The sequence below is a fragment of the Dipodomys merriami genome, unplaced genomic scaffold (genome assembly GCF_024711535.1).
Source record: "Dipodomys merriami isolate MVZ:Mamm:240054 unplaced genomic scaffold, mDipMer1.0.p SCAF_24, whole genome shotgun sequence".
Lineage (NCBI taxonomy): Eukaryota > Metazoa > Chordata > Mammalia > Rodentia > Heteromyidae > Dipodomys > Dipodomys merriami.
The window spans coordinates 2109710-2181798 of record NW_027203826.1 but is presented as its reverse complement, the minus strand read 5'-3'; the positions used below and the strand labels follow the sequence as shown (position 1 = coordinate 2181798).

General features: G+C 37.6%; 1 protein-coding gene across 1 annotated transcript; it reads left to right on the top strand.

The window, feature by feature from the left end:
• The first annotated feature begins 27269 nt into the window (after positions 1 to 27269).
• Positions 27270 to 42863, top strand: LOC138835481 (flavin-containing monooxygenase 5-like). The gene is made up of 8 exons (XM_070033986.1): positions 27270 to 27404; positions 28907 to 29095; positions 29759 to 29921; positions 31289 to 31431; positions 32889 to 33088; positions 35499 to 35845; positions 37886 to 37958; positions 42515 to 42863. Exons 1-8 carry the CDS (start codon positions 27270 to 27272, stop codon positions 42861 to 42863), a joined length of 1599 nt encoding a protein of 532 aa, XP_069890087.1.
• The last annotated feature ends 29226 nt before the right edge of the window (positions 42864 to 72089 follow it).

The window sequence follows — 72089 nt, the reverse complement described above, 5'->3', positions numbered from 1 at the left end:
TACAGGAAAGAAATAGTACAGAAGAAGGGCAAAGCATATTAGTTAGAGAAGTGGGTGTCTCTAGGAACTCAATTTTGAAGCAGGTTGTTGCTAGGCTTTCCTTAGTCTTTCCTTGATCTCAAAAGCCTCTAGAGTAGTTGAGATTAGAGGCATGTAACATCAAGCCCACCCTAACAAGAACTTTTCAAAAATGGAATGTATGTGCATCTTGTGAAACAGCAGCATACCCATCCATCATTCCATGTAGACAACACTTGATAAACATAGATAAGGTATACTGCAAAGAAATTCTTACATTGGTTAGAAGATTAGACCAGATGACCTTGAAATAACTTTCAACTGAAAATTGAAACTAATTGCCTAAAACCTAGAAATATAATCACAATGTATTGTTTTGCTTCATTTCTATATATTTATGGAAAGACCTAAAGATTTAAAATATAATCACCATTACTGCTTTCATCCAAATACAATTAATACTAGTTTTATATAATTCTTTTGTTTTGTTTTATTTGTTTACAAAAGTTATATTAACAGAACTTCTTTTCATTGCACTGGAAAAATATACAATATGTATATTTTAAATGTAAAACTACCTAAAATAATTCATGGGTTTTGCTTGCTTTGCCTCCTTTATCAATATTTCTTACCTCAGGACAGAAGTCAGGAAGCAAGGAAGGGAAGAATTGGAAATAAACAGGAAATGGTAAGTCAAAAAGTCTCTCTTTGTAAATAATACTGGTCTATATTTAGAAAATCTCAAACATTTCATCAGAAGATTCTCAGATTTGTTGTATAAATTTGGCAAAGTATCAAGCTACAAAAATCAATACACATAACTCAGTAATATTCTTACACATTCTTACTTCAAAATAAAGTGTAACTAAGAAGGTAAAAGACCTCTACAATGAAAACTATAAAACATTAAAGACATAAATTGAAAGAAACACTTGGAATGAAAAAAAGTCTTACACTCATATATTGAAACAAAATGGCCATAACTATCAAAAACAATCTACAGATTCTATGTAATCTCAACCAAAATACTAACAACATTGTTTATGGTACTAGAAAAAAATAATGAAATCATATGGAAGTACAACAGAGTGTAAATAGCCAAAACAATCTTGAACAAAAAGAAAAATCCTGGAAATAGCATACTACCTGATTTCAAAACATATGTCAGAATCACAGTATAAAAACAGCATGGCATTAGTATACAAACAATGGAACAGAATAAAAGTCCGAGAATTAGTCTATGCATGCACAGAATAGTGTTTCTTGACAAACATGCAAAAACTTGGGCAAAAGACAAAAAAAAGTACTTGGAAAAATAAATATCCATTCCAGGTGCCAGTGGCTCACATCTGCTACTCAAGAGGCTGAGATTTGAGGATCAAGGTTCTAAGCTAGCCCTGGCAGAAAAGTCCCCATGAGACTCTTATCGTTAATTAGTCACTCAAAAACCACAGGTGGAGCTCTGGTTCAAAGTGGTAGAACAAAAGGGCTTTGAGACAGTGCCCAGAACTTGAGTTCAAGCTCCATGACCAATAAAAACTTTAAAAAAAATAAATATCCACATGTAGACTGATATTTTAGCCCTACATCTCACCAATATAAAACCCAACTTGATCAAAAACCTTAATGAAAGACCTGAAATTCTGAAGTGACAATCATTGCTATTGAAGCAATGATTTCCTGAGTAAGATTCTAATATTCCAAAAATTAAAGTAAGAATTGCATCAAGGGGCTGGGAAGGTGGCTCAGTGGTAGAGCGCTTGCCTTGCATGCATGAGGCCCTGGGTTCGATTCCCCAGCACCACATAAGCAAAAAGAAAAAAAGCCAGAAGTGGCGCTGTGGCTCAAGTGGTAGGGCATTAGCCTTGAGCTGAAGAGCTGAGGGACAGCGCCCAGGCCCAGAGTTCAGGCCCCACGACCGGACCCAAAAAAAACAAAAATAGAATTGCATCAAGTTGGGATACTTCTGAATAGCAAAACAAGCACTCAACAAGGCAGACAGAGAGACTACATGATGGGAAGTCAGCTATTCGTCTTACAGAACTAATATCTAAAATATGTAAAGAATTAAAGATGAATATGTAGCTCTTGACTGTAATCTCAACATTTCAGTCAGGAAGATTCTGGGATTGAGGCCAGTATGGACTACATAGAAAGACCCTATCTAAAAAGGAAAAGAAAGAGGGAGAGAAGGAAAAGAGAGAGAGAAAGACAGATAGGAAAACTGGTTTCCAAAGCTCCAACAAAACAAGTAACTCAGTCAACAAATGTGTAAGTTATCTGAACTGATATTTCTCAAAAAAGAAGTATAAATGATCAATAAAGGAGAACAATTTATTTCTATACAAGCAAGTTTAAAACAACAATTTTTTTAATTTTAATTGTTTTTATTTATATGTATTACATTTTTTACCGTGAAAATGCCGTACTGAGGGGTTACAATTACATGAGCAAGGTACTGAGTACATTTCTTATCAAGCACTGTTGCCTCCTCCTTTGTTTCCCCTTACCATCCTTTTGATTCCCCCCCTTCCCCTCTCCCACCCCCTGCACCAAAGTTGTAAAGTTCAATTTCAACATAACATCTTGTACATCTCATTGTTGCAATGGGTCAACCTGTATCTCTATTTAAACAATTTGTTTTTTCCCTTCTCCTCCACAAATTATACCAACATCAAATACAGTGAAAACAGAAGTTATACCATGGCAGAAGGACATAAAAAGCAACATGAAAGAAAAAAAAGCATGAAGAAAAAGCCACTTGTGTCCTTATCTTGGGGTTCATTTCACCTAACATCAAATTATCTGACCTCTTCTGCTTGTCTCACACATATACTAGTTATTGCAAATAAGAGAAACCATGGGACCTATGTTTCTTTGGGCCTGGCTTACTTCACTTAATATTATTTTTTCTATTTCCTAACAAATGGGCAATGCCATTCTTTTTGATGGAGGCATAGAATTCCATTGTGTATATATACCACAATTTCTTGATCCATTCATACTGAGGGGCATCTGGGTTGGTCCCATATCTTAGCTATGGTAAATAATGCTGCAATAAACATAGTTGTGCTGGTAGCTTTAGTATGGTCTTGTTTGTTACCATTCGGGTAAATGCCCAAAAGTGGGATTGCTGGGTCATAGGGGAGCTCAATGTGGAGTCTTTTGAGGAAACTCCATACTGCTTTGCAAAGTGGTTGAACAAGTTTGTACTCCCACCAACAATACAGTAGGGTTCCCTTCTGTCCACATCCCCTCCAGCATCTGTTGTTATTAGAGTTCTTGACTATAACCATTCTAACTGGGGTGAGGTGGTATTTCAATGTGTTCTTTTTTAATTGTGAAAATACCGTACAGAGGAGTTACAATTGCATGGGCAAGATAAAGAACACATTTCTTATCAAGCATTGTTACCTCCTCCTTTGTTTCCCCTTCCCATCCCTTCCCATACTCCCCCCCTCTGCTCGCACCATATCCACTCCCCTCCCACCCCTGCCAAAGTTGTAAAGTTCGTTTTTCAACATAACACTTGTACATCTCCTTGTTGCAATGGGTCCACCTGTATCCCTATTTAAACGATTTGTTTTTTTCCCTTACCCTCCATCAGAAAGAATGACATTGCCCCATTTGTTAGGAAATGGAAAGACTTGGAAAAAATTATATTAAGTGAAGTAAGCCAGGCCCAAAGATACATAGGCCCCATGGTTTCCCTTATTTGCAATAACTAGTATATGTCTGAGACAAGCAGAAAAGGTCAGATAGTTGATGTTAGGTGAAATAAACCCCAAGAAATGTATTCAAATGCTTGTTTTCTTTCATGCAATTGTCTCTAACATATTTATAAGATGATTTCTTTGTTGCTTTGTTTGTCCCTCCCCCACAATATAACCTCAATGTTGTTTTGATTTGCATTCCTTTATGGCTAGGGAGGTTGAACATTTCTTCATGTGTCTATTGGCTATCCTTCTTTCCTTTTCAGAGAATGCTTTGTAAGTCTTCAGCCTACTTATTTACTGGGCAGTTGTTTCTTTGAGGATTTGTTGTTAGGGGATTTAATTTATTTTATTTTATTTTAAGCGTGAACATACTGTACAGAGGAGTTACAATTACATGGGCAGGATAATGCACACATTTCTTACCAAGCATTGCAGCCTCCTCCTTTGTTTACCCTTCACCTCCCTTCCCAGCCTCCCCCCTCCCCCCCCCACCCAATCCTTCCCCCCCGACATTGTAAAGCTCGTTTTTGACATGACAATTTGTACTTCTCATTGTTGCAACAGGTCCACCTGAATCCTTAAACGACTTGTTTTTCCCCATTTCCTCCAAAAGTTATACTGACATCAAATATAGTGAAAGCGGGGGTTATACTTTGGGGGAGGGACATACAAAGCAACAAAGAAATAATCTTATAAATGCATTAGAAACACATGCATGAAAGAAAAAAACATTAAAATACATATCTAAGGGTTCATTTTCCTAATATCACATGATGCCCTTCAGTAGATGAATGGATCAAGAAAATGTGGTATATATACACAATGGAATTCTATGTCTCCATCAGAAAGAATGACATTGCCCCATTTGTTAGGAAATGGAAAAACTTGGAAAAAATTATATTAAGTGAAGTAAGCCAGGCCCAAAGAAATACAGGTCCCATGGTTTCCCTTATTTGCAATATCTAGTATATGTATGAGTCAAGCAGAAAAGGGGATTTAATTTTTTGAGTTCCAGGTATATTTTAGATATGAGACCCTTGTTCATTGTATGGCTGGTGAAAAATCTTCTCTCAATCCGTGGGCTTTCTATTGATCATGCTAGCTATGTCCTCTATAGCAATAACACAAGATGCAAACATAAAAGGGATCCAAATAGGGAAAGATGAAGTAAAACCCTCCCTCTTTTCAGATGACGTGATCTTGTATTTAAAGAATCCCATGGACTCCACTCCCAAATTACTCAAGCTGATTCAAAACTTTGGCAAAGTAGCAGGTTATAAAATTAAACCTCAAAAATCAATGGCTTTTCTGTATGCCACCAATGAGAAAAGCATGGCTGGAATCAGGAAAGCAACTCCATTCGTAATAGCCCCACAAAAAAATAAAGTACCTAGGAATTAACTTAAGCAAAGAAATGAAGGACCTCTATGATGAAAACTTTAAAAGCCTGAAAAAGGAAATCAAAACCGAACGTAGAAAGTGGCAAAACCTCCCATGCTCCTGGATTGGAGCATGGACATCATGAAAATGGCAATACTTCCCAAGGCTATCTACAAATTCAATGCGATACCTGTCAATATTCCAACCTTATTCTTCAAGGAAATAGATGAGGCAATTCAAAAATTCATATGGAACAATAAAAGACCCCAAATAGCAAAAAAATTATCCTTAATAGAAAGAATAGTGATGGAGGAATATCAATACCAAATTTCAAACTCTACTCAAAGCCATAGTAATCAAAACAGCTTGTTAGTGGCACAAGAACAGACCTCAGGACCAATGGAATGGAATTGAAAAACCCAGAAATGAACTCACAGACTTATAGCCACGAATCTTCTATAAGGGAGCTAAATAAAAAAAGAATGTTAGAAAGACAGCCTCTTCAGTAAATAGTGCTGGCAAAATTGATTAATCACTTGTTGAAAACTAAAGCTATATCCTTATATATCACCCTGCACCAGGATCAGCTTTAATCTTTAATCCAAATGGATTAAAGACCTTGGAGTCAAAGCAGACACTCTGAAAACATTACAGGATGGAACCCTAGGTCACCTTGGCACAGGCAGAAATTTTCTTAATAGAGACCCAGAAACACAACAAAACTTAACAATTTTGCCCTAAGTAATCTAATTAAAACTAGGCAAATGACCTGAATAAATAGGTCTCAAATGAAGAAATATAAATGGCCAATAAATATTTCAAACACTTTCAGTTAATCAATATCTCACTAGTCATTAGGAAAATGAAAACTTGAAACCATAGTAAGATCTCACATCAGAATGACTTCTGTCTGTTTTTAATGCTGAAGATTATGTGGGGGAAAAGGAACTCTCATATACTATTGACAAGTATGTCAGTTATATATAGCCATTTTGGAAGATAGTATGAAAAATCTTCAAAAAACCAAAACTACATAGATCATATAATATAGCTTTCTCAGTTCTGGCTACATATTTAAAGCAAATGAAATCAGGAAGGTTATTGCTATATTATTTATAAAAGTTAAAATCTGAAATCAGTCTAGGAACCAATAATGGAAGAATGGATAAAGAAAATATGCTATATAAATAAAAAATTGTATGAGTCAAGCGGAAAAGGTCAGATAATGTGATGTCAGGAAAATGAACCCTTAGATATGTATTTTAATGTTTTTTTCTTTCATGCATGTGTTTCTAATGCATTTATAAGATTATCTCTTTGTTGCTTTGTATGTCCCTCCCCCACAGTATAAACCCTGCTTTCACTATATTTGATGTCAGTATAACTTGTGGAGGAGATGGGGAAAAACCAGTTGTTTAAGGATACAGGTGGACCTGTTGCAACAATGAGAAGTACAAGTTGTCATGTCCAAAACGAGCTTTACAACGTCGGTGGGGGGGGGAGGGGAGGGAAAGGGGGGGAAGGAGAAGGATTGGGATTGGGGGGAGGGGGAAGGCTGGGAAAGGATGTGAAGGGTAAACAAAGGAGGAGGCTGCAATGCTTGGTAAGAAATGTACGCATTATCCTGCCCATGTAATTGTAACTCCTCTGTACAGTATGTTCACAAATAAAATAAAATTAAATTTAAAAAAATAAATAAATAAAAAATTGTTCAGCCATAAAAAGTGAAATCTCATGTGGCTCTGAGTCCAAGCCTCACTTCTAAAAAATAATAAAATCTTGTCATTTGAAGCAAAATGCATGACACTAGAGGACAATTTAAGTGAAATAAATCAGACCCAGATAGATTCTACATGCTCTCCCTCACATGCAGAAGTTAAAAAAATGTCAACAGGAATGTAGAATGGTGATTACTCACTTGAACTATGTGAAAAGTTGCTAGTTTCAAGTGGAACTCAGAATAGAAGGCTCTACTATACATCTAGTCTGCTTGTTCGGTTTCTCTGTCATTTATTTTGACTATGTGATCCAGGAAGACAAACAGTGCTTGAAGGATCAGTGGTAAATAGGCACACTACTTGGAGCCTGTGACTGGTCCCCACTGGTAAAATCCAGGGAGTGCCTTTGGATTAATTTGCATATAGTTGCTTTCCTTTTGAGTGATAACTCTTCATGTGGTGTGGGCCTTAGTTACATGAGTTGTGTGTCTATCATAACTCATTCTGCTATATGACAATAAGATAGATACTTTCACAATTGGGCCTGAATAGAGACTGAAGTCACAGGTTACATGAACATGTACATTAAATGATTCCCACTTCTGCTATTCAGCCATTCCCATGTCTCCTCCCCATCTTTGTCTCTCTCTTTCTCTCCCACTCTTGTGGATAGCTGCAGTGCCAAAGCTCTTCATGAAGTATGCTTGAAGGACAGACTAAGGAAATTTTTCTTAATTGGTAGAATGTTTGGTAAAATATTTGCAACAACAAATCCTCAAAGAAACAACTGCCCAATAAATAAGTGGGCTAAAGACTTAAAGAGGAACTTCTCTGAAGAGGAAATAAGAATGGCCAATAGACACATGAAGAAATGCTCAACCTCTCTAGCCATAAAAGAAACACAAATCAAAACAACATTGAGATACCACCTCACCCCAGTTAGAATGGCTATAATCAAGAACTCTAATAACAACAGATGCTGGAGGGGATGTGGACAGAAGGGAACCCTATTGCATTGTTGGTGGGAGTATAAACTTGTTCAACCACTTTGCAAAGCAGTATGGAGGTTCCTCAAAAGACTCCACATAGAGCTCCCCTATGACCCAGCAATCCCACTTTTGGGCATTTCCCTGAATGATCACAAACAAGAACATACTAAAGCTACCAGTACAACTATGTTTATTGCAGCATTATTTACCATAGCTAAGATATGGAATCAACCCAGATGCCCCTCAGTAGATGAATGGATAAAAAAAAATGTGGTATATATACACAATGGAATTCCATGCCTCCATCAAAAAGAATGACATTGCCCCATTTGTTAGGAAATGGAAAGGATTGGAAAAAATTATATTAAGTGAAGTAAGCCGGGCCCAAAGAAACATAGGTCCTATGGTTTCTCTTATTTGCAATAACTAGTATATGTCTGAGACAAGCAGAAACGGTCAGATAAGATGATGTTAAGCGAAATTAACCCCAAGTAAGGACATAAGTGGGGTTTTTTCTTTCTTGCTATTGTTTCTAATGTATTTATAAGGCACCACATGATTTTTTGTTGCTTTGTATGTCCCTCCCCCACGATAAAACCCCTGCTTTCACTGTATTTGATGTTGGTATAATTTGTGCAGGGGAAGGGAAAAAACAAATCGCTTAAAGAGGGATACAAGTTGACCCATTGCAACAATGAGATGTACAAGATGCTATGTCAAAAAACGAACTTTACAATTTAGGCGAGGGGGATGGGACTGTATTTGTGCAGATGGGAAGGAAGGGAGGGGAGGGGATAAAACAAAGGAGGAGGCAACAATGCTTGATAAGAAATGTACTCATCATCTTACTCATGTAACTGTAACCCCTCTGTACAGTTTTTTCACATTACAAAACTTATTTTCAAAAGTTTTCATATACACTTGACTCTGTACACTTGTCTTGTAAGGAGAAACAATCAAATGTACAACTATATAGTGATCTGTGGACCATATTCAACTATTTGATCAGGAACTTGGAAGGATTATAATGAGGAAACTGGTAACAAGGAAATTTAGGGGCAAGTCATGTGGCTGAACCCTCACAATATGCTCACAAAGAATGTGAGCATATTTCTTTTCCATATGAATGATCTACAAAGGTTGATCATCTAGTAGAAATATAGAATGAACTGCATTAATGTCTGCCATATCATTTAAATAGAATGAGATCCCCTTGATCAAAATTGAATTCAGTTACTAGTTAGGACACAGAGGTCCAACCAAACTGACATTTTTATCAGGACCACACACAATAGAGAAGAAATCACTTCTCAAGAGGAAATCAGAATATTAATATCAAAGTGGTAAGAAATATAAGCCAGGTGAACAATAAACAGCAAATGGTATTTTGTGTTTGATGTCAAACACAATGCCTGTCTTTCTCAAGGGTTAAGTTCTGCTCTGAATTTATGAAACAATTCTGTCATTTGTCCTTTATACCCCACTTCCTCCTGAAAGTTGGTATTATTTAGCATTCTGCACTTCAAATCATCTTCTTAATTTTTCATGGTTTGCCTGCCCCATGCACATTGATGAAGTTTTGTAATGATTTCCAAATCTAATAAGGTATTTTTTAATAAGGTATTTTACCAACATTCAAAAGCTATCTAGATCCAAATCTACAGCTTACCTTCATCCCAAACTTTTCTTCTTTCCATGTTTTTTATGCTGACTGGTGCTGTAATCTGCCATTGGGACCTTTATTCAGAAATATGTAAGTAACCCTAAACACTCTTTTCATCTTTTCTTTACAATCAATGATTCAATAATCCAATTAAACACCTAACTAAACACCTCTAAAATCTGTTCTCTTTATTCTCACTGCAATTTTCTCAGTTGTGTGTGTGTGTGGGTGTGTGTGTGTCTGTTCTGTGTCTGTGTCTATAACATCCTACCACACTTCATTTTTCTGGCCTTGCCCTGCTCACCATCAACCAATTTATCTTTCAAAAATTTCAACATGACCATGATCACTTTGAACTCACCAATGTAGGAGACTATCCACACTCCTTTTTTATTAATAAGTTTTTTTTATTGTGAAAATACCATACAGAACAGTTATAATTACATGAGCAAGGTAATGAGTACATTTCTTATCAAGCATGGTTCCATCCTCCTTTGTTTCCCCTTACCATCCCTGCCCTCCCATCTTCCCTTCGCCTGCCAAAGTTGTAAAGTTCGTTTTTCAACATATCTTGTACATCTCATTGTTGCAATGGGTCCACCTGTATCCCTTTTTAAACAACTTGTTTTTTCCCTTCCCCTCCACAAATTATACCAACATTACACACAGTCAAAACGGGGGGTTATACCATGGGGGAGGGACATAGAAAGTAACAAAAAATCATCTTATAAATATGTTAGAAACAATAGCAAGAAAGAAAAACCATTTCAGTTCTTATCTTGGAGTTCATTTCCCCTAACATCAACTTATCTTGACCATTTCTGCTTGTCTCAGACATATAGTAGTTATTGCAAATAAGAGAAACCATGGGACCTATGTTTCTTTGGTCCTGGCTTACTTCACTTAATATAATTTTTTCCAAGTCTTTCTATTTCCTAACAAATGGGGCACTGTCATTCTTTCTGATGGAGGCATGGAGTTCCATTGTGTATATATACCACATTTTCTTAATCCATTCATCTACTGAGGGGCATCTGGGTTGATTCCATATCTTAGCTATGGTAAATAATGCTGCAATAAACATAGTTGTGCTGGTAGCTTTAGTATGTTCTTGTTTGTGATCATTCAGGGAAATGCCCAAAAGTGGGATTGCTGGGTCATAGGGGAGCTCTATGTGGAGTCTTTTGAGGAACCTCCATACTGCTTTGCAAAGTGGTTGAACAAGTTTACACTCCCACCAACAATGCAGTAGGGTTCCCTTCTGTCTACATCTCTTCCAGCATCTGTTGTTATTAGAGTTCTTGACTATAGCCATTCTAACTGGGGTGAGGTGGTATCTCAATGTTGTTTTGATTTGCATTTCTTTTATGGCTAGAGAGGTTGAGCATTTCTTCGTGTGTCTATTGGTCATCTTTCTTTCCTCTTCAGAGAAGTTTCTCTTTAAGTCTTTAGCCCACTTATTTATTGGGCAGTTGTTTCTTTGAGGATTTGTTGTTGGGGGACTTAATTTTTTGAGTTCCAGATATATTTTAGGTATCAGACCCTTGTCCATTGTATGGCTAATGAAGATCTTCTCCCAATCTGTGAGCTTTCTATTGATCTTGCTAGCTATGTCCTTTGCCATGCAGAAGCTCTGCAATTTCATGCAGTCCCATTTGTTCAACATTTCTTTGGTTTGTTGTGTTTCTGGGTCTCTATTAAGAAAATTTCTCCCTGTGTCAAGGAGACCTAGGATTTCTCCTATTCCATCCTGTAATGTTTTCAGGGTATCCACTTTGACTCCAAGGTCTTTGATCCACTTAGAGTTGATTCTGGTGCAGGGTGATATATAAGGATCTAGCTTTAGTTTTCTACACATGATTAACCAATTTTGCCAGCATCATTTACTGAAGAGGCTGGATCTCTCCTTCAGGAGGATATTACAAGTCTAAATATCTATTCACCAAACAATGGAGCACCCAAATTTATCCAAGAAACACTACTTTCCCATTGGGGACTTTAACACACCACTATCCCCAGTAGATAGATCAACTCGTCAAAACTCAACAGAGAAAATACATATCTAAAAAAACTGCATAGATCAACTAGATTTAACAGACATCTACCAAGTATTTCTCTCAGCAGCATCAGAATACACAATTTTCTCAACACCACATGGAACATTTCCCAAAATAGACCACATTTTAGGCCACAAAGAAAACTTGTCCAAATTCAGAAACATTGAAATTATACCTTTCATTCTCTCTGACCACAAGGTATCCACACTCCTTTACCTGGCACATGACATATGATCCACTATGGCCTTTCCCTATCTATTTAGTTAAAGTTCTATCATATGCTTCTTGCATACTTGGAACTTAGTGACAGACATCCTGAGCACACACCCCACTGATTCAGGTCTATAAGCATTACCCCTTTTGTGCAATTCTTCTGGGCTTATATTTCTTTTCATTGTGAGAGTTTCTGAAACAATTTAGAATTATATCTTTCCTTCTCGATCTACTTCAAAGGAGTTAATCATTCCATCTTTGGTGTCATCTCTGAGCTCTGTTCATATTTCTATTATTCTTACAGAATATGTACTCGTGACCAGTGTGATTATATGTTATTATCTTCTAGTTCCCAAAGGGTAGATAAATCATCTCTTTATCTCTAGTCCATAGCACAATATCTGATAAAGAAGAAGGATTCAGCAACTTTCATTTAATGGAAGGAATGAATGCATCCATTAATCTTTCTCAAGTCAAACAGGGCAGAAAGCTAATAGATGACATTCATCTTGGCAGCATAAAAGAGAAGAGATAAATTTGTAGAGATTTTAATAGAGAGAAATGAACAAAGTAGGGGGAAACCACATTACTTCATAGGTACAGGTCAGAAGTGTTCTATCTCAAGTATGTGCAATCATAATAGAACTGAAAACTCAGAAACTTTTCTCTTCCTGATGGGATGGTTTTCCTGGGTGTTTTCAGCTCATTTCCAAGTTTCAAGTTTCAACAGGCACTGCCAATGTTCTCAGTACAAGAATTTTATGAAATGTTCTGTATTTTCTATTTCAAAAATTGGATAATGAACAACCTAGGAACCAGATACTCATTATAACTAATCCAGGTGGGGATGCAGAGCATGATGGGGAAGTTTTCTTCATGAATAGGAGAACTCGGGGTAACAAAGGAGAGTCTGCATTCTGATGAGGGGAAGAGGAGAAGAGCATTGGGAACTACTAAAGAGGGATAGAATGTCTGGAAATGATGGAGAAACCGAAAGGAAAGAGAAAAGTAGAAAAGAGTCTATAACTCCAATCTGGTCTCCCAGGGATAAGAAGCAAAAGCATTTTGTTATTACAAAATGCTGAAATAAGGATATAGGTTGACCTATTGTAACAATGAGATGTACAAGACCCTGTGTTGAAAACAAACTTTACAACATCGGGGGGAGGGGGGACTGGGGAGGAGTTAGGGAGGAGGGAAGAAAGGAACGATAGGAAAAAAACAAAGGAGGGAATAATGATGCTGGATAGGAAATGTACTCATTACCCACTCATATAACTGCAACTCCTCTGTATGGTATTTTTACAATAAAAATATATACAGAAGAAGAAGCAAAAGCCTCTATCACAAGGTAAGCTGGGTGGCTCTGGCAACAGACCATCAGACCTAGCCTTGAGACAAACCCTTGCCCTATCCCCAGCCTTAAACCCAGAATGGGAATTTTGTACAGCAGTGACTTGTCCTATGTGACAGGTTAGCAATGAAGAAGAAAGGTGTTATTTTATTCCCTTATCTTGGAAAGCTAGGGAAGCATCATTTTGAGATGGTGCAACAGTTGAAGACTGAGTTATTTTATAAACTTTAAAACTCTCAGAGCTTTCTCCCTCTATCTCAAATCCTCACAGATGTTACCATCTTTAGATTTCCCACTATAGCATTTAGAGCACTTTAACATCCTAATCCACCCAATATTGATTCTAAAGATTACCCAGAGGTGCCCCTTGATTCCCCTCCTCCAACCTAAATGTACCTTTCAAAGCCAGGCCATTGAAGTGTCCTATCCTGTTGTCTGGTCTATCTGAACAAGGACCGAGTTCAGGGCCATAAAAAGAAAATTTCTTTATGCCCTTATAGACCCAATAGGGTTTGCTGAAGAACTTAATCTGCAGACCTATAAATGAAGTTTTTTCTGACCGTTATCATTTTTTCAATGTGATAGTAATTGAAGACAGAGTAACTGAATGGCTTTCTAAATCTAAATAGATAAATGCTATGTAAGATTAATAAACATATATCTGAGGGTTGGACTCATCCCAAAAAACTACATCATAATCTACTCCTCATTCCTCAAAATTTTCCTTAGGTAGTTGATTGGAGTTAAATTCAATGGTATGTTCCAAAGTCTACTGGAACTACACTTGACTTTGAAAAGTTTGAAAAACTTTTAAGTAACATTCAGGCATGAAAGACAGATTTCTAAGACAGGAATGCCTTTCTTCTTTTTTTACCTTATTTTTTCCAACTTTTTTTATTGTGATTAAGTGATTACATAAATTTCACAGTATTGTGGGATAGTGATACTTAAAGTCACAAACACATTCTAACCTTCATGAGGCAAATTGTCTTTATCATGGTCTATAAAGTTTATGAGTTCTATGAGATTTGACAATACAGCTTTGTCCCATTAAGTATAATATTGGTTATTGGTCTGTCGTATGTGGCTTTTATTGTTTTAAGGAATGTTCCTTCTATTCCTATTTTCTCCAGAGTTTTTAACATGAATAAATGTTTATCTTATCAAAAGCCTTTTCTGCATCAATGGAAATAATCATGTGGTTCTTGACCTTGGATCTGTTGATGTGATGGATTACATTTATTGATTTACGTATGTTAAACCACCCCTGCATCTGGGATGAAGCCTATTTGGTCATGATGTATGATATTTTTTATATGTTTCTGGATTCCATTGGCTAGAATTTTCTTAAGGATCTTTGCATCTGTGTTCATCAAGGAGATTGGTCTGCAGTTCTCTTTTTTGTTGGGTCTTTGCCTGGTTTGGGGATGAGTACAATATTGGCATCGAAGAAAGAGTTTGGGATAACTCCCTCTGTTTCTATTTCTTGGAAGCATCTGCAGAGTATGAGTATTAGTTCCTCCTTAAAGGTTTTATAGAATTCTGTAGTGAATCCATCTGGTCATGAGCTTTGACTTGTGAAGACTTCTAATTGCTTTCTCTATCTCATTGTAAGATATTGGCTTATTTAATTGATTTATTTCTTCTTGGGTCAGTTTGGGCAACTTGTATTTCTCTAAAAATTCATCCATTTCTGCTAAGCTTTCTTTCTTTTTTGGGGGGGCCTCCAGTCATGGGGTCTGAACTCTGAGCCTGGGCGCTGTCCCTCAGCTCTTCAGCTCAAGGCTAGCGCTCTACCACTTGAGCCACAGTGCTACTTCCAGCTTTTTTCTTTTTTCTTATGTGGTGCTAAGGAATTGAACCCAGGGCTTCATGCATGCAAGGCAAGGGTTCTACCACTAAGCCACCTTCCCAGCCCTAGGTTTTCTTTCTTTAGTGAATATAGTTTCTGGAAATAGTTCTTTATAATTGTTTGGATGTCTTGGGTATTTGTTGTAATTTTTCTCATGGTATTCCTGATCTTATTGATTTGGGCTTCCTCTCTTCTCTTTTTAGTTAATCTTGCCAATGGTCCATCAATTTTATTAATTTTCTCAAAAAGCCAGCTTTTGGTTTTATTAATTTTATTTATAATTTTCCTAGTCTCTATCTCATTGATTTCATTCTTAATTTGCCTTCCTCTAGTAACTTTAGGTTCAAATTTTTCATGAGTTTCTAGCAGTTTTAATTGCAACATGAGATTATTTACTTGGTCTGTCTCTATTTTCTTAATGTGTGCACTGAGAGAAATAAATTTGCCCCTGAGGACTACTTTTGCCATATCTCACAGGTTTCTCTGTGATGTGTATTCATTTTCATTGAATTGTAGGAACTTTTTAGTTTCTTCTTTAATTTCTTCTTTTACCCAGGTGTTGCTTAGAAGTGTGTGGTTCAGTTTCCATGTATTTGAGTAATTTCTATGCTTTGTTATTGAGAACTAGCTGGATTCCACTATAGTCTGATAGGATACAGAAGATTATGTCTATCCCCTTGTATTTGCTTAAATTCCTTGTATGAACTATAATATGGTTTATTTGGAGAAAGTTCCATGAGCTTCTGAGAAGAATGTGTACTGTGTCATTTTAGGGTGGAAAACTCGGTAGATGTCAATTAGATCCACTTGAAATATGGCCTCACTGAACTCGGTGGGTGGTTTCCTTGCCAATCCTCTAGTTGATAGACCTGTCCTTTGGTGAGAGTGGGGTATTAAAGTCTCCTAGTATTATAGTATTTGTATCTATTCTATTCTGTAAGTTTGAGAGTATTTGCTTCACTTATTTAGGGCGTATAATTTGGTAATGGTAATTTCCTTTACTTGGATTATTCCTTGTATTAATATGTAGTGTCCTTCTTTGTCTTTTTTCTATTGATTTTAATGAAAAGTTTATTTTGTCAGATATCAGGATAGCTACTCCTGCTTTCTTACTGGGGGCATTTGATTGGTGGATCCTTTTCCAACCCTTCAATCTGAGTTTGTTTATATGTTTGGCTGAGAAGTGGGTCTCCTGAAGGCAACAGATGGATGGGTCATGTTTTCTGATCCAGTCTGCAGTTCTTTTTCTTTTGATTGTTGAAATAAGTCCATTAATATTTAAGGTTATTATAGAGAGATGCATTGTGGTTTCTGTCAATCTCTGTTTTCCTAAGTTTTTCTTCTTTCCTTTCCTCCTGTGCTTACGAAGTTGTACTTCTAGTGATATGAGTCTGATGAGAATCCCTGTTCTTGATTTCTTTCTTCAGGTTGGGTTCCCTTCTTAATATTCTTTGTAATGCTGGATTATTTTTTATTAATTCAGCTAGTTTTTCTTTACTATTAAAAATTGTAGTATCTTCATGGAATGTGAATGCTAGCTTTGCTGGGTATATCATCTGGGCTGGCAGTTCTTGGCTGTGAGGGTTCATACTGTACTTTCCCAGGTCTTTCTTGCATTCTGTGTCTGTGTGGAGAGATCTGCAGTGATTCTGATTTTTTTCCCATTGTAGTATAGCTCCTTCTTTGTTTTTGCTGTGATGCAAGATTGTTTCTTTATTATTCAGATCTATCATTTTTACTATTATGTGCCTAGAAGTGTTTCTCCTGGAATCCTGCTTGTTAGGTTTTTCTATAGGGTTGTTATGTAGGTAAGATGTTCTCTTTTAAGATGGGGGACATTTTCATTGATAATCTTGCTGAATAGGCATTGTCTTCCCTTGCTTTCATATTCCTCACCTTCATCTACTCCAATTATATGAAGGTTAAACTTCTTGGCACTGTCTGCTTGCTCTTGAATTTCCCTTTGGCATAATTTAAGTGATTTTTTCCATATCTGTAATTTTCTCCACTTGCTACATTTTGTCTTTGGTATCTGATATTCTATTTTCCATTTCATTCACTATGGCTTGTGGTTTGAATGGAGGAAATTGAGCCACTTATGGCTTCTATGTTGGCTCTCAGAGTATTAATCTCATCTCTTAGTGAGATGTGCACTGAATCTATTTTTGCATGCAGCTCCTGTTTGATATTTTGTTTCTGTGTTCTTTACATTTCTGATCTCTTTCTCACTTTAATTCTTGAGTAATTGCCTCCAGCATCTCTTGGATGCAGCATTTGTCTTTCCTTCCTGCTTTGCTTCCACTGGGGCTCTCCCCTGGGTGGCTGCTGGCTTTTGGGGTAGCTTGCTGTCCTGGGTGTTGATAGATCTTGTAATTTTTCTCTGTGATTTTCACATGGGGATTCAGGGATTATTGGAGAGTAATCTGAAATTCTGACTGTTATGGTCCAGAGATGCCTGTCTTTGCTTGGTTTTGGCTTGGTTTCTGAATCAATTGATGAAGCTTGCTCTGAGCCCTGGGTTGGCTGAGAGATTCTGTACCTGGTGTCAGTTCTGTTGGGGGAGAGGCCGATCTCCACTGCTAGTCTGACCACATAGGATTCGCAGCTGTCTTTTGGAAATCACTGGCAGTTCCTGCCTCTAGCCAAGGACTGAGAAGCCTAGACTGCTCCTGCTTACTCCTACAGGTGCTCTGGGTGTGCTGGTTGTACTCTCCCAGTTGCTGGAGTCTGTTATGAGTTCCTGATTATACTCAGGTGCTGGTGGCCTGAGATGTCCATTCCCTAACCTAGGATATACAGGTCAGGTTCCTGTTGGGTTTGGGCTTCTGGTTCTCTTGCCCTGGACACACAGGTCTTTTGCCATCATGGGCATGATTCCCTGGGGGTGCAGTTCCCTGCTTTTCTCCCTCTGCTAAGTAAAGTGTGTGCTCAGCTTCTGACTTCAATTGGGACTGACTTGTGCAGCTCAGGCATCTTATCCCCCGGCCTGCCCTGGCTCCTGAAACTGTACCTGGGGCACCCGTTTGGAACCATGATGCTAGGTATCCCACCTGGAGTACACATCCTGAGGTACACAGTTTGGATTTCTTCTGCTGCTGGCTGCTGTGGCCACAGGCACTGTTCCTGGCTTGGGTATTTAAGCTCCCTCCCAGGGACATTCTTGATCAAGCCTGGCAGGCTGGATGTGCTCCCTGAACTGGTAGGGCACTTGAACATTTTCCAGTTTTAGTGGGACCTGTAGTACAGGTGTTGGGGTGGGTGTCTGAGTCAAGCTTTGGGGGTTACTGCCAGCACTGTTCTCCCTTGAGAGGGTATATGCTGTCCCCTGTGGGGTACTCATTCTGGAGCTAGTTGGGAACTCTCCAGCTGTGCTGTGGCAGGGTGCTGTTTTTGTGCAATGCAGGTCACTGGTTGCCACTGCACTCTGCGTTGGGTTGAGATGCTTGTGGGCTCAGCTAGGTGGTGGTGGTGGCTCTGGGTCAGTGTCTCTTCCCGTCTCTGCCTCTGTTGATGCTGTCTGGATTGACTCTGCAGGCTGCGCTGGCCTCTGGCTGTGTGTGTGTGGGGGGGGGGGCTGGTCTTCACGCAGGTTCTTAGCTCCGAGGTTTCTGCTTCTGTTTGCGCTCTCTGGGTCAGCACCAGCACCTCAGAACTCTTCTGTACTGGTGTATTATGGGCAGTCCCCTGTAGTTCTGGGGTTCCCCCCACAGGGCCATGGGGCTGAGTCAATGACTTTCTTCTTAATACCACTTTTTCCTTATTTTTATTGGCATTTTTTTAGTTGTACAAAGGGGTTTAATTGTGACATTTCCATATATCTTTATAATCAACATGGATCAAATCCATTCCCCTCAGCACTCTCACTCATGTCTCATCCATTCTTAGAATAAATGCAACAGGTTTCTTTATTTCTATTTTCATACACAATATATTTTTTTAACTTTGACAATATTCATACACACCTCCATAAACTCCCCTTTCGTGTTCTCATTCTATAGGGTTTCTTTCATTTCTAAAGTTGCTTCCTTTGTTGTGCTGGAAAATTTTGACTTGCTGTAGTCATGATTTGCAATTTGTGTTCTTCTTTCTGAGTAATTGGGGCTGTTTTTAGAATATTTCCTGTATCTATTGCTTCAAAAATTTCCCTTATGTTTTCCTTTAGCACTTTTTTTTAGTGGTCAAAAAAATTTTGGTACATTGTAGAGCACATGGGCAGCAAAGATGGTGCTGAAAGGGAGTTGAGTGGGCAGAGCCCGATTTGCTTTACATTCAGTGCATAACCAGCCTGTGGAAGCTTAGGTGCATGATAGGGTGTGACCTTGACAGTGATTGGTTCCTTTTCCTCCCCTGCCATGCCACCTGCTCTTTTTTGCTTTATAAAGGGCTTGCTCTGTGTTAATATTTCCTGCTTGACTTGACTCTCCGCTGCATCTGATTGTCTCCCGAGCTAAGGGAGGCTGGGGAACAGACGAGCGGCTGCACTTACCTTTCCTCAGACCCCATCCTTCTTTCATGGGATGGACAAAGACCGGACATCTGGCGCCCAATGTGGGGCACGAAAGGAAAAGATATCGGCCGAGGCTAAGTGGTCTCTCAGGGTAAGTGAAACCCTTAGTATGGGTAATGCTATCTCACAGAAGAAGGAGGAGGAGGCAACATTAGGACTAGAAGGAGTAAAGGAGGACTTGGGAAGTGAGAAGGAAAAGGAATAGGTCAAGGACGCACTGAAACATGCACAGTGGAAGTCAAAATGAGGGTGAAGTTACCTACCCCCTCTGACTCTGGTGCCCCTAATGCTCCTCGGACCCCTCCCTATTCCCCTGATTGGGGGGGGGGGTACGGCATCCTATGTGACCTGCAAGAGGGACCTGCAAGACCCGGACCCCTACCAACCTTCCATGGAGGGGCCTAGGGTTGGGGAAGTAACCTACTCAGAGGCCTGCCCTTTAAGGGAAGTGCCACCCAGGAGCCCAGACCCTAGGCCACAGGATTCACTTCCCCAAGAGTATCTGGTCAATCTGGCAACAGGAGCTAACAGGCCCTTGGAATGGAATCCATGAGAAGCTAAGGATCTTAAAGAGCTCCACAAGGTAGAGAATAACCATCAGGCTCAACCCATGATACCTATTACTTACGTCATGTTAACAGGGATGGAGGAAGGGTACTCCACTGGCATCCAACAGGCTGCAATACCTGGCCGAACCATGACCAGGTGAGGTAGGCACGACTTGCCGCGTGGTACAAACTGAATGAAGGGCCCACTGAGTCCCCCATAGCAGGAGTGAGACAAAAACCTGGTGAGCCTCCAGCTGAGTTTTTAGACTGAGTCAAACAGAGTATGAACTGCAAGCTGCCCGCAGGGAATCTCTGAGATCAGTTTGTAAAGCTGCTGGTCTGGGAAGGGATGAATGCAGACCACCGCATGGCCTGCGCGGGATTGAGAGAGAGTTCCCTGAGCAGATGGGTGCTGGCCTCACAGGATGTGGGAATGCAATAGTACCAGTCCCAATCATTAGCTTTAGCTTTACAGGCTCAGACATCTGTAATGACTGAGGCTATTACTCAGGCGCTGGCAGCCCAGGGCCAAGGAACCCCAAGACCATCGGGGAGAGGGACTTGTTTTAAATGTGGGCAGGAGGGACACATTAAGAGGGACTGTTTACAACAATCCCCTGCCAACCGGGCTGGGGGAGGGGGGGAGGGGCCAAACTGCCCCCTACACTCTGCCCCAGGTGTAAGAAGGGATACCATTGGAAAAAGGATTGTCGATCCAAGTTAGATTTAGATGGGAAGCCCTATCTGTGTGGAGCAATAGCCATTGACCAAACCTAAACTTGTAGCCCTCCACCTTTTTGTGGAAGGAACAGATGAACCCAGGGCATGTACATCCTTCTCTGAGTCCTTGGAACACACCCATATTTGTTATTCAAAAAGCCTCCGGGGCTTGGCGAATGCTCCAAGATCTACCTAAGGTAAATGAAAGGATGGGGCTAGTAGGAACACCCCTAAGAGGTATGCCCTGGACTCCTGCTATACCTTCAGAATATACCTTGGTTGTGATTGATATTAAAGATTGTTTTTTTCTATCCCCCTGCATCCAGTTGACTGCGAGAAGTTTGCTTTCTCCATCCCTTCTCTTAATTTTTCCCAGCCTGATCGGAGGTTTGAATGGACAGTGCTGCCACAGGGAATGGCCAATAGCCTGGCCTTTTGCCAACAATACTTGGCAACACTTTTAGGGCCTGTTCTGGGTTCAGATACGTCCCTTGCCTATGTCTACATGGATGATATAATTCTGGGGCACCAAGACCCAAGCCGCCTGGAGGGCCTTCTGGCCCAGGTTCTTGCCATATTAAAAAAGGGGGGTTTTACCATAGCCCTCAATAAAATTCAAAAGGTACCTCCTTTTAAGATGCTCAGGTCCCACCTTACCTTGACTCAGGCCAGCCCCCTTAAGCCTCTGCTGGATATTCCAGCCTCTTTAACCTTAACTGAACTTCAGAGTCTTCTAGGGGAAATCAATTGGCTGTTGCCATGGGTTTCTGTCCCTAAAGATAGTCTTGTGCCCTTATTTGCCCTACTAAAATACAGGACATCCCAAGAAGTTATTACAATTACAGCCATTGAGCAATATTTTTGCAGTTCCAAAAAGCCCTGGATGAAGTTTCCCTGAAGAGGTATTCTATTTTTGAGCCCATTTCCCTTTGGTTGTTTGCAGGTGTCACATTGATTTCTGCAGTTTTAACTCAAAGGGGGGAGCCATTAGAGTGGGTTCACACTCCCCTGGGTGGGAGGCACACCTCGGGTGTACTCTCAAGCAGACCAACCTGCAGATGCTATCGTCAAGGGAAGGACCCAATCCCAAAGGCATTATGGCCTTGACCCTCACTCCATTTTTTTTTCCTTTTCGGATGGCAGACATTGAGTGGCTCACTCAAGCCAATGCTCATCTTGCTCTCTCCTTGGAGGGGTTTCTAGGCCAAATTGACTGCCATTATGGGCCATCCAAAGGGACTGCCATGTTATGGCGACTTCCCCTCAAAATGCCATCTCTATTTTCTCCTATGCCTATTCCTGGTGCCCTCCATGTTTTTACTGATGGAGGTAAAGCAGGCTCTGCGTATGCAGCCTTTGAGGAGCAATAAAAGACCCCAAGCCAACAAAGATTTCAACCTTGTCAAGGGTCAGCACAATATAAAGAAATGCTGGCCATAATTATGGCCCTTCAGGACATTCAAAAACCCTTTAATTTGTATTCTGATAGCCTATAAAACAAAAAGGGGAGTTATATACAGTTACAGATAGCATTGTTTACCATTAACATTTTAAAATTTTCAAAAGAGGCAACTGGATCCAGATTTCAGAAGCACTGGGGACTACTAAACCCTAAGCTCCAAGTGAAAGTCAGGTGGAAGGACCCCCTGACACAACAATGGAGAGGACCTGACCCCCTAGTTACTATGGGCAGGGGATTTGGATGCATTTTTCCCATAGAGGAGACAGCCCCCATTTGGATCCCTGCCAGGAACCTTAAGTTTTTACCAATTTCCTCTATACAGGAGGATGCCCAAGGATAAACTAACCAACAAGGAAACAAAAATGGTATGGTGGCCGAGGCTTGTGTTTAAAAGAGGAAAGCCTGAAAGATAACTGTCCCCAAGGGCAACTAGCCCTTGAAAAGCTCTTGTGTTCTCTAACAATTGCAGATGGCGATACTCCAGCTGTTGGCTGTCCTGACCTGCCAGTCCTGGCAATGGCCCTACAGAATCTGCATCAACCTCAATGGGTGACCTGGGCAGTGATCAGTGCTGGCAATGCAGAAATCATCAATAGTATCACAAGAGAAGCTGTCCCTTTGACCTGGTGGCCTGACTTTCATTTTTATCACCACCCTATGTCATTATGTATGGACTGTTTAATATTTCTGTAGGAGCTAATTATTTTAATGTTTCCTGCTCTAATTGTTCTTTTACTAATTGCTTGCATAGCGGCATTATTGAATCCATACTTATTGTTAAACAACCACCTTTTGTTATGCTTCCTGTTTAGATCTTTTCCAACCCCCAAGCAAATAGCTGGAGTAGAACAAGCCCCACCTCTGGACTCTGAAGTGTCAAAGACCACTATCCCATCCCTGACTAATGTTAAAGGACTGCTAATGACATTTCTTGGCGTGGTAATGCATTTGCTGATGGTTTTTCTATGCCTTCCTTGCATTATACGTGCACTACAAAATTCTTATGAGCTGAACCAGCCAATTACATAAGATCAAGCTCCAAGTGAATGAATTTCCCCCAAGAAGAATCACAGCCAGAGACGGGTAAGAGGGGGTGTCAGTCTGATCAACCTAAGACAGGGCCTTCAGCTTCACTCTGAAGAAGTTCCTGATGATGGGTAAGGCAGACAAGGCAATCCACCCAACCTAAGACAGGCGAATTCACTTCTTTAAACAAAGATGGGGGAGATGTTGGGAGCTGTTGGGAGCTGACAGTAAAGCTCAAAGGTCATCTTGACCCCTGTGCTCGCTTAAAGGCACGTACAAGGAACTGGCTCACTTAAAAGAATACCAGGTGCCCAGGATTGCTTTGCTATGCCTGCAGAGTTTGTTTTAAATTTTCCTTGTTTTTCTGGACTATAGTAGAATGGCCTGAGTATGAGGGCCCATGAGGATGCTCCGTGCCACATGTATGAAACTCCCAATACCCATGCTGCTCCCATGTTCTGAAGAGGATGACCTTATGAGATACTGACTTTTATATATACCCAGGAATTAATTAAACTGCTTTGGACATTTCTAACTGTGGTGGGACTGATGTTTATTACTGTGCTAGGTGGTGATGTGAGGTAACTGGGACAGCCTCTTGGATCATGAACAAGGGCCCTCCCTATCCTTGTCTGGCGAATCTCGCCCCCCAGACTTGCCTCAAACCCCCTGCGTGGCCAATGCTATCCTTACCAATGTATTCCTGTTAAAATAACCTTTACAGAGGAGGGAAAAGGATAACTAACTGGGAGGTGGGTCTGCCATTAAAACAAAAAAGGGGGAATCTGTAGAGCACATGGGCAGCAAAGATGGTGCTGAGAGGGAGTTGAGTGGGCAGAGCCCAATTTGCTTTATGTTCAGAGCATAACCAGCCCATGGAAGCTTAGGTGCACGATAGGGTGTGGCCTTGACAGTGATTGGTTCCTCTTCCTCCCCTGCTATGCCACCCGCTCTTTTTTTGCTTTAAAAAGGGCTTGCTCTGTGTTAATAAATGAGTTTTCCTGCTTGACTTGACTCCCTGCTGCATCTGATTGCCTCCCGGGCTGAGGGAGGCTGGGGAATGGGCGAGCAGCCGCACTTACCTTTCCTCGGACCCCATCCATCTTTCGCGGGATGGACAAGACCCGACAGTATGTTTTTTTATTGTAAAAATGTTGTACAGAGGGCTTACAGTTACATGAACAAGGTAATGAGTACGTTTCCTATTGAGAATTGTTGCCTTCTCCTTTGTTCTTCCCCTACCATCCCTTTCCTCCCCTCCATAACTACCCCCTCCCACCCCCCCTAAGTTATAAAGTTCGTTTTCAACATAGAGTTTTGTACATCTCATTGTTACAGTGGGTCAACCTGTATCCTTATTTAAGGATTTTGTTTCTTCCCTTCCCCTTCCCGAATTAGAGAAGTGTATACAAGATGCCGGACATTGACATCATACATATGACAATATAAGATGATGTTAAGCAAAATGAACCCAAGATAGGGGCACAGATATCTTTTTTCTTTCTTGCTATTGTTTCTAATGTATTTATAATGTACCATGTGAACTTCTTTTGTTGCTTTGTATGTTCCGCCCCCATAGTATAACCCCTATTTTCACTGTATTTTATGTTGGTGTCCTCTATCACTTTTATAGTTTCTGGTTTTATACAAAGATCTTTCATCCATCTCAGGTTGATTTTTTATAGGATGAGAAATAGACATCCAGTTTCAGTCTTCAATATGTGTACATATAGTTTTCTCAGCATCATTTGTTGAAGACTCCCATTCCTATAATGTAATTTTTGAGCATCTTTGTCAAAAATTAAGACTGTATCTGTACAGAATTTTATCAGGTTCCTCTCTGCTACTCCATTGTTCTGTTTCTATGCCAGTACCATTGCTATCTTCACAACTATGATTCTGTAATACAATTTGAACCCTGGGTTTATGCTTGCCAAACAAGTGTTCTATCACTTGAGCCATGTGTCCCTTGCCCCAAAATATTGTTGTTATACATACAAGCTGTGATAATCTGACCAGTTGAAGAAACTAGTATGGTAATTGTCATGAGTATTTACTCTTCAGTACTACATGATTGTGTACATATTAAGCAATTCATAGGTATATAACCATAACTTTGTTCTTTTCTCTACTTGGAGATTATGTGTGGCTTAACTGGGCAAAGGGGTGGACTTACGATGGTGAATTTTAGGTGTCAACTTGACTAGATTAATAGATAACCAGATAGTTGGCAAAGCACTAATTATTCCCAAAGTTTATTACACAGAGTGCCAATTCATCAAAGGTAATTTGGCATTTGATTAGAATGATAAGGCTGCCAAGGTGTGCCAGGCATATCCCTGAGGGTGTTTCCAGAGGACTGGCCTGTTACTAAGTGGTCTTAATGAGAAAGATCCACCCTCTGTGAGGCAGGCACCATCCAATGGGGGCACAAACAGAATAAAAAGGCAGGGATAAAGCTATTTTCTCCCAATCCCCCACCTCTCTCTTCTAGACCTGGGACACTCTGCTGCTACCAGACATCAGAGCTCCAGGACTCTACCTCTTGGGCTCCAGGACTTGCACAAGTGGCAATTTTTCCAATCCTTGGCCTCAAACAGAGATTTACACCATCAACTTCCCAGATCTGAGGCCTTCAGATCCAGACTGAACCACACTATCAGCATTATAGGACCCCAGGCTTGCACACAACCTGTGGTAGGACTTTTCAGCTACTACAATTATGTGAGTCAATTCTTGTGATAAGTCTCTTATACATCTCTACCTATTTCTAAATCTGTATTTGTTCATATGTATATATTGATAACCTATTCAGCCACCCTAGAGAGCTCTGACTAATACGGTAGGAAGAAACTTAACACTTTGAAATGATTTTGCAGTACATTATCAGTGCAGATTCCTCATAAGATTTGTGAAGGAGAATTCTTTCTTCACTTGTGAGCCCAAATGGGACACTGAGATCGTTTTCCTTCAGGAGTGATTGACAGCAGTTTTGTGGAAAGTTTGACTCTTATCTTTAACAATCATGTGTTTCAGATACAATGGATAGGTCCTTCTTTGTAAAGATCTTATTCTAGGATTTGAAAAAATAACCACAGAGTCACTCCGAGTTTTTTGGTGGTTAATTGGAGTTAAGTGTTTCAGGGACTTTCCTGACCAGGGTGGTTTGAACTGTGGTCCTCAGATCTCAGCCTCCTGAGTATAACCCACCAGTGCCTGGATATAATTACTTTTAAAACTGAATTATAAGACAATATAAAAATTCTGGGATATTCCTAGTAAAGAACTTTTGGCTGCCTTGGAAATTCATGAAAACTTGTTCTAATTAAATGAGGCAACTTTTTCATGATCCTTATTAAATGACCACAAATTTGTTCTATATGTACACAATTATCCCGGGCTATCAGTGATTCAAGCCCAGATTCCAGGACCCCCACATAAACAGAATGTCATATACTTTATATGTCATACATTTTATGGAATGTCACATACTTTATATAAAATTGTTTAATATTTGCATATAATCTATTTGATCCTCCAATATACTTTAAATCATATCTGGATTGTTTATAGAAGTTAATGTAATACAACTACCAGATCAATGGTTATATACTATATCTTTTGGAAAACAGTTACGAGAAAAAAAATCTGCACATATTAAATACAGATGCAGTTTTTCTTTTAATATTTTTAACCTGTAGTTGGTTGAATCTGTGGAAGCACAGCTCAAGTATATAGAAAGCCAATTGTGTGTATTTTGCATGCACATTTAATATGTTCACATACAGATATATATAATACTAACTATATATCTAGTTGTATATAAAATATGTATTTGTGTGTATTGTACATACATATATATGATGTAAATATTTGTGGGTATGTATGTATATATATAAACATAAGTTAACATAGCTATAACAGAAGCAAACAAACTTCTATCAAAACAAATGATAAGGATGCTAAAAGGAGACACTGATAAGGAAATTAACCTTAATTTTCTTCCTTGAACAAAACTAAAAGAATTCTTCTTTATTCAAGAAAACATGAGTGTAAAAAAAGTTGCAGTGATTGGCGCTGGGGTCAGCGGATTAGGTGCCATTAAGAGCTGCTTGGAGGAGGGACTTGAGCCTATATGTTTTGAAAAGAGCAATGACATTGGAGGGCTGTGGAGATATGAGGTAATTTTACAAGTATTCTCCTAGAGTTACAATACTATTGCTATGTAATAAGAAACAGAACTCTGATATTCAAACTGTTTATTCCTTAAATATTCTTTCCAAGTAGTAGTTATCTTGTAGACAGATAAACTGAAAACTTTTCAAGTACTTTCAGAATCCTATTCTCTTTCATTTCCCTAACACCAGCTGCCAGTTATATGGATGATAAAGCTAAAATTTAGAAACTATGTGTACTTATGCTTCTACCAGACTTGGTAAAGGACCCAAGAACTCCTAAATATTGGTTCTGACATTTTACTCAATGTTTAACATACAGGATTGCCTTGTACATTGTTTTGTGATATCAGACACTCAAAAAATTATCACTACTAAGGAAGATGTGTATTTATGATTATAAATATAGTCATGTAGAAATAAAAGGGAAGGATTTATATCATGAACAGTGTCTTTTTCAGATTTCTACCACAGTGACAAAATGCCTAAGAGATATCAATAAATAGAAGGAAAGGTTTATTTAGGATTATGATTCAAAGGTTTCAATCTATGGACACTTGGTCCTCTGGCTTTGTTTCAGTAACAACCCACTATAGCATGGTGGGAGAGGAAGCCTGAGCAGTTTTCTTCACCTCATGGCAGCTGTGAATCAAAGAGGACAAGAACAGACTGGAGTTCCAATTGCCCCTAAAGAGCAGGCCTCCTGCAATCTGACTTCTTTACATCAACATCAGATTTTAGAAGTTCTTCTACCTACAAATAGGGTGCATGTTTTACAGCATCATTACAAGATGAGGAACAAGCTGTAATACATGAACCTTCAGGAGAATTTCTATATACAAGCTTTTGTATCTGGAGAATTTCCAGATCAAAAGTATTATTCTAGCTAGACAGAATGAAGTAAATACAATCATAATGATATCATGTGGCTGAGGATGTAGTTTAGTGATGGAATACCTGAAGAGAACACATGTAAACATTTGATCCTCAGCAATGCAAAATATTACTACTAATAATAAAAATGTCTTTATAAACTGTTTTTTAAAAACTCACTTGTTCTCTTAAATACTTGTCAAAATATTTATTTTTGTCTATTTTATCCTCTAAATTGTTGAAATAACTCACATGTCTAGGTTTTTTGTTCCAAATCATATAACTTTTTTTCTTCTCCTTGAAATGATCTTTTTCCAACACTTTTTGTGTTAGTTTTAATTTTATTTATTTTGGTTTTGTTTGTGATGTTTTTAGTATCTACAACAATTTTTCCTATTGTGATACAATTACTGTTATCATTTTGGGACCATCCCTATGAACACAATTCCCAGAGATCCTTCTTTATGAAAGCAAGTCTCATGTTTCTGTTCTGTTGAGCCATATTATAGAAACTAGACATAAAACATGACTTTTTAATGACAAATACATATAAAATTGAAAATCTGTTCAACTCTACCACACTCTTTGTTGTATTCCTGGATCCCAAAAGCATGGGGTTGGTTTGTTTCTTTTAGGAAACACCTCAAAGCGGAAGTCCTGGTATATATAAATCTTTGACCTGCAACACCTCCAAGGAGATGACAGCCTTCAGTGACTACCCTATGCCTGATCATTATCCCAACTATTTGCACCATTCCAAAATGATGGAGTATCTTAGGTTGTATGCCAGTCATTTTGAACTTACAGAACACATCCAGTTCCAGGTACAGTATAAAAATTCTACTTACTACCTGTACATCAGTAAAGACAAAGTCTGTACAACCAGAACAAGTCAAGGCATGATTTCAATTTGCATTTCTCACCACAATTCCAAAAAAAAATCATGATTTCTCCACTTTGGTGATTAGTGAAAATTTGTCTTGTCCCCCACTCCAGAGGAGCATTGACACAGGGTTCAAACCTAAAGCCTACTCTTGAATTAATTTTGCTAATTAAGAGTACTTATTGGGGCTGGGAAGGTGGCTGAGTGGTAGAGTGCTTGTCTTACATGCATGAGGCCCTGGGTTCCATTCCTCAGCACCACATAAGCAGAAAAAGCCGGAAGTGGCACTGTGGCTCAAGTGGTAGAGTGCTAGCCTTGAGCTGAAGAGCTGAGAGACAGCGCCCAGGCCCAGAGTTCAGGCTTCACGACTGGCCAAAAAAAAGAATACAGGTTGAAAGAAAGAAAACGTATTATCCTCAAAAGTACCTTGATCCTTGGAAAAGGATAACTTTAGGAAGTTTATATGTACAAAAATCCCAAAAAATATGAATAGGGAAGTTATAACATACTTCATTTATGTAAACACAGAGCTGTGGGGTAAAAATGGAATTCTGGGAAAAACAATGCACTAGAAGTAACAGCACTTCTGTTCTTTGGTTCTCAGACAAAGGTGTGCAGTGTGAGGAAACGTCCTGACTTTTCATCCTCTGGCCAATGGGATGTTGTTGTAGAAGCTGATAGGAAACAGAAAACTTACATTTTTGATGGAGTCATGATCTGTATTGGCCAATACTCTGAAAAATATTTGCCTTTACAAGATTTTCCAGGTATTTAACTGATGTGTATGTAGGAAAAACATTTTGATTCTCAGAATCCTAATAGTTCTGCTCTCATAAGCATTTGACACCGTGTTTATAAGTCACAGTGGTGTTACTGAAAAAGGCATAACTTTTTGAAACATTCAGGAACAATCTGATATAGCAAATCATACTGGCAAGCATCAACTGGGTATAGGCCTTCCAGAAAAATGAAGTAGTCTTTGAAAAGCAGCAGACTGTAAAACAGCTGAGATACCTCAGGGAATGGCATGCATTTGATGTGTCTGGAACAGATGGGTAGACAAGTACGTAAGAGTCGAGGAAAACCCATAATTATAAGTGTATTTTGCAGAAAGAAGATACACCATCATATGTGTATTTCATAGGGACCAATTTTGTGGTGGAACAGAACGTTAGTAAATAAGGACACTGAAACATAGCAGGGAATTTATTAATAAAGATCTTTTAAACAGTCCATTAAATAGACAGTGGTGGAATGTTGAAGCAATGGTAGTAGAACTCAAGAGAAGAGGGTAAACTTTCAGGAGATGTTTTAGAAGTTGTGAAAATACTAAATGAGTGAAAAAGATAACAAGATAATGTTAGCCATTATACCATACTTAAGAGTATTTTTTAAATACAAGTCAATTTTTTCTTCAAGTTGCTTAGAAACTTATAATCACTGAGATTTGACTCATTCAGTCAAGCAGCCATTAGCCAAGTCTCACTACTGATAATTTGAAATGTGACTAATACTGAGACATGCTTTCAATATAAAATAAATACTAGACTGTGAAGATATAATAAATATACAAAATATCTCACAGATAGCTTTGTTTTTTATAATATGTCAACATTTTAGATTATAGTATGTTAAAATAAACTATAAAAATAAGTATGTTTTAATACATTTTCAAATTTAAAGTTGCATGTGTGGTTTGCTTTTAATTTCTTTGGTGTAATATGACTCTACATTGCTTAGAACTTTTACATATTTGTGCATTCCTTCACAAAATAACAAAAACTAGAAAAGAGATTTTATATATGAGTCAATAATAAGAGAAAAGGAAATAATAAGAGAAATAAGGAAATAATAAGAGAAAAGGAAATAATCAGTGGTAATATACATAATCATATTGAGCAAATTTAAGATTGGACATTTTAAAATTATATTACTATTTGATTTTGGTCTTAGCATACTTCTTTTTACCATTGTTTTTTTTTCTTTTACACAATCTCATTCTGTAACATTGGCAATAACTGTACCACAAGACAGGAGATTTAAGTCACATGTATTTCAGGTTCAAATATAAAAGCTGACAACAGCTTATCCCACTTCTCTTAGTGATTTGAGGGCTTTGGATCTTTCTTCACAGGGATCAACAAGTTCAGAGGCAAATACCTCCACAGTTGGGACTACAAGCACCCATATGATTTTGTGGGGAAAAGAGTGGTTGTGATTGGCATTGGGAATTCTGGAGCTGATGTAGCTGGGGAGATCAGTCGTGTTGCTGAGCAGGTTTGGCATTATATACTGATTCTGTTCTTGGGTGTAAGCTTCACATCTGGAGAGTATGGGCCATGGGATCTAGACTTTCAGTGTTGCTTCAACAGTAGTATCTATTTTGACTACTAGCTCAACAAGGAAATGGCACATGTTTTGTTCTGACTCTATAAGAGTGAAAAAACACAGAAAACCAGAATAATAATATCTTTCTATGCCATAACACATTCCAGCCATGATTGGAGAGCAAGCAAATTATAGCCAGATAGTTTAGAATTAGCCAGAATATGGTCAAAATATTTTTGTGCATGAGTGAAAATGAAACAATGAAGTTTGTTGAGATTGGTTTGGGAAGGGAGGAAGAGGATATGGAAAATTGATGGTGTGGTGAGTCTCACCAAGGTACACTGAGTTCATATGTAGGCATTTCAAAATGATACCCCTTTTTAGTCCTAATCAATGCTAATTTGAAACACAGATGAAAGAAGAATTATCCAGACATTAATATACTAGAAAAAACTCAAATGAAATGAATTTTACAAAAAAAACACACCAAGAATTAGTGTTGGAATAAAACTGAAGCAGAGAACAATATACATAAGCATTAGTAAAATTGCAGTGTTGTTCTATTGAATGAGTGGCAGAAATTTTGTGTGCTCCCATTGATGGTGAAGAAAATAAAAAGCAGGAAAAGAAAAGGCATTTTATTTTTGCAGTGAAGGTTGTTTACTACTAAGAACATGGAGGTATTATTTCCATGATTAAGAATTAAGATTTGGTTTTGATTCAGCATTTCCAGCAATAGAAACAAGATTTCCAACACCCAGTGTTTTCTATATGAGTAGTGTACAATCAACCACTGTGAGGGCCCCCTACCTACATTAAGCTTTCTGAACTAGAAATACTGTTATATGTCACAAATTTTTGTGATTTTAACTTCATAAGCTAATGAGGTTGTATTTTAATTATAAGATTTCTTCAAACTCTCAGCTTAATAACTGAAAATAAGTAGAAAAATACTCCTCAGAATATAATTTTTCCATTCACTTTACACTTTGTATACTGGATATTTTGTTTGATATGTGAAAATTGCCAGAACAAATCTTCTATCTTTATGTTTATATTTAGATTTTTCTTTTTATCTTGAAACATCTCTATCATTCATAAATTAAGATCAAAAGAGCTGACAGAAAAGTTGAATACTATCTTATAACTCCTAACATAGTAACCTATTTATGTCAACTTTTTTTCACATGCTGGGACATAAGAGATGACAGACTGGTAGTGCAGACATTATGATGGAAGTAGGTCTATAACAAAAGAAAATGAAGTGAAAGGATTTTAAGCAACTAGACCAATAGGGAGGGTGAGTTGAGGTGAGAACATTCCCATGATAATTTTGGGAATATTCTGACAATATGAGATCAGGATGAGAAAAAAATAGTTACTCAACAGCAACTCCTGTCTGGTAGGTTTTCCTCAGCACGAGACAAGGTGCATGGATATGGACCCGGGTCTGGAATAATGGAAATCCCATGGATGTAGCACTCTTCACTCGCTATAACAGAACCGTCCAAAAATTCTCCCCCACATTCCTGACCAACAGATGGACAAAGAATAAATTAAATAGAAGGTTTAACCATTCCAACTATGGACTACAGGCTAAACACAGGTAAGGTCAAGAATTTAAGGCAAGTAAACAATATGTTTAAGCTATAGCATTAGTCAGCAGAATCTGTGTGCTAGTTGTAAGAAATAAAGAGTGTAATTTAATCCTTGATAGAATTTATTCTAATGGGGAATATTCAAGGAGGTTTTAGTCATTTTAATAAAGTATAAGAAAAAAATAAAGTTCTGAGGCATGAGGTAATAGATATATATCATTTGAGACTCATGCCATCTAGCTATGCCGGCCTCTACTATCTCTCTTTCACTTTAGCCTGTCAGACACTTCCTGTTCACATTCTAATATACACTTTAATATTTACCCTCAAACCTACCACCAATGATGACATTTCCATATCTATACCTACAAATAGATATAGATCTATAGATAGATATCTATATCTATGTCTATCTATCTGTATAGGTAAAGGAATCTATAGATATATAGACAGACTGTCAGACCAACAGACAGACAGATAGATATGTATCTATAGAAGGATAGATAGATATAAAGATAACTACTCAATACTCACACAATATACTCCAATTGGCAGTAAGCAATGGCTTACTGCTTTACTCCAGTTGTACCTTCCCCATCCACCACCATACTACAGCTTACCACCCAGAACTGCAGTGACTCTGGATGTTATTCCAGGAGCCATTCCATAATTGCATCTTTATTCTCTCACCCATCTCACTCCAGTAAGCATTCTAGCTTTCTAGCATTCCACTTTTCTCATTTTAACTCTCCCTTTGTTGGTGCTGCAGACTCTGTGGTCATTCTTCTATTTTTCTATTTTTGGTCTGTCTTCCCCATCTAACACTTTATTCAAGTATATTCTTGGCCTTCTCTCCTTTTCAACTTATACAGGGCTCTCTGTATTAACATTGTAAAAATCTAGGCAAAAAATAAAATTAAATATTTAAATTGGTATAAAGGCAAAAAATAAAAGATTACTAAAGAAGCTCTACATGTGTTTTTCTACATGTATTGGTGTCTGGAAAAATACATGTAGAGCTTCATGACTCATGTAGTGTGTGACTATCTCGTACAGGGAGAAAGTATTCAGAAGATGAAAGATCTACTTATTTAATTGTGTTGTAGACCAGAAAATATTACTTCTGCTCTAATTCATAACTCAAGCTATAAATGCAGTATTAACGTTCTTTATTGCAATGAAAACATTTTTCCATTGAAGATTTGTTCTTAAAAAGTTGCAGTTATAAGTGAGACCAAAGGAGGATATTCTTAGGAGAGGATCATAGGCACAATAGCTATGTAAATCTAACCATACAAAATAATATCTATTGAAATAAACTCTGGGAAGTGGAACAAGATTTTTTTTAATGCTATGTTTGTTTCATTTCCTTTTGTCTTGTTTGTGAGTTTATCAGTCTTGGGGAAGTAAGCGGGGGCACAGAAATGGAGGGACACAAGGTGAAAAAATGCAGCAGTGATACTCTGTACTTATGTTAGAAATGAAGTATACAGCTTGTGCTGTGGACAGGAGGAAAAGACAGAGAGAGCAAGGGAAGGGTTGACATTGTTCAAAAAGAAATGCAGTCTTCATCTGATTAATGTAATCATAATCCCTGTGTATATCACCTTTACAATAACAATAAACAAAAAAGCTGCAGTTACATCTTATAGAACCTTGAAAAATGTTAATGACTAAATCAGGTCAAACTTACATGCAAAATATCAACTTACTTTATATATATATATATGTATATATATATATATATATATATATATATATATATATATATATATACATACATACATACATATAACCAGGCACTAGCAGCTCTTGCCTATAATCCCAACTTTGAAATATTTAAGAGGTTCAGATCTGAGAATCACAGTTGGAAGCCAGATAGGGACAAACCTAAGACACTTACTGTCAATTAACAAGCAAAAGAACCAGATGTGGAGATGTTGCTTAAGTGGTAGAGTATCAGCCACAAGTATAAAGAGATAAGTGAGAGTGCAAAGCCCCAATACAGTGCATGCACACATGCAGATGCACAAACACATTTAATAATGAAATTTTTAAGTAATGTGTATTATTACCTGATCAGCATAACATGATCTGATCATTATAATGCAATATACTAATAAGTATAATTAATGCATTGATTCACCAGATTGTTGTTCCATCCTTATTATACTTCAGAATAGGAAATGGAAGCTAAAGTGTTTCTTGACTTGTCCAAGTTCCCAAATCTATAAACCCAGTACCAGTAGTGAGACCCAGTTTTGACTCTAAAATCGTCCTTAACCAATAAACTGAATTGATCTCAGTGAATACTGATAAAAGTATTAAATTTGCAGAACACTATGGTAGCTTCCTGACCATTTACCTACCACAACTACCTCATACTTAGTTTTTTATATTATACTTATTTTCATTCAGATTTCTCAACTATCCGTCTACTCTCAGTGATGACCTGCCAAGTCACATAATCACTGGACGAGTGCTGATAAAACCAAATGTGAAGGAGTTCACTGAGACATCGGCCATCTTTGAGGATGGAACCAAAGAGAACATTGATGCTGTTGTCTTTGCCACAGGCTACACCTTGTCTTTCCCTTTCTTGGAGGATGAAGCAATACTAGACAGCCAGCACACCCTTTTTAAGTTTGTCTTCCCCCCTCAGCTAGAGAAGCCAACACTAGCTTTCATTGGCCTCCTCCAACCAGTGGGAGCTATCATCCCCACATCAGAACTGCAGAGCCGATGGGTTGTGCAAGTATTTGCAGGTATGTGCTGGTCTTCTTATGAGCAAAATAGGTTTCTAATTATATACTCAGATGACAAGAGCATGCAGAGGTCTTCTATTCCTATTCTCCCAAGTCATCTGAAACTTCACCATTAGAATTGATTACTTGGAGGCTTTGTAAAATTTTGTTGCTAATTTCTTCGAGAATCCTATTTAAACAAAAGAATCCAAGGAGTGAACATTAGAAGCCTAGAGATTAAAATCAGGTAACATTTCAGTATTGGTTATCCATTCATGCAGTTCTTCTAGGAGAAAGATTATTTATGGTAGGTTGCATGGAAAAAGAAATTGGTCAGGAAGTGACGCTGTGGCTCAAGTGGTAGAGCGCTTGCCTTGAGCTGAAGAGTGCAGGAACAGCACCCAAGCCCAGAGTTCAAGCCCCACGACCGACAAAAAAAGAAAAGAAAAGAAAAGAAATTGGTCAAAGTACGAAAGCAAATTAGGGAAAACCTACCCGTATCCATATTAAGGAAGGTAATTGCTTGCTCTCTGTCCAGTTCCAAGTATTTGACTTAGACGCTTGAATAACTTCCCAAATACTTACCCAAATAGATGCTTCTGAGCAAGACAAAATTATACCAGAAAGAAGCAGGTTCAAATTGGCAGAGTTGTCTTATTATTTCTGAGAACTAGAATAAATTGAATCAAATAGAGCCCATTTCTTTGTGGGTGTATATGGACACATTTCAATATTAATCAACCAGAAAGAGTCCTGTCATTTTGGGAACATGGATGATCATGGAGTCTAATGTATTGAATTATGAAAATCAGACACAGAAAGGCAGATATCAGATCCTTCTCCTAAAACATTGATTAAAATATTGATATCCTTGAAATTGATAATGATATTAGATTGGAATGGCCACTTAAAGATAGCAAGGAACTTCCTCAACATCAACCCAGATTTTATTCAGGTAAGAAAACTTTTAGAGGGTGTCCAGCAGAAGCTAGAGCCCACTTGTTCTTATAGATTCAGTACATTTATGGCTGATCATTGGGAGCGGGGCAACCTGACAGAGCTGTTCAGATTGAGAACATTTTTTGTGGTTTTGATATATGATGGCTTGCTAATGAGTGTTAAAGCTGCAGCTCTTGGCCAGGACAGGTAGTATAAGCCAATAATGGCTGTGAAGACTAAAGGAGAAAGGGCTAAGGTAATGGAATTAACGAAGTAAATGCTGACCAGGCAACTCTAACAAATAGAATAATGCTAATGGAGAATGGCGAACTGGAGAAAGCAGAGAAAGGAAGAGGTTGGTCAATGGGGAAATGTCCCAGTCAGACAAAAGGAATTCATGGCCCAACAGAATGAGTATATTTAACAATAATGCATTATATATCTCAAAAAAGTTAAAGAACAGGCTTCTGAATGTACTATGTTAAAAGCTTAAAGTGATAGTTACGTTAATTACCCAACATTGATTATTACCTCATATATACCTGAGTGCGGATTTAACCTGACTGTAGATTAAACCTGAGAAACAACTTCAATAAAAAGCTGATTCTTCCTGATGACTTGCCAATGATGGAAAAAATATACTTTGTGAAATATTTTTATACAGGGTTTTGATTATGAGTTATAAAAGAACTTGATTAAGATAGCCATTTTCTTCCTTTTTATTATCTCTAAGTAGCTATATAAAGGGGTTTGAATTCAACATGTAAATTTATGTGCACAATACATTTTTTTTGTCAGTCACGGGGCTTGAACTCTGGACCTAGGCACTGTCCCTCAGCTCTTCAGCTCAAGGCTAGCACCCTACCACTTAAGCCACAGCACCACTTCTGGCTTTTTCCTGTTTATGTGGTGCTGAGGAATTGAACCCAGGGCCTCACGCATGCAAGGCAAGCACCACTGAGCCACCTTCCCAACCCAACCCAATCATCTTGATCAATGTCATTCCTTTCATAATTCTCCTCTATCTCTCTCAACTCCACCCATTTTATTTCAAACCTTTTTCTGTTTATTCATTTCCCTCAGTCCTCTTGACAGTATTGAATTTCTATCTCTTTTTCTCAGGACTGAAAAAATTGCCCTCAGAAAGTGGCATGATTGCTGACATCAACAGAAGAAAACGGAAATTAGCAAAACAGTAAGAAACCTAAATTTAGACAGAACTTTCAGTATCTCTCAATATGTAGTATGTGCCTACCTGAATGTAATGGGATAATTTTAGTTCACTGATAGCTTGGTAAACATTAGCATGGTAAGCAGTTTTACCTATGTAACAATATACAACTACTATATGTATAAAACTGTCTGGATGTGAAATGTAAGTCTCTTTTGCTCAATGTCCATAGTATGTCAGATCTATGATGTGAGCAGTCTGCACAGTATGAACTTGCAAACTACACAAGAAAGTAGTTAAATTCAGAATTAAAAGAAAAGAAAGATTTTCAGAGGTCTAATTGAGAATTACTCGAAGGTAGGCACCATTGGCTCATACCTACAATCCTAACTACTTAAGAGGCTAACATCTAGAGGTGTGAAGCCAGCCCACAGAGGAATTTGCAAGACTCTCTCACTAAAATACCAGCCAAAAGCCTGACCGGAGGTGTGGCTCAGATCATATATCACCAGCAGACAAAGCAAGCAATTTCAAACCCTTGCATCAGTATCCCACCTCAAAAAAAAAAAGAATCAAAGAAAGAAAAAGAGAAAAGAAAAAAGATGAAAGAGTGTCTTAATGTGGTACATGCCTGTGATAGCAGCTACTCAGGAGGTGCAGATAGGAAAGTTGCTATCAGAGATGAAATTGCAAGACCTCACATTAAAAAATATTTATATTACCAAAAAACATAGTAAAAGCAAAGGCACTATACTACAAAATACATAGATATAGATAGATAGCTATGACTGGCTTAAGAAGATGCATATTTATTTCCATTTCTTAAACATTTATTCTGTGCATTTTAATAAACTTTCATTCCAGGCCATGCTTAGAGAATCTTTGGAAGAAATGAAGAGTTGTCTTATTATAACTTCATATCTATTTTCACAATACAAATGGGTAAACTAGATGTGATGTGAAATATGATTGGTGATGTTTGTGATATATGCGTATACTACAGTTTATTTTTCATTTATATTTTGTTAATAATATAAGTAGATTTTCCCATTCTATTTTCTGCAAATGATTTATCTTCAAATAACTGCACAAAAGGAATTGCCATTTAACAAAGCAGTTTATGAATACAATGCATCTTGATTAGTGTCACCCTTTTCAACTTCAATCCACTCCTTCCTTTACTTTTCTTAATTTTGTAGCATATAAAATGATTTTTGTTTTTCTCGGTCATGTGGCTTGAACTCTGGGCCTGGGAACTATCCCTTAGCTCTTCAGTTCAAGGAGAGTGCTCCTTCACTTGAGCCACAGCACTACTTCCAGTTTTCTGATGGTTAATTGGAGACAAGAGTCTCACAAATATTTCTGCCCAGGCTGGCTTTGAAACGTGTTCCTAAGATCTCAGCCTCCTGAGTAGATAAAATTACAGCATGAGCCATGGGTGCCTGGCTTATACAATGAATTTTTGACTGCATTCTCCACCTCTACTCCCCTTCTCAACTCATCTACTTCTTTCCTATTGGTCATACCCCCTCTTGCAAGTACTCATTTCCTGGTGCTTACTTTGTTAAGCTTTGACTTTGTCTTTCTAAGGAATTACATTATTTGAGTTCTCCCTAGAGTTTACCATATTTTAGTTGATACATTTGTAATCACTTGCATGCCACCCAAGTGTTTAATGAACATATTTATAGGCAAGTTTTAGCTACCATGCAACCTTTGTTTCTCTGGGTCTGATTTACTTCATTTAATATAATTTTTCCCAAGTCTTAATATTTCCTTATTAAAGGTACAATATCATTCTTTTTAATGGATGAATAAAATTCTATCATGTGGTATTCAAATGTGATATATCACATTTTCTTTTCTTAACCATCTATTTTCTAATTGAATACTTTTTATATCTAGAAGTTATTCCTTTATAGATATTTATTTTATAAATAAATTTTGCTTTACCCATCACTGATATTTATTTGTCATCTTAGATTTGATTGACAATCTAAATAGGTGTAATTGGAATTCTTTCTTTCCTATGTTTATGTCTTTTTATTTAAATATTGATTACCTTTAAGTAATTGTACTAAGGACTTGCCATTTAACAAAGCAGTTTATGAATACAATATATCTTGATCAATGTCACCCCTTTCAATATTATTACGCATCCTTCCACTACCCACTTCTTCCCTCATTTTTCTAAATTTTATAGGATATACATTTGGATTTGGGGGTGTCATTATCTTAGCTGTGACTTACAGGATGATCTTAGATAACATAAACAACAGATATTCTTATTCTGGTTCTGATTCTCTTGAAATCATATCCAGTGTACACCTTTAATTATAATATTGCCCACTTAGTTTGCGAACTGGATCCTTTTATTCACACTTACTGCAAAAAGTTTGATGGTGAATTTCATTAAAGACTGTCTAGCCCTTTTCTCTCTCTGTTCGTTTGTAGCTCTCTGCTCTCTCTCTGTTCTATTCTAGCTCTCTCTCTCTGTTCTTACCTCTCTCTTGCTCTTCTTTTCTAGCTCTCTCTGCTCTCTCTCTGTTCTAGCTCACTCTGTTCTATTCTAGCTCTCTCTCTGTTCTATTCTAGCTCTCTCTGTTCTATTCTAGCTCTCTCTCTGTTTGTTTCTAGCTCTCTCTGTTCTTTTCTTGCTCTCTCTGCTCTTTTCTAGCTCTTTTCTCTCTTTTGCCAGCCACGTGGAGTGCCAACCTTGCCTGGTCCCAGCAGGTCTACTGAATAAACCTACCCCTTACCTGAATACCACGTGAGTGCTGGTGCAGTTCTTACTCGGTTACCTCTTTTTAAAAACCTAACATAAAAAAAAAAGACTGTCTACATTCAAAACTCACAAAGATTTTCACCACTGAGGTGTTGATGCCATGAACTACAGTAATGTATGTCCTAATATTAGAATAGTAACCTTTTGGTTATTGCCTGTGATTATTTTAAAATACAATTGATAATATTGTGTTTATAGTTTATACAATTATAGTATATTCATAGAACCAATTGGTTTATAATTTTCCCTTTCTCCCCAACTTTTTTTCCTATGTTGTTTATGCAGTGTTATCAAGCCTATACCATCCTCACAAAATGATTAGAAAATATTTAATGATTTCATCTAATTAAACACAACTTACACAGATTTAAATAGAAAAAAAGACCCATGTTATTTAAAATTTTTGAAATAATTAATGCAGAGCCCAGCATATATTTTAGGGAATAATTCAGGTCATATTTTTCATTGTTTACATTCCCATTGATCTAGTTGCACTCGTCTATTTTTCTATAAAAGATAAAAACATTTCATTAAAAAATTACCATTTCCTCTGATTTGGGAAATTTCGAGCATGTAATAATGTGTAATATTTTCTCTTTTTATTAACATCTTTTGTTATATAAGAAATGTTTTTGTAATTTGCAAGTAGCCACATTTAGTATTTGTCAATTCCTATTTTTTCTTGATTTTGTGCATTTAGTCTTTTACTGTAATGTTATATACCTACCTCCCTTTGCCTTTTTGATGTTTCTTTCTAACCTCTTCATTGGGCTACCTGACTTATTCATCTTTCATAATGATCCACAATTTCCTCCCCCCAATGTTTTTTTGGAGGGTCAGTCGTGGGGCTTGAACTTTAGGCTTGGGCACTGTCACTGCGCTCTTCAGCTCAAGGGAAGCACTCTACCGCTTGAGTTACAGCGCCACTTCCGGTTTTCTAGTGCTTTATTGGGGATAAGAGTCTCATGGACTTTCTTGCTTGGGCTGGCTGATCCTCAGATCTCAGCCTCCTGAGTAGCTAGGGTTACAGGCATGAGCCACCGCACCCGGCTTCCTCTCAAAATTTTGACAAGTTTATTGTTATTGTAAAGATGATGTGCAGAGGGGTTACAGTTACATAAGTCAGGTAATGAGTGCATTTCTTTTGAAGAGTGTCACCACTTCTGTCATTTTCTCTCAGTTTTTAACCTCCCGACCCTCCTTCCAAACAAGTTGTATAGTTCATTTTCAACAGTGTCTAGTGAGTATCGCTGCTGCATTTGTTAAAAGTAGTCTTTAGTTCTAGTTTTACTTTCTTTTACCAAATAATTATTTAGCCGTGTTTTAATTAAATGTGGAACATATTATGCCAATAGATTATATCCGTGTAGTTATGCCATATAGTTTATAACCAAAATTAATACATGAAAAGGTATCTCATATAGCTTGAAAGCATGAAATGAGAAAGCTATTTTTACACTGTTCTATATAACAGATCTTCCTTGCTAATCAAATTTAGATAGTAAATTCTGTGTCTGAAAGAGGGATCAACATCCCAGGTTTTCCATTTATTCATTTACTCAACATTTTTATTATACCTCTTACTCTGCTAAGGACTTTGGGACATTTAATTATGTCAGTGTTACATGTCTTGTGTTTAGAGACTGTAGTATACTAAGAAAGTCCTATCTGTATGTCTGTGTGGAATCAAGATAATTTTTAAGTTGAGGATAATGAACTGAGTAAACAAAACAACTTTAGGAAACAATAACAACAGAACTCTGATAGAGTTTCTAACATTTTTTTCTTATTCTAGGTTTGTGAAAAACCCAAGAGTTCCACATCGAGTACAATATATTGACTACATGGATGAAATTGCTTCTGAGATAGGAGTCAAGCCTAATCTGTTCTCTCTCCTTCTCTGGGATCCAAAGCTAGCCATAGAGATGTTCTTTGGTCCCTGTTCTCCATACCAGTTCCGCCTACAGGGACCTGGGATATGGACCGGAGCCCGCACAGCCATCCTCACTCAGAGAGATCGCATCCTCAAACCCCTTAGAACACGTGTGCTCAAACAGTCTGAGTCTTCCTCTTGTAGTCTGTTTTGGATCAAAAGTATCTGCGTTGTCATTTGTCTCTTTATTTTCATGTTAGTCACCAAATAGGTGATGCATTATTAACCTCATGTTGGCATAGGATTATGGAACTGAGGAAAAGCAAGACATTTTAGTCTACATACCTCAGCACCAATCTATTTCATGGGGGAAATGCTTATTTTCTGATTAGCTCACATCTAGACATTCAAATGACAAAAATTATTCCAATGTAGTTTTCCTAGTTGCTTCATAAACAGTAAAGTTTGAAGATGCATTGCTTATTTCCATATTATTCCACAAGTAATTGGAAATGTCTTACAAGCAGAACAAAATATGATGTTAAAGAGGGTAAGAGAGGTAAGAGTGGGGCTCAAAATGCAGCAGTGATACTCACTGGACACTATGTTGAAAATGAACTATACAACTTGTGGGGGAAGGAGGTCAGGAGGGAACAAACTGGAAGAAAAACTGTTCAAAAAGAAATGTACTGTACTTATTACTCAACTTATGCAACTGTAACCCCTCTGTACATCACTTTAACAATGACAATAAAAAAACAGTGGAATTCAATAAACAGACAAAAATACGGAAAATTAAATCACATGTAAGACTCAAAATTGTATGGGCTTCAAGTGCTTCCTACACATAACATATTCATTGCAAGGAGAACACATTTCTTTTCAATGAAAAATCTGACAGCGACCACCTTAGCCATCAGATAACTTTCCCATCAATGCAACATCAACAGAAAATCTTGTAGTTCCTAATATGATCCAATAGGAAATTCAAAGTCTTTTATCAAGCATTGCTCCCAAAATGTTTAACTGCAATGTAATTATAAAGAATATGCAGAAAAAATGAAAGCACAAGATTTAAATATAAGTGAAACATTTTAGGAATTGTTGGGGAATTTTAAGATGTATGCTGAAACCATGGTTTCAGCATGAGTGGCTAATTGTAATAATCCTAGCTATTCACGAGGCTGAGTTCTGAGGATCAAAGTTCTAAGCCAACCCGCAAGAAAATCTGTGAAACTCATTTCTCAAATTAACAACCAAAAAGCCCTAAATGAAGGTAATACTCAAGAGGTAGAGTACTAGCCTTGAGCAGAAAATCTCAAGGATAGAGCCCAGGACCTGAGATCAATCCCTAGGACCAGAAAAAGAAGATATATGCAAGATTACAAGGGGTATAATATCCTTCTTAATTTCTTCTTCTTATTTTCCAGTGTTTATCATTGTTAGAACATGTGATCACACATATAATCAACAAATAGGAATGTTTACATTTTTCTTTTCCCTTTTATATTTTTTTTAAATTTTCTATATCTGCCCTAATAGCACTGGCCAAAATTTCTAGTACTTTATTGAGTAAGAGTAGATCATGTGGAAACCTTAGCATGTTCCTGATTTCAGAGAATATCTTTTTATTTTTGTCTCAGTGTGATATTAATGTTTTCATAGTATTGTCTACTATGTGGACATATGGTCTTCCCATGCCTAAGTTATTCATTGCTTTTGTCATGAACAATTCTTAACTTTTACCATTACCCTAGAATGTAAAAAGGATCATATGAAAATTAAGTCACATAGAAAGCAGTTGGCCAGCTAATTTCATTTCCAACTATAATAATGACACTGTACATTGAAATTGGTCATAACTATTTCCTCATAAAACATTATATTGTATCATGCCTAATTTGTGAGGTCATTTTACATTATTCAAGCAAGATACCAATATTGAAAATTTCTGTTTTTCCTAAATATTGTCCTATTTGTCTTGAACTAGGCCCATCTCTTTCTCCATGTAGGGTCAAAAATCTCTTTTCAGAACAAAAGCTGAAAGACAGGTTGATCTGAACAGTTCCCAATTTTCCACTTTTTATCATCATCAGATATTTCAATTGGACCTTGAAACATGTTTTCCTAGTTAACATCTGATTCTACAAGATGAATCTGTAAAGACTGCAGTGTCAGTACTTTGACCTCGTGTTCCCCTCCTACACAGCTTTGCTTGTAGACAATATACCTCTTAGCATACCACACTTACTCCAATCACTGTCCCAATTTCATACATGTTAACTACCAATACTGTGAGTCTACTATTTTCTAAGAATTGCTGTTCATGAATCTACATAGAAAAAGTATAGCCTCAAATGCATCTCAACTTTGGGTTGATGGCACATCTAGGTCTGGAAGTAAGAGTGGCGAGAGAGAAGAAAAGGCTTCATAAGAGGCAGCCAAATTCCATCTTAACATAAAATTCCAGGTGGCATTGGTAATCACTAGTGTAACTTCTCTTCCCATAAGATGATATTCTGAAATATATTTTGGATGTAGTTCTTCATCCAGAAAGTGGTATTTTAATAATCAAATGTAATAACAAAAGCGTACATAGAATGTAATTTACCTTAAAAATCTTTAAGCTAGCTGGGCACTGGTGGCTCACGCCTGTAATCCTAGCTACTCAGGAGTCTGAGATCTGAGGATCGCGGTTCAAAGCCAGCCCGGGAAGGAAAGTTTGTGAGACTCTCCAATTAACCACTAGAAAACTAGAAGTGGCGCTGTGGCTTAAGCAGTAGAGCGCTCGCCTTGAGCTGAAGAGCACAAGGACAGCATCCAAACCCAGAGTTCAAGTCCCATGACCAACCAAAAAAAAATCTTTAAGCTGCCTTGACTCAGACCTTTATTGAACAACATTTTATCAAAATCATCTTTAACTCTTCCTTCACACCCAATTCCCAAAACTGTAAGCCATGGGTAGGATCTAGATACATGTTTCTGGAAGCCTCAGATATCAAAGTCAGACTATCCTGGGTTCAAACCCTAGCTTTATCTCATTCTGCTAAGTATGCCCAGACTAGAAGCCTCACCTAACCATGTCAATGAGTCCTCATCACGACTTGTGGATACCCACAGATGGCTGCTGAGGACACAACAAATAAAGGTGAAGGAGCATCTTAGCACTGTGCCTTTTTAACTGTTACTTGCCATCACTACTGCAGCTCACTACTGCATCTCTAGTCTCCTGAGGAAGTCAAGAATGCAGGCTGTACCTCAGCCTTTGACAAAACAGCATTATGGAACTATGGAAACGGCATGAAAGGCAAACGCCTCTGAACTCAAGAAATGTGCCTGAACCTTTATTCCAGCCATATCAGAAACTTTACAAAGAAAATACTTTTAGACATTTTTAACTTCTCCAGGAACTCACAACATATGGAAATTACACATTCCTCACTAAGAAATGCCATTTGTCCTTTATGAGTTCTCTCTCAAGTGATAAAGTATTACTAACCTTGGAAGAGGATGAAGACTTTCATCTCTTTCTTCATATCTCAAACTGAGAGCATAGCCTTATCATCTTAAGAAAACAGAGGCAATCAAGTAAAAGCTGAGATCTCAGTTGGGATATTTAACCTCAAATTTCAAGTAGTAAAGTTGATATTGAAAAGGGAACCCACACCGGACCCAGCTAGCCTTCCTGGCCCCAGGTGGATGGGAAAATACCAAGTAGTACACGCTGCAAGGTGGGCATGTTGAGATTGGAGAGATCGTGTGATTAGAGTAGATTGTAATTTTACAGCCTATTTGTAGTGCCTTTTGGAGCCTTGATTGTCTGGTTGCACTGCTGTATAGGACTAGCAAAGTGACTTCTGACAATTAGCTAAATAAGGTCATACCTCCTGTCCCTATAGTGGTGCCTGATACCACTCAGGATCTGGGGGCAGGGGATGGAGAGGAATCATCCCTCCCTTGGCTCTGGAAAGCACTACTTTGCAACTGGATTTGAAAAGAAATTGCCTTCACTTGGGAGGAAAAACAGGAACATTCCAAGCATTTACACAGTCCTATTTGTCAGAGCATGGTAGTTCAGAGCCGTACTTTGTTCTCATTCTCTACTGATATTACTGGTTCCACTACTTTGGTAATATCATGTTAATTCTCTTCATACGCTTCAGTAAATTATCTGTGCACTCATCTATGTTTGAGAGGATAGCCCATCAACTCCAATAAGATTCAGGACTGTGGGCTATGCATGTTACTAAGTAGGAGTGGTCTACTTGGGTAAGTCTCATGTGATTCTTAGCATGGCATGAAATAAAATACAACGGCTCTTCATTTCCATCTCCTGAAGTTAAGCATCTGTAGGGCATCTGGGATATTAGCGGGTATTTATTCCTCAGAAATCTCAATATCTATACTTACTATGTTGACCAATTAAGAAGAGAGATACAAAGGCATGGATTTTCCCCAGTAGGTAACATTTTACAAAACAAGAAGTTTGATAGTCCAAACAAGCATTTGATAGTCCAGGTCCAGACGTTGAGCATCACTCTACCAGACATGCCCATACAGTTACATGTCATCAATATAACAAAATTATTTGTGCCCTCTGACATGAATAAGACCAAAGATAGCCATTATTTTGGTCACAGCTCTACAAGGGGCTGAAACTTCAGATAAAATCCTGAGGAATCACAGCTCTAGCAGTGTGCAATTCAATACTTTAGGAGTCACAATGAAAACCGGCCTACAAAGGGGTGAATAGATGGCCTATTCCATCAATGAAATCTGCTACAGTATAGACCTCTGCTCTAAGTGGCCTTCTCTATGTTCAGTGATGAGCTTGGTCACCTATGGAAGTGTCTAACCCCCACCCCAAACCAGGTGGCTGCCTAGTACCTATGATCTCCTGCAAGTGAGGTGATCCATATACCTGGAAATGCTTGCCATATAATTGGGCCACAGAGACAGAACCTTCATGTCCATACTACTGGTGCAATACAACCCTTCACCACTATTATTGGGTCTGAGATGGGAAAAAAATCAGAACAGCCAATGGATAAATGTGGGTGGTATAGGGGGTAAGAACTCATGAGCCAGTAACTGATAGTACTGATGATTAGGCAGTGCACTAAGGGATTGGGGACAGTAAGTGGAATAGGTGCTTTTTTTCTGGCAAAAGAAAAAACTGATAGTAGAAAAAAAGTAATCATAAATACCAGCTTTACTTATGTGACCAATTATAGAAATTAGTACCATATTTTCCATAAGTATTTCCTGAACATTCCATAAGTATTTCCTGAATTTTTTTTATTATGTTTGTTGATGTGTGTAATGCAAAGAGTGTCTTTTCATACGTATTTTACTTTATCCTGTAAATAACATTTTTAAATTTTTATATCAATATTTGTGGATTACCAATTATATATCATACCATTTGAGTTTGGGAGGATGTGAGGAGATGCAAAAGCATCATTCATAGCTTTCCTTCCTCTTTTGAGATAGGACTCATGTCTTCCAGTTGTATTCAGGGTAGTTGGAATGTTCTTGCCTCTATCTGTACATTATTGATAGTTTAAGATGGCATATATTAATGCCAAGTCAACAAACAGTAAATTTGGGTAATCTGAATTAAGAGATGTACAGATAGCTGGAAAAGTTAAATTCTATTTAAAGTTGAATATGCACAGTGCCAACTCCTTTTCTGCTGGAAGAGGAACTCTTTGGTTAGAATGATTGGATTAACCAAGGTGTGCCTAGGAAGATGTTTCCAAGGAAAAGACTGAGATTCAGTAGACTGAGTGGTGAAGATACACCATCATGTGCACAAGTGTTAGCCAATTGGTTGGGAGGTATGACTAGAACTAATGTGAGCTTTCTTAGAGATGGGAAAATCTTCTGTCATTGGATAGAAGAACTCCAAGATTTTATAGCTCTCCAGCCTTTCTACCTCAGTACTTAAAATAGCAATTATTTCCCTCAGTTTTGTTAACTCAGAGTTAAATGATCAGCTTCTCAAATTCTGAAGCCACCAGACCTAGATGGAAATCACTACTAGCATCACCGGGGCTCAGATAATCTGCCATGGGACTTCTTAGCCTCCATAATCATGTGAGTCAGTTTCTCTAATCAATCACATCTCATGTATCTGTGTATCTGTATCTATACATCTACTGACAGCCTATTAAGAATGCTAACTCATAAATGAGGTAAAGAACACATCACTTTGGAAATGTGAGCAGTGCTTTGTGGTTGCAGATGCTAAATGAGATTTCAAAAGGGGTCTTGCCTTGTGCCTGAGAGGCACAAAAGAAGCACGTTGAGACAAGTTTCCCACAAAGTGTTTGACAGCGCTTATGTGGAGACGGTCTGCTTCTATCTGTAGTGATCACACATTCCAAGAAAAGTGGGTGGGTCCTCCCAGAAGCCAATGTAAATATGCTGGGGGGAAGACACTAGGTAAGTACAAAAAGTATAAAAGAGAATTAAGAGCAAGAAGACACTGACAGCACCCAGGTTCCTCTGGATTGAGAGGACAGCTTGAGGACAAACCACAGAAATGTCCAGCAAGAGGAGTATATTGTGTCTTGTGTCTTCTACTACACAGTCACTTGGCACAAAAGTGACCCAACCTGAAAGATCCTGAACAGAAGAATCAAAAGCACAGCTGTGAACCACTGGAATCCAGGAACAGGACCATCCTCATCCACAGGATTGTGAGTTGGACACCCCATCCCTTAAGACCCTAGAAGATTGTGTTGTGCAAGGCAGGTCCGTTTGATTTTCTGTTTTCTTCCATCTCTTTCCCTAATTTCCCATTGCATTGCTTTCCAACATTCCTTTGTAACAGCAACAACTTACACTAGAACTGTCAGAATTTCTCAATCCTAAATTTGTTGTCCTATACCAAGACATAATTGAGTGAATACCAATCTTGTATTAAGGAAATGTATCAATTATATTTTAACACTTGTGCTTTATAATGTGCCATACCTATTTCTGCACTTTGTCCCCTCAGTGAACTTTATATTTCTGATCAATTTAAATTTTATTCCTTATAATATACTGCCTCTATGGCTAGGAACATTACTTTATAATTGCTTAATATCTATCTAAAATCAAACTTCCATATTGACATAAAATTGAGGACCAATAAAAGTCAGGAACTTGGGGAAATGAAATGAGAAGACTATATAAAACCAGCCAGGGAGCCCCTAAAAGACTGCACAGAAATTTAATAGATTCTGCCTTTCTTCCCAATAGTTATATTTTCATTATAATTTTATACACAATGGAAATTTGAAAGTACTTAGTAAAATGCCAACCACCACATACTAAGCAAGTACAATGTCCCAGGCACCTTACCAGGAAAGATACTTATGTTCTTATAACCTAAGAAGAGCTGAAGTATATTTACTTGTATGAAAAGAGAATAAAGTAATAAAACTTCAGGAGAAGAAAAAACTTTTAAAAAATAAGCATTTTTTGCAATAGTGGCAATCAGGAAACATCTAAATTGTACCACAGAAAACTATATAATGAAAATTTTCTGCCACCATTAAAATTCATCAATTAATTTAATAAATATTTCCTGAGAGTCATCTTGTCAATTAATTTAATAAATATTTCCTGAGAGTCATCTTGTATTGAGATATATTTACAAAAAATTTAGATGAAAAATGTGACATAATATATAATACCTTAAAGTTTCTATCTATCTATACATATATTCATAAAATGAAAGCCCAAAGCATGTAGACTGTATAGTTATTGCTGACAGAACAAATATTTTAAATGTTTAATCTTGATTTTTAAGTTTTTAATGTTTATAAGTATCAAGCATGAATTTATTGTGAGATTGGCATAAAAGAAGATTCGTGAACCTATTTTAATAATTCATACTGTAATGGCTGAATGTAAGTAGGTGATGTTAGAGTTGTTAAATGCATATCTAATTTTTAAATGTTTTTATTGTAAAAAAATGTGTACAGAGGGGTTACAGTTACATGACTAAGGTAATGAGTTTATTTCCTATTGAGCATTGTTACCTCCTCCTTTGTTTTTCCCCTACCATTCCTTCCCTCCTCATTTCCACAACTCCTCCCTCTCTCCCCCCCACAAGTTGTAAAGTTCATTTTCAACATAGTGTCTTGTATATCACATTGTTACAACCTGTATCCCTATTTAAGCATTTTGCTTTTTCTCTTCCCTTCCCCAAATTAGAAAAGTATATATACAAGATGCAAGGCACCGTGGGGGAGAATCATACCAAAGAAACAAACAAAAAAAAAATCACATAGTCCATTATAAGTATGATTTAAAAAAATAGCAAGAAAAAAAACACATGTGTCCCTGTCTTGGGGTTCATTTCACTTAATATCATCTTATCTGGTCATAGGTACATAGCTTTTGACCTTTTCTGTTTGACCTAGACCTCTACCAGTTATTGCAAATAAGGGAAACCATGGAACCTAGGTTTCTTTGGGCCTGGCTTACTTCACTTAATATAATTTATTCCAAGTCTTTCCATTTCCTAACAAATGGGGCAATGTCATTCTTTCTGATGGAGGCATAGAATTCCATATATATAATTTTCTTGAGCCATTCATCTACCTAGGGTGGGCATCTGGGTTGGTTCTATATCTTAGCTAGGCTAACTAAACATAGTTGTGCCGGTAGCTTTAGTATAGCCTTGTTTGTGATTGTTCGGGTAAATTCCCCAAAGTGGGAATGCTAGGTCATAGGGAGCTCCATGTGGAGTCTTTTGAGGAACCTCCATACTGCTTTCCAAAGTGACTGAACAAATTTACACTCCCACCAACAATGCAGTAGGGTTCCCTTCTGTCCACATCCCCTCCAGCATCTGTTGTTATTAGATTTCTTGATTATAGACATTTTAATTGGGGTGAGGGGGAATCTCAATGTTGTTTTGATTTACATTTCTTTTATGGCTAGAGAGGTTGAGCATTTTTTCATGTGTCTATTGGCCATTCTTATTTTCTTTCCAGAGAAGTCTCTCTTTATTAGCCCACTTATAAATCAGGTGATGGTTTCTTTGAGGATTTGTTGTTGGGAGATTTAGTTTTTTGAGTTCTAAGTATATTTTATATATACTTAGAAGGTTTCATATATAAAATATGAGACCTTGTCCATTGTATGACTAGTGATCTTCTCCCAATCTGTGGGCAATCTATTGATCTTGCTAGCTATGTCCTTTGCCATGCAGAAGCTCTGCAGTTTCATGCAATTCCATTTGTCCAACCTTTCTTTGATTTGTTGTGTTTCTGGGTCTCTATTAAGACAATTTCAGCCTGTGCCCAGGGGCTATAGAGTTTCTCCTATTCCTTCTTGTAAAGTTTTCAAGGTGTCTGCTTTGACTTCGAGGTCTTTGATCCATTTGGAGTTGATTCTGGCACAGAATGATATATAAGGATTTAGCTTTAGTTTTCTACAGGTGATTAACCAATTTTGCCAGCACCATTTACTAAAGAGGCTGTCTTTCTTCCATTCTATTTTTTTAGCTCCCTTATGGAAGATTAGGTGACTATAGGTCTGTGGGTTCATTTCTGGGTCTTTAGTTCTATTCCGTTGGTCCTGAAGTCTGTTCTTGTGCCAGTACAAAGCTGTTTTGATTACTATGGCTTTGTAGTAGAGTTTGAAATTTGGTATTGATTTTCTTCCAGTACTGCAGTACTGTTTTTTTTTTTCTGTTAAAGATTGTTTTTGCTCTTTGGGGTCTTTTAATGTTGCATATGAATTTTTGGATTGCTTCTATTTCCTTGAAGCATGATGTTGGAATATTGATAGGTATCACATTGAATTTGTAGATTGCCTTCGGCAGTATTGCCATTTTTATGATGTTAATCCTCCCAATCCAGGAACATGGGAGGCTTTTCCACCTCATAAGTTCAGCTTTAATATCCTATTTTAGGTTTTTAAAGTTTTCATCATAGAGATTCTTCACTTCTTTAGTTAACTCCTAGGTATTTTATTTTTTGTGGGGCTATTACAAAGGTTGTTTTCCTGATTTTAGGCACACATTTCTCATTGTTGGCATACAGAAAAGCCATTGATTTTTGAGGATTAATTTTATACTCTACTACTTTTGAATCAGCTCGAGTAATTTGGAAGTGGAGATCATGGTATTCTCTAAATACAAGATCATGTAATTTGCAAAGAAGGAGAGTTTTACTTCTTCTTTCCTTATTTGGATCCCTTTTATGTTTGCCTCTTGTCTGATTGCTGTATTCTAAGACTAAATTGAATAGAATTGGAAACAGTGGACATCCTTGTCTTGTTCCTGAGTTTAGTGGAAATGGCTTTAGCTTTTTTCTGTTAAGTATAATGCTGGCTGTAGGTTTGTCATACACAGTCTTTATTATATTGAGGAATGTTCTATGGATTCCTAGCTTTTCCAGAGCTTTCATCATAAAGGGGTGTTAGATCTTGTCATATGCTCTTTCTGCACCTCTTGAGATAATCATGTGGTTTTTATCCTTGCTCTTGTTGATGTGATGAATTATATTAATTTATTGTGTTTATTGAACCAGCTTTGCATCCCTGAAATGAATCCTGTTTGATTGTGGTGTATGATTTTTTTGATGAGTTGTTGAAGTCAATTGGCTAAAATTTTGTGGAGAATTTTGCTTCTTAGATTTGTCTTGAATAGTTGTCTGTTCTTTCTCTACAATGTCTAGGCTGTCTTCAATCCCAGAGAAGATTGATCTTCTGCATGGTCTAACCTAGTGTCAAGACTTACTGCTTTGTTTTTTTTATTTCCTTTACTTCTAATTGGTTGGCTTTGATGGCTTCAAATTCTTTGTTGGGGCTTTGTTTTAGATCTTGTATGGACTTCTTTACTTCCTTAATTTGTTTTTCAGTATTCATTCTCAAATCCCTTAGTTGATTGGGTATAGTTTCATTGGGCTCCCTTTCCTTCTGATGGGCTCCATTCAGCATTCGGTTTCCTCCCTGGATTCCTTCAGCTGTTTGTGCATTGTATGAATGCCTCCGTTGATCTTTGTCTATTCTTATCCTGCTCACACAATTCCTGTATTAATCGTTAATTAGCTTCCTCGTGCTCATGCAATTCCTGTATTAATCTTTGTCTATTCTCAGCAACTCACACAATTCCTGTATTAATATTTGATTATCTTCCTCACACTCACAAAATTCCTGTATTAATCTTTGGTTAACCTCATCTCACTCCCTATCAAGCTCACACAGAGTCCTTTGCAGGCTTTCAATCTTTTCATTCAGCATGTTTACCAGTAGTATTTCTAGAGTATTTTGGGAACTCTTCTCTGGATTATTCATTAACTGATCTGTCACCTGCATATCATGAGTGGGAGTTGATATACCTGGACCTGCCATTTTTCTTGTGTTTCTCTGGCTTCTGCCCATTTGGTATGAAAGCAAAACCATTTTCATGCTAGAACACTATTTTAAGGCAAACATCAACCAGTACCCTGTAGTTGCACACAGATAGATTGACACAGTCAAAATGAGTACAGATACAATCTAGTTCAACAGATACAATCTAATTCAACATCAAACAGCTATGGATTAATGGACTAAGAATGTCAAAGAGGGAGTCAGCAGACCAGAAATTAATAGGCTTAGGGAGAATTGTGGGGAGAAAAAAAGATTAGAGGAATGTGGAGAGGTAAAAGGAAAGAGGGAATTTAACCAAGCTTTAATTTCAGAGAGGAAATGGATAGAATGAAAGGAGGACAGAGATAAAGAAACAAGAAAAAATGAAAAAATAAAGATTTAACTTTAAAAATAAAACACTCAAAACTCATATAAGTATAAAGAAATAATACTGATAGAAGAAAAGGATAGACGGACAGGAAGAGAGATATAAAAAGGAAAAATGAAAAAATAAAAAATAAAAAATTTAAAAATGAAACACTTAAAAATATATACATATAAAGAAATAATATTACTATTGAAGGAGTTAAGCCTAAGAGGTTGTGGATTGAGTAATCAATTTATGAATTAAGTATGCACACAATGAAGGATAAGGTCTAATAATAAGTGACAGGTATGTATCTGGGGATGAACAGAATTGCATTTAAGTCAGAAAAAAAAGACCAAAAGGGAAAAGAGTAAAAAGAGTTTTAAAAACACACACACCTAAAATAAGAATTATGAAAAAAATAGAAAACAGGTTTGTTTGTTTTAAAAAAGGTAGAAAAAAAGAGTTCTTTGATTTTTTTTGGGGGGGAGGGGATCTTGTATCTCCCCTGTGTCCATAACCAGTTTCTTGGTGGAGTCTCTGGTTTGCTTGTGGTGTTTGATTTCACTGTGGCTTGATTGGGTTCTTAAGTCAGTTTGTTTGAGCACACAGAGAGAAGCTCTGTCTTACCCAGGACTTTAGGATCCTCCTCCCAGGCTAGTTCAGTGGGAGGGAGATCTATTTTGAGTATCACAAAAGAGGGAGATGGCTGTTTTCTCTAGCTTGGAGTTGCTGTGATGAGGCTAGGTTGTGGGTAGGGTTGAAGCCTATCATCAATCAGTAGCTTTTATCTGAAGGGCTAGCTCTTGAGATACTCACAGAACCCAGCCTGGAGCAATTCTCAGGATTTATGTTTGCTGAGTTTCAATTGTTTTTCTTTTACCCTCCTACTGCTGAGTCTGCTGCCTAGGCTGCAATGGGGAAGGGCAGCCTCTGGCTCTGTTTACCCCGTGAAGAAAGTTACTCCTCTGGGGGTAGAGTTATCTCTGCCTGGGAAGGGCAACTTTCCCCTGGGTGGAGCTGAGCCAGACAGGTTCCTGTGACCTGTTGAATGGCTCCTATTGTCTTCTTCCAAGGCCTGAGTTGCATGCTAGCTGTTCTGGCCAGATCTTTGTCAGTATCAAAGGTGGAGTTCTTCTCTGGTGGTGGTGGAGGGGTTACCTTCCCACCATTACTCCCTGAGAAGGAGTGAGGACGTCTTGGGGTACTCATGCCAATCCCTTGGTTTCCTGGCCATCCATGGTCTGCAACTGTTTGTGATCAGCAGAATGAAGATTTCTGCTCTTTGTCAGTGCTTGCTGGAGGTAAGTAGAATCTGCTCACACACCACATCTAGTGCCTTTGTCCCGAGCTCTCTCTGTTGATATGGTGGCCATGGTAGCAGCTGCTGCTGCCATGGCAGCAAACACCGACAAGTGCTCAGATCTGGCTCCTTAACTAAGCTGCCTGGATTTTTACTCTCTGGCCAAACTCTCTACACTATGATGGCACATTTGGTGCAACTCTCAAGCCTAGGACTTTTCACTGGAACACTAAAACTGCTTTCTATGTGAGAGCTTGTTTAGCCTCCAGCTTCTCCTCCATCATCTTCCTCCAGACTTTTGTATATCTAATTTAAGACAATTTAAGTCCCTTCTACTCAAATATTAAATGAATTGTGAACTCCATTCAGAAATAAACATAAATCCATAAACATAAATAGAAAGAGAAGCAAGTATATATAACTGTTGTGGACAGAAAGGGTCTAGCAATGTAAATATATTCCTCCCTTACTGGTTCTAACTAAATGAAGAATGGGCACTGCAGAGCGAGCATTAAAATGGAGTGCTAGCTTTATTTCCCAAAGTAAAGGTTTTCCATTCAAACTGGCTTGGAGAATTTTGGGGTTTACAATCTGAATAGAATTCTACATCTTCATCTTCAAATCCAACTTTTGGAAACTTCCCCCCAAAATGAATTCTTCAGAGATTTCATCATTTGAGATGAATAGATGAACTTAGTACATTTCAGACCCTTAAAAAGCATAAGAAAGATTTTTAGTGAGAGGGGCAGAGTCACAGAATTGCTTCATGCCCCATAGTAGACAAGAGAGGAGTCTTCCCACATGAGATGTAAATCAGAGTAAACAACAATTAGCAATGCTCCAAATGTCTTAAATGTTTAGGAGTAAAGCAGGAGATTGAGATAAACAAGGCTTGACCTTAAAAAGCTATATGTATTTGTCTGTCACTGAATCCCTCTGCTGTCCTTTGACAGATGACAAAGGGTCACTGAGAGTGGTGATGTCTCCATCATAATTTCACCCTCTGGTTGAAGGAGAAATTGGAAGCATCTAAAATAACACAAAGTACCAAAACAGTAGAAAATTACAGTGATGTTTTAAACTGTATGTTGACAATTATAGGTATAGAAGAGAAGGATGATAAACATGAAATGATCAAGACTTCACAATAGCTAAGTTATGGAATCAGCCTAAGTGCCTGCCAATGAACAAATGAATAAATAACTATCATAGGTATACACAGTAGAGGATTATTATAATCATAAAGAAGAAAGAAAGCATATCATTTGAAAAAAAAACAGATGGAACTGGAGATAATCATATTAAGTGAAATAAGCCAGGTTCAACATCAGAAAAAAAATGACACAAGTTTCTCTGATTCATGGAATCTGAAGCAGGGGAGCAGGAGTGCGACTTGTTTGTATAGGAACTGGATTGGGGGAAAGACAAAAGATAAGAGAGGACAGCAGGTTAAGTTTGTGCAAAGTATGTTATATGCATGTATGAATATGTCACGGTAAAACTAATTATTTTGTACAATTAATATATGCCAATAAAAACTCAAAGAGGTAGTAAAATAAAATCATCAATATTTCTTTCATTTAACAGAACTGAGTCTTGATGAATAGGTGCAATTGTGAATATATGGGGGGGTGGAAAGTCAAACTCATCTGACATGATAAACTGAGTGTGTGTTCCAATTTAAGGTATTCAAAGACCTAACAAAGAAAGAGAATTGCTATTAAAACAAATGCTGAGAATACTAAAATGGAAGGGGGAACAGGATGGCAATAAAGGTACAAAAAAATCAAACAAATGATACTGAAATGGGAAGGTTACATGGCTGACATGCATACATGGTTACATGGGGACAAGTCAGATTGACCATTATTCTTGAAATCCAGGTAAAGATCTGAGTTCTGATGTAATAAAGCAGTGAGCTCTTTCTGAATCTCCTCTATGATTCTCAGTCCAATCAATTGCTTGACAAGCAATATTAGCCATCAAACTTTTATTTCCCTAATACCTTACAATGGAATAATTGGGAAACGAGTTGTAATTGTTGCATATGAGAAGGCTGAAACTCAGAAAGTTGTATAATTATTGGCATCTATTAAAACTAAGAGCCTTAAAAGATTTCATATGTTTACCAAACAAAGAGTCAAGGCAGATTATAGTTCAGTGTTTCTGTTCTTTCTCCACTTCTACACTGGTGGTAAAGCATAATTGACCTGAGCTAAATAAGATAGAAATCAAGTAGTGTCTCACAGAGATTACCTCCTGTTTTTACATTGAAGAAAAACCCAATGTAATGTTCATATGCACACTTCTGGCAACTCTGAATAAGCAGGCCATCTTATAGTCATTTTCATTATATAAGAGGCAACAATGCTTGATAAGAAATGTACTCGTTATCTTGCCCATGTAATTGTAACTCCTCTGTATGCTATTCTCACAATAAAAAAAAGTACATATCTCAATAAAGAAAAAAAAGAGATACTTTAATCAAATGTTAGTACAATATAAAATCTGAGATATGCTTATTTTAAAAGAATTTAAATCAGAAGTTATTTTGTGTGGATTAAATGGTATGACTCTTCAATGATTCTAACAAAATGACTGAATATCTAGCAGGAAGAAAGAGAGACAGAGACACACATTCAACATCTATATGTTATAAATATACACATATGTATGTGTGTAAATGTGCAACATATGTATACATATGCACACACTCATTCCTTGTTATCTGTGAGGAATGTGTTTCATGATGACCTTCAGACACCAATATCTTCAGCAGCTTAAATTGTTTACATAAAACATGTCCTTTATATACATATATCCTCTGATATGCTTTATGTAATATCTACATTACTTATAACACCTAATGTATCTTACATGTTATGAAAATAGTTGTTATACTGTATTGTTGAATAAACATATGAAGGAAATTTTATATGTCCAGTAGATTCATTTTTGGTAATGTTTTCAATATGTAGTTTCCTGGGTACTGTCACTGAGCTTTTGTGCTCAAGGCTAGTGTTCTACCATTTGAGAGACAGCTCCACTTCTGGCTTTTCTCATGAACTTTCCTGTCTAGGTTGGTTTTATATTGGGATCCTTAGATCTCAGCCTCCTGAGTAGCTAGGATTACAGGCATGGGCCACCAGCATCTGGCAGGATCTAAACATTCATTGTTGTTTGAATAGTAGTATTTGGGGGGCTGGAAAGGTGGCTCAGTGGTAGAGCGCTTGCCTTGAATGCTTGAGGCCCTGGGTTCGATTCCTCAGCACCACATAAGCAAAAAGAGAAAAGCCGGAAGTGGCGCTGTGGCTCAAGTGGTAGAGCGCTAGGCTTGAGCTGAAGAGCTGAGGGACAGCGCCCAGGCCCAGAGTTCAGGCCCTACAACCGGACCCAAAAAAAAATAGTAGTATTTGGATTGTGACTGCTAGCTCAACAAGGAAATCTTAGTCAAATTTAGAATAGTATATGTATGAATTTAGAATTATATATGTATGAATGAACACAGAAAACTAAAACAATAGGATCCTGCATCATACTTTAGCATTAGAATCATGGGAAAAAGCATCAAACTGCAGCTAAGTAACTTAGAAATACCTAGATATCATAACACTAGAAAAATATGGTATTTCAAGCTGAAAGTAATTTTACAGAAAATACCAAGTGTTCGTATTGAAATAATATTGAAGCAGAGAACAATAAGCACAAACATGAGCAAAATTGCATTATTGACCTATTTAGTAAGTGGCTAGAAATAGAGCAGAATTCTATGAACTCTCACTGACAGAAAATTAAGATCACAAAGAGAAGACTGTTTTCTCTCTACAATGTATGTTGTTTACTGACAAAAAAAAAACATGGAAGGATCACGAGAAATTCAAACTCAATTTTTGGTTTTGATTAACGATATTGAGCAAGAGACATAGATTTTCTTGTTTTAATTTTTATTGTTATTGTAGAGTTGATATATAGGATGGTTACATGGATTAGGTAATAAGTGATAAGTGCAATTCTTTTTGAACCATATCTCCCTTTCTGTTGATCTCTCCTAGTTTTTCCCACCAATCCCCACCCACAACATATCCAGTTCAGTTTCCACATGGAAGATTTTCAATACCTCAAATTTTCTGTGTGAGTGATATTCAATCAGCCATTTTGAAGACTCTGTAAAAATACTGATATAAGATACAGTTTTCTGTGATTAGAATCTCATAAAACAGTGCTTGTATTTTGATTAAAAAGTTGGATCATTTTCACGAAAGCATCATTTTTTTATTTTTTGTTGGTCATGGAACTTAAATTTAGGGCCTGGGCACTGTCTTTGAGCTCTTTCACTCAAGGCTAGCACTCTATCACTTTAAGCCACAGTGCTACTTCCAGTTTGGGGTGGTTAAATGGAGATAAGAGTCTTATCTGCCCAGTCTGGCTTTGAACCACAATCCTCAGATCTCAGCCTCCTAAGTAGCTAGGATTATTATAGGCCTAAGCCACCAGTGCCCAGCTCAAGTATCATTTTAATAACTAAAAACTGTAGAGCAAATTAATTCTTAATCATATACTGTATTTTTAAAGCATTTGAAACTTTTCACACTTGGGGCTGGGAAGGTGGCTCAGTGGTAGAGCACTTGCCTTGCATGCATGAGGCCCTGGGTTCGATTCCTCAGCACCACATAAGCAAAAAGAAAAAAGCCGGAAGTGGTGCTGTGGCTCAAGTGGTAGAGTGCTAGCCTTGAGCTAAAGAGCTGAGGGACAGCGCCCAGGCCCAGAGTTCAGGCCCCACGACCAGATTCCCCCCCCCCCAAAAAAAAAAAACTTTTCACACTTAATTATCCATTTGTAAGTATTTGAAAGTACTTGTGTGAATTTCCCATTTTATATTTTGTTTTTATCTCAGACTTTAGATTAAGCTATTTCTCCATCATTATATATTATAGATTCTGTACTATCTGTAACTCCCAAAACAATAATCTGTATTAACTATTTTTTGCAATTTTGGTAACAAGAGAATTAGTGCAGATAGATACACATTACAATAGAAATGGGCCTATGACAAACAAAAAGTAAATTGAAAGGATTTCAGGAAACTGGGCCTTATCATACAATGAGAGAAGAGAAAGGGATGCAAAGAGAATGGTCCCATCTGACAATTAAAAAAATATTCTGGGAAAGTTAGGTCAGAATGATCAGGAAAAACAAACAAGCTTGCTGATCAGGCATTTCTCTCTTGTAGGTTTTCCTCAGCATGAGATGAAGTACATGGATACGGACTGGGTCTGGGGTAGTGGAAATCCAATGGATGCAACACTCTTCACCTGTTATAACAGAACAGTCCAAAAATTCTTTCCTACACTCCTGATCAACTGATGGACAGAGAATATAAATTAAATGCAAGATTTAACCATGCCAATTATGGGTTACAACCTAAACACAGGTAAGGTCTAACATGTAAGAGAAGCAAATAATACTTTCATACTATGAGATTAGTTAACAAAAAGTATAAGATACATAGGTAGGATAAGAAATAAAGAGTGCCATTATAAGTTTTTGTAGAATTTATTTTCACTGGGAATATCCAATTTATTTCCTTTCAACTGAAAGTTCTTAGTCTTTACACTTAGTGACTGAGGTTTAAGAAATTGATATTGGGGTATAGATGGAATGGCAAATTTAAATTTAAATACTTGTCTTATTTATGATTCATATCATCTCACTTTGTTACCTCTTCATACAATCTACTTCCTCTTTTACACTTTCACATATCAATCACTTCATATTCACTCTCTAAATTCAAAACTATTATTCCATAATATTGTCAAACTTAGGGCAACTAGGACAATTCATTATCTTTATGTATAAAGACTTCATACTTATAGAGGGAAGCCCAGTTATGATCTCCTCAACTCTACTGTACTTGCAATATGTATATATGTATATAATACATTAGAATATATTTACATATATACATATTGCCAATGGGTTGTGCAAGTATTTGCAGGTATGTGATGGTTTTCTCATGAGCAAAGTAGGTTTCTAATTCTGTACTCAAATGATAAGAGTATGTAGAGGTCTTCTATTCCTATTCTACCAAGACATCTGAAACTTCAGCATTAGAATTGATTACTTGGAGGCTCTGTAGATTTTTGTTGTTAATTACTATGAGAATCCTATTTAAATGAAATCATCTAAGGAGTTAGCATTAGAAACTATAAGATTCTAATCATCTTTCCTTTCAGTACTGGTTATCCATTCATTTAGTTCTTTCTAGCGGAAAGATCATATATGGTATGGCTTTATCAAAACTGAAATAGATCAAAGTAGGAAAACAAATTACAGAGAACCTGCCTATGAACATATTTCAGAATGATAGCTATTTGCTTCCTATCCAACTACAAATATTTAGCTCATATTCTTGACTTATTTCCCAAATCCTTGCACAAATTATACCAGAAAAATGAATATAGAATTTGGCAGAGTTGCTTCACAGTTTCTGAGAACCAGAGTAAATTCAATAACTTGTATGATGAAGCTCTTTTTCTCCATCCCAAATAATGGTGAGTAAGATCCCCATGTTCTAAGTAATGAAAACATGGGTTTTGTCTTCTCAAAACAGTTCTTCCCAGATGTGTCAGAATGTCAAACAAAATCACTAAGTCTTCTACCTTCTGAGACATACAATTATGAGTTGGGTAAATGAGGCAACTATAAGATGCAATGCTTTTCACTAAATGAGATTTGGTTGTGTGTCTCCTATATCACTCATTTTCTAAAGCTATGTGTCCATTCCTTCAATAAAGTCATTTGAGGTAAAATGATTAGATCTCATTCAAAAAAACTCTCCAACATAGCTCTAGTATGGTATGTTAATTTTAATGCACAGATCTTGTGTTTCATCTACCACATACAAATTTTTCTGGATGACTACAACCATGAATCTGTGGTTAGACCAACAAATGAGGCCAAAAGAATGCTTTAAGATGGTAAGATGGTAAGATGGTAAGATGGCTGGGAGTGTGGCTTAGTGGTAGAGTGCTTGTTTAGTATGAATGAGGCCCTGGATTCAATTCCTCAGCACCACATAAACAACAAAAAATATTTAAAAATAGTAAGATAGTAGGATGGTGATTGTATGAGAAAATAAATAAGCACTTACCACATTTATTTTATTTTCAGTTCTGTCTTAATATCTAATTGCCTTTTTATAAAAGAAATTCTCTGAGCACTTGTTTTTAATATAATGTATATATAGGAAAATGCATATAACACTACTGAATAGCTTGCTTAATTTTCACAGATTGAGGTCCCGCTCACTCAATTGTCATTTAGACTTCTTTGTTTCTTCAAAGCTCCTCATTCATTCCTTTCACATGGTCTCCAGTACCACCAAGGATAATTATCATGTCCTATTTCTTTTTTTTTAATCTTTTTTGGTAAAGGTGATATACAGTTATATAAGTAAAGTAATGAGTCTATTTTTTGTCAAACTCTGTTACCCTCTCCCTCGGTTTCTTTCAATTTCCCTCCTTCCCACTCTCATCTCCCCAAGTTGTATAGTTCATTTCCAACATAGTGTCATGCCCTATTTGTAATAATAACACTTGATCTCATAGAAGTCAAGAATAGAATGGTGGTTATTAGAGACTCGTAAGACTAAAGAAGAGGAAGGGAGAGGTTGATCAATGAGTAAAATGTCACAGTCAGATGATAATAGAAATAAATCAGAGAGGAAGAAGTTCTGATGGTCTATAGTACAGTAGAGTGAATACAAAATAATGATTTTTTTCTCAAAACAGTGTAAAGAAAAGCTTATGAATGTACTCACCTTAAGGAAATTAGTAATGACAGTAATGGTTATATAATCACCCTGAGTTAATTATTGCCTCATAAAATCTCACACTGCACCTCATAAATTTACATAGAACTTTTGTCAGTCAAAATAAAACATACTAAAGGGAATTCTTAGTATTCAAGACTTTTGAATGTATATTGAAACTGAAAAACAACTCAAAACCTCTTTTTGTTTTTTAAGGAAAAGCTGGTTGGTTCCTCTTTCTACCTGATAGGACATTATCTTCCTTTTAATTTTTATAGAAGGCTTTGATAATCAAAACCATGAAGACCTGCTTATTATAACTACTTGTTTCCAGCATCACTTTTTGTTTACTTCTCCCTCCCAGTCCTCCTGACAATTTTTAAATTTCTCTTTTTTTAGGACTGAAAAAATTACCCTCAGAAAATGACATGATAGCTGACCAACAGAAGATAGACAGAAATGGCAAAAGAGTAAGGAACACAATTTTTGTTTAAAGTAGATTAAATAATTTTGGACAGACATATTTGATTTTTCTTTTTTTTGGGGGGGGGTCCGGTCGTGGGCCTGAACTCTGGGCCTGGGCGCCGTCCCTCAACTCTTCAGCTCAAGGCTAGCGCTCTACCACTTGAGCCACAGTGCCACTTCCGGCTTCTTTTTTCTGCTTATGTGGTGCTGAGGAATTGAACCCAGGGCCTCATGCATGCAAGGCAAGTGCTCTACCACTGAGCCACCTTCCCAGCCCTGATTTTTCTTTTTATATAGTTTGCAGTTATATCTGGTAAGATCCCATTTAGTTCAGTGATTTCATGGTGAGCCATGTACATGGATTCACCCATGGGAGTAAAATGTCTGACTGGGGAACAGAATTCTCATTTGTGTAATAGCCACTGGTTGTCAAATCTATGAAACGGGCAGGAAACACAGGAATTAGTCACTTTTCCATTGTAAGAACAGAAGTCACAAATGCTACAGGAGAAAATAGCTAAATTCAGAATCTAAGGAAAATAAATCTCTTCAAATGTATAATCAAATAAAGACTAGCTGAAAATATGCACATTTATTTAATTTGTTAAACATGTACAATATGTACTTTGCAATGAATTTACATTCATGAACTCTCTAATGGTAACTTTAGATGAAATTATATAATACCTTTATTATAATTTCATAACTATAAAAGCAATGTAGACCGTGGAACTAGGTATGATATTTAAGGGCCATTTATGAGTTATTTGGCTTTCTGACTCTAAATGTATTCTTAGTTTATATTTTGGATGTTAAAGTAAATTAATTTCATCATGTATTTTTTACTTAGTTATTACTAATTTTAAGACACTTACAGCAACAGTTCAGCAACAGTGGCACACACCTAGTTATTCAGGAGGATACAAGTCTGGAGGATGGCAGATTGAGACCCACCCTGACAAAAAGACTATGAGACACCCTACTCAACCAATAGCTCAGAAAAGTGATACATGTCTCTTACCTTAACTTCATGAAAGGCTGATATCAGGAGGATCATAGTTCTAGGCCAGCCTGGGCAAAAAAACATGGGCTAGATGTGTGGCACAAGCAATAAAGTGCCTGCCCAACAAGTGTGAAAACCTGAGTTCAAATCCTCATACCAGCACAACTATGTTTATTGCAGCATTATTTACCATAGCTAAGATATGGAACCAACCCAGATGCCCCTCAGTAGATGAATGGATCAAGAAAATGTGGTATATATACACAATGGAATTCTATGCCTCCATCAAAAAGAATGACATTTCCCCATTTGTTAGGAAATGGAAAGGTTTGGAAAAAATTATATTAAGTGAAGTAAGCCAGGCCCAAAGAAACATAGGTCCCATCGTTTCCCTTATTTGCAATATCTAGTATAGGTATGAGTCAAGCGGAAAAGGTCAGATAATGTGATGTTAGGAAAATGAACCCTTAAATATGTATTTTAATGTTTTCGTTTCTTTCATGAATGTGTTTCTAACACATTTATAAGATTATTTCTTTGTTGCTTTGTATGTCCCTCCCCCACAGTGTAACCCCCGCTTTCACTATATTTGATGTCAGTATAACATGTGGAGGAGATGGGGACAAACAAGTCGTTTAAGGATTCAGGTGGACCTGTTGCAACAATGAGAAGTACAAAATGTCATGTCAAAACCAGCTTTACAATGTCGGTGGGGGGGGGGAGGGGGGTATGATTGGGTGGGGGGGAAGGGGGAGGCTGGGAAGGGAGGTGAAGGGTAAACAAAGGAGGAGGCTGCAATGCTTGGTAAGAAATGTATGCATTATCCTGCCCATGTAATTGTAACCCCTCTGTACAGTATGTTCTCAAATAAAATAAAATAAAATAAAATAAAGAAAGGGCAAAAGGTTACATAATCTTGCTGCAGGGCTTCATTCTTGGGCGGTCACCAGCTGGTCACCTGAAAGGGCAAAAGGTTACACAACCTTGCTGTAGGGCTTTATTTTTGGGTGGTCACCAGCTGGTCGCCTGAAAGGCACTTGTTTCTGGCTTATCTCTAAGAAATAATGGGTTTCGACGTTTGTCACCATCTAACCATTACCTTATTTCTATAGAGGCCTTAACTGTCCCATAAGATCTTTTCTGTTCCTTCTTCAATAGTAAGGTCATGGAGGCCTAGATCTAACAAGTCTCTTAGTAAATGAAAGAGAGTAACAGGAAGTTTTTTCTCCTAAGTAGTTATCTCAGCAATTGCCATACATTCCTTCTGTTCTAGCCGCGCCTATAGCTTTTTGCAAATCTCTTACAGACAATTCCTTCTGCTGAAATGACTTCGTGAAACCCCCAATACTTTTATATTTGCTTATGGCTTGTCTACTAGCCTCCATAAGAGGGGTTTCAGCGTAGCACTTAACTCTGGAGAGTTAGTCATATTTTTAAGACACTCATCAGATATTGGAGTCGTCAACACTCTTAAGAAAGAGCTTTGACTAAAGGAACGTTGACAATGAGTAAGTACGATGAACAGCAGAAACAGTAAAAGATTAATAGGCACTCTTATGAGGAGAAGAAAGACAGAAACACATCTTTCCCAGGGGTTTGCCAGCCTTTTTCCAGGAGTAGGCCTTTTAGAAGCCCTATTCTCCGAGGTAGACTTCGGTGAAGTCCCAAAACTTGGAGATAGGTTTCTGTAAAGCCCCATTCTCTGAGGTAGACTTCGTTGAAGTCCCAAAACTCAGAGATAGGTCTCTGAAGCCCCTATCTTGGTCTGATAGATGGTTTCCCATGCTAAGCAGACTCCACTGGAGTCGGCGTGGCAATTATCAAATGCTATTTGTTTTCTAAAATCACATCAATTTTCACCACAGCAAGTTGATGACATCTCCTAATTCTAGACACTTCTAATTTCTAGGAATAGGGATTACATGCTCATTGTATATGACTATTTTCAAACACATTTGGTAAAATTATATTTATAGGTTTTATAGCTATAGTATAGCCATAAATGAAATTGATGTGTTAATTTTCCTCCTCTTTGTCCCTTTTCTGATTTTGTTATATTGGGCAGTCAAGATGATGCTAATCATACAAAGAATAAAAACTTAGGACTTTTGAATATTCTAAAAACATGCAGATTTCATTAAGGATGAAGATCTCACATTAATTAAAGTTTTTAAGTAAACAATTCACATAAATATTACAGCCAAACATTTATTCTAGAAATAGTTCTTAAACCACATTTTTTATTGTTTCTATCATCATTGGTATGGCTGAATTCCTTTACTCTTCTGTCAAATGTAAAAATAAATTGCATTTAAAATTACTGTTTTCTTCTAATTCTGTATAGGTTGAAGATGTAGTAATATACAATATTATAAGCCCTCTTAACTGTTATATAAATTCTTTCAGAATTATTTGTGCAATATTTATCTTTTCTCTATTTTTATTAAAACTTCAAGAAATTTGTCTATCTTATTATTTTATTTTTCCAAACAACCAAGGTTATCAATTCTCCTTTTTTCTAATTTCCTGAATTTATTTTCTCTTAGTGTTTTCTTACTATTTCTTGACCTTTGTTTTATGTTCCTTTCAGTGCTTTCTTCCTATTTCTTCACCTTTGTTTTATGTTCCTTTCTAACTTTCTTTCTTTTGTCCAGGTAGCTCATTCTTCTGTGATGTTTGTTTTAAAAAAAAAATTCCAAATATTTTGAAAACTTTTTAGAAGAAGAATAAGAAAGCAAAAACAAAAATGGATCAATTGCTAAGGAAAATAATAACTACATTAGCTCATTATATACCAAATTGAGCTAGAGGCCGGGCATGGTGGTTCATGCTTTAATTTTGTACAGGAAATGCCAGGCCAGCCTGAGCTATATAGCGAGACATTGTTTTTAAAAAGCAAGCAATTAATCAATAAACAAAATGGGCAAATATTTCAAAACTAAAAATTATGTTCTTCCTACAGTTTTATTAATGACATGATTTTACAAAGCAGTACATATCAAAATGTATTACATGTGAGATTGAGGACATATGAATTTATATTATATAATTATATTAAAAGGTTAAAAAATCAGAAAGATGTATGTTATAGCAAGGTTGATATGTTTACATTTTAATTTCAATTTTTCCCAAAATTTTGATATATTTACATAAGTATATTTATGTGTGTTTAATAAATATATATTTAATACTAAGAATATATTTAATAATAAAATGGGGTAACTAGATTGGCTTACACAATCAGAGTTAACAATCCCAGAATAGACCTCTGGAAACCAATAACTGCTCAGTCTAAGAAGCCAGAAGACTCAGAAAGTGAGAGAGGCCTATGAGGCAGCTCCTGGGGTTCTGCTTGTACAAGTCTTTATTCAAATGCTATAGAGCCTAGAATCTAATATCTATGTCTAATAAAGGCAGAAACATTCACCTGCTGTAGAAGGCTCAAGAGCCAGTGAGCCAGCTTCCCTCTTCCACTTTTGCATTACATTTGTACTCCCAGGCCTGTTGTGGTGCCAGCTCACTTCCAAATGTGGAGGTTCTTCTAGGTCAAGAGTTCAGTGAACCACAGATGGGCTTCCCCAACTCAAGTGGGAGGCAACAAATAGAATGATAAAGGAAGCAATTGTGCAAACAGTAAAGCCACACAAGACAAAGGCACAGAAGTGTGGCTAAGGAGCCACAAAGCTTGCATCCAGCTTTGCAAGTTCCTACACCATTGGAGTTTTTATAACAAGCAGCACTAAAATGGGTATTTACAGTATTGTAAACACACAATCTAGTCATCAGTGCTTTTCTGTAAACACATACACTACTTCTCTCAAAGGATTTAGATACTCCTCTTTTAAAAACTAATGTTAAGCCGGGAGCTGGTGGCTCACGCCTGTACTCCTAGCTACTCAGGAGGTTGAAATCTGAGGAACGTGATTCAACACCAGCCTGGGCAAAAAGTCCATGAGACTCTTATCACCAATTAAACACTAAAAAACCGGAAGTGGCACTGTAGTGGTAGAGTGCTAGCCTTGAGCTGAAGAGCTCAGGGACAGCACCCAGGCCCAGAGTTCAAGACCCACAACCAAAAAAAAGAAAAAATTATGTTTGCAAACTAGATCATCTGAATGACCAGTGACCAAATTTGTGTTCTTACCTGCACTGATTCAAATTTGTCTTGGCTCCAATGAGATAGTAATATAAAAGTGGTAGGCAACCCCAGAAGAATAAAGCAAGTTTGAGTGCAAAGAGAAGAGAGGAAAGCTCTGTGAAAGAAAGAAAACCAACTGGGCACAGAGCATCTGTGATTGATACCTGTATTATGATACCAAAGAAGTTGCTATAGTATCTGTACCTTTGTATCGTGAACACACTTCCTTATCCATCAAAATGACATCAGTTACTTGACATTTGCATTTAAATTTCAAACTTGTTAGATGAGTTATCATTAAAAGAAATATATCTGGTTTTAATGTGTGTAGATTAACAATCATTAAATAATTTGCCAATAAAACTTCAGATCATTAAAGATTATTTGTTAACTAAAATAAAATCTTTAAAATTATGTGCTACTTAGGGGAAAAACAAAGGTGGGGGTAACAATGCTCAATGGGAAATGTACTCATTATCTTTTTTTTTTAATTTTATTTTATTTGTGAACATACTGTACAGAGGGGTTACAATTACATGGGCAGGATAATGCATACATTTCTTTTTTTTTTTATTTGTGAACATACTGTACAGAGGGGTTACAATTACATGGGCAGGATAATGCGTACATTTCTTACCAAGCATTGCAGCCTCCTCCTTTTGTTTACCCTTCACGTCCCTTCCCAGCCTCCCCCCTCCCAATCCCAATCCCAATCCTTCTCCTTCCCCCCCTTCCCCCCACCCCTGCACCGACGTTGTAAAGCTCGTTTTGGATATGACAACTTGTACTTCTCATTGTTGCAACAGGTCCACCTGTGTAGTGACCGTCTACTCGACCAGCGAGGAAAAACGACCACCACTCCAGGAGTCTTCTCAGATCACGCTTTATTGGAGAGCCTTTTAGTTGTAGGAGAGCTTGGGCGCGAGAGAGCGTGCACCCGAAACACAGCCGCTTATATAGGGAATTCGAACACGGGTCTTTTCTATTGTTGGTCGCCTGCCTTTTACCGTCACCAGGTGTCATGGGATTGGCTGGGGACACTACCGGGCTCGCGCACGCGCACAGCCCAGGCGTCCCGCCAAGCACTGTCTGGAGTGGTAATCCTCAAAACTGCAAGGGAGTGGGCGGAGTCTCGCCTCGGCTCCCTACAATAGGGCATTTGGTCTCAACCCCCTGGGGTTTACCCCCACATGGGGAGGATGAAGAAAGGTAACACAAGATTTACAGGCTTTAACAATATCTCTTGCCACATGCCTGGACAAATTATATCTTTTCCTAAGGGTATTAGCAGGTACATGATACAATCTATGAAAGTCTTTTGCCAATTCTACAGGATCAGCAGCGACCAGAGCCATAGCCCGAGTTGCCTGGTCCACCAAATCATTACACTTTGCCATCGGGCCCGGCAACATAGAGTGGGCACGAATATGTCCAATATAAAAAGGATGTTTTCTGTTTAAGATAAGGGATTGAATCTGTAACAAAACATTAGAAATTGTACTGGCCTGCTTAATTGAAGCAGCAACTTCAAGAGAAGCAATGGCATTTACAACATATAATGAATCAGAAAATAAGTTAAAAGGTTGATCAAATCTTTTAAAAACTTCAAGCACAATTAAACATTCAACAGCCTGTGGGACATTCGGCCGAAAATTAAAAACTACCGGCTGTTTGTGTCCTTGAACAAAAAAGGCACCTTGTCCAGATTTTGATCCATCCGTAAAGATGGTTAGAGCATCAACCAAGGGCTCCTTTGAAGTGACAACAGGAAAATACACTAAATTTTTGTTAACTATGGCAAGCAGAGGATGCTTAGGATAATGATTATCAATTACATTTGGAAATGAGCAAACAAGAATTGCCCACATATCCATTGTGGCTGCTAAAATTTCAACTTGCTCACGGGTGTATGGAATAATTAATTTATCTGGAATTTTTGCAAAGTGCATTAAACAATACTTCATACCCAAAATTGCCTGTTTTTTTTTAAATTTTTTTTTATTTTTATTTTTTTATTTTTATTTTTATTTTTATTTTTCTCAGATCAAAATTGCCTGTTTAGCCACTAATTCAGGAAAATATTGAACAGTTTTTGCTCCCACAGAATGATAGCATTAATAGTTAGCCTTTGAAGCAAGGCAGTGGTATAATTGGCCGTCACCCCATAAGTCCTGACTGCCTCAACTAAATCTTTTAACTGGGAGTGGGAAACCGGCTCAAGAATTCTCTCATTAGTAATTGGATTTTCAAAGACTGGAAAAGCGGCCGCTAACGGCGACCAGGTGCTGCCTTTTATAAAGTGACTCTTCCCTGCCGGCGGGCACGGCGGGGGGGGCCGACGGGTGAGGGGCAGCTCCGTTTCCTCTTCCTGGCTGCTGCGGTACTCCCACCCCTAGGGGGCGCCACCCTCCATATCTGTCTGCCACGTGCTCCGCCGCAGCCTCTTCTAAGTCTTCACTATCAGCTGGATCGAGCTGTTCTCCCTCCTCCTCTAACATTTCTTCCTCTGAGTCACTCACAAGATTACTATATTCTTGGTCCCGCCCTTCCACATGTAGGGCTGAGAACCGGTTTGCTTTTAAAGAAGGGCACGGAGGTCTCCATGAGACCCCCTCCCTAAAACCCTTCTCCTTTTGTGAGGGCTGCAGCCCCTCTCGCTTCAATTCTTTAGGATCCTTCTGTCTTTTTTCCCTTTTTCTTTTAGGCCTCTTTTCCTCCCCATTACTGTATACTGACTCTGATAGACTATCCTGATGCTGCGTTAGTACTTTGCGTCCTTCCTGGATTAAATCAAACCCTCCCTCCTCGAGGCAAGTGCGCACCATCAAAAAGACAAGCCACAAGGGAAGAAGCAATGCAAGCAACCAATAAATATCTAAATCTACAGTGAACAGCATACCGGGGGATATTTACCAACGTCTCCTCTCCGCGTGTTGAGTTCTGGCTCCAATTCGGCCTCTCGCGCGGGTCCCGTCCCAGGTTCGTTCCCGGGTTTCGGCACCAGTTGTAGTGACCGTCTACTCGACCAGCGAGGAAAAACGACCACCACT

Coding starts and splice junctions, on each gene's coding strand:
- LOC138835481 (XM_070033986.1), top strand. CDS start 27,270: ATGAGTGTAAAAAAAGTTGCAGTGATTGGCGCTGGGGTCAGCGGATTA. Junction 29,922..31,288: donor GCCTTTACAAGATTTTCCAG/GTATTTAACTGA, acceptor CTTTCTTCACAG/GGATCAACAAGTTCAGAGGC. Junction 35,846..37,885: donor GGTTGTGCAAGTATTTGCAG/GTATGTGCTGGT, acceptor TCTTTTTCTCAG/GACTGAAAAAATTGCCCTCA.